The sequence below is a fragment of the Camellia sinensis genome, chromosome 12 (assembly GCF_055761805.1).
Source record: "Camellia sinensis isolate YWXY chromosome 12, ASM5576180v1, whole genome shotgun sequence".
Taxonomy (NCBI): Eukaryota; Viridiplantae; Streptophyta; class Magnoliopsida; order Ericales; family Theaceae; genus Camellia; species Camellia sinensis.
In genome coordinates this window covers 65,787,108-65,859,196 of record NC_138972.1, presented here as the reverse complement: position 1 = coordinate 65,859,196, position 72,089 = coordinate 65,787,108, and the positions used below count along the sequence as shown (strand labels likewise).

Below are 72,089 nucleotides of genomic sequence, written 5' to 3'. Positions count from 1 at the left end.
CCAAAGAGTCCAAATCCGGCAAATCGTTTTAAGAAAAACATATTTTTGAAAGAAGTGCCAAACATGGACTGCTTTGCCAGATACAGAGTCGCCACCTAAATATTTTATTTTGGGAAATTTAGGAAACCCTGACTCGGTGCCAAAAGGCCACGTGTCCGTCATCACCAAAGTTGCCTCGGCTCGGGAACTTGGGTACGATTGGGGAAGGTCACTTCGTGAGCACCCCCGCTCGCCCGGTCATAGACCGGCCTCTACTAACCATGATATCAATTTTTGAAAACATTGTGAGTTCTTATTCCGGTTTATTAGCCTAGGTTACTACGTGATGCGCACAGCATACAAATATAGACCGGGTCGCCTGAATTGGAACGAAACATTTCATGCTTGTTTTTTAAAATGGTTTGCTACCCGCAGGTAGGCTTTAAAACATTTGATGATTTATTCCAATTTAAGTAACCCAACCTTCACCCACAGGCATTCAGGCAGTTATATCAGATAAGCACATAGCCTCATGGTAAGCATGCTATTCATGGCAGTCACTCACACGCATGCAAGGTTGCTAAAGCATAAAGCTTACCGAGTACTCCAAGCCAAAATAGGAATTCATTAGAAATCATGCATGATCCTAACTATACAGAAATGCCTAATGCAACACATGCAAAATGCAATTATAGCAGGCTCGGCTATTCTAAGATGGCATATGAAATGTTACAACTATCACGTATTCAACTTTGAAATTGAAAGTACAATGCAGTTAGTATGATGCGCCGAGCCCGGTGCATGCAATACAGATGAATGAATGCAAACATGCTGTCATACTGTATGCTAGTTTAAATATGCCCTAATCTAACCATCATAAGCGGATAAATAAAAGGGAGAAAGACGTGGGGTTGGAAGACATACATCACACTCACGCACACTTATTACAGTTGTGCCCTCATTCGGAGGGTCCGAATAAATATACAGTCCCGAATGAAAGAATATTACAGTCCAAAATATTACAGTCCGAATAATGTACAAATTCCTAATTAATTAACAAATTAACTAAGAAAGCTGTAAAACTGGCATGCAAGCCAGGGACTGCCTTGCTTCTGATGGATGATGCATGTCCGGGTTGTCTTGCGCGGAAATCCACCGGAATGCCCCAATTAGCCTCTGTTTACACCTGTTCTTGAAATGCGTGCCAAGCCCCCAAAAAGTTGCTGATTCTTCGTTTTGCTGCAACAGAGAGCAGGAAAAGGGCATAGCAATGTATTTGCACAGATATATGCATGTCTCGATCCTCGTGCCACCAATCACGCATACCGAGGCATGATGGCCGAGGAGTCGAAATGCACAACTCAATATAGAATGAATGCACATGAAACTACAGCTAAAACCTAACTCCATCATGGGTAATCCGGAGTGTCGGTGACTGGGGAATTGAGACACATTCCGTCACTCGAAGTACGAAATGTACCTCGTTTCCCGTGCCCGGGCTAACTCCTATTCCGGACACGATGCAATATGCATGATATGCATGAAATGCGACTAAGATACAATCCTAACATACACCATGCTATGAACGTGAGATGCCTCAAAATGCGTGCACACAGGCACGCAAATCGAGAAAATGACAGAATGCAATCTAAGATACAACTGGTATGCACAATGCTATGAAAATGATATGCCTCGAAATGCGTGCACACGGGCACGCAAACCGAGAAAATGACAGAATGCAATCTAAGATACAACCTAGTATGCACAATGCTATGAAAATGATATGCCTCGAAATGCGTGCACACGGGCACACAAATCGAGGCAATGGCATACACAAGGCGAATGACATGAAAACATGATATGGGCTTATATCAACATGAGTGAGCCTCAGCCACACTCACATAGGATGCCGGCGGATGAAAATGAAGTGCCTCGAAATGCGTGCACACGGGCACGCAAACCGAGGCAATAGCAGAATGCGATGTAATGACATGAAAACATGATATGGGCTTATACCAACATGAGTGAGCCTCAGCCACACTCACATAGGATGCCGGCGGATAAAAATGAAGTGCCTCGAAATGCGTGCACACGGGCACGCAAACTGAGGCAATGGCAGAATGCGATGTAATGACATGAAAACATGATATGGGCTTATACCAACATGAGTGAGCCTCAGCCACACTCACATAGGATGCCGGCGGATAAAAATGAAGTGCCTCGAAATGCGTGCACACGGGCACGCAAACCGAGGCAATGGCAGAATGCGATGTAATGACATGAAAACATGATATGGACTTATACCAACATGAGTGAGCCTCAGCCACACTCACATAGGATGCCGGCGGATAAAAATGAAGTGCCTCGAAATGCGTGCACACGGGCACGCACACCGAGGCAATGGCAGAATGCGATGTAATGACATGAAATGGATAGCAATCATTCTAATGGAATTTCAGCACTAAAATATGGGGAAAACAGTCCCGAAATGAGGCGAAATGACACGAAATGCATGAAATAGTCCTGAAATGCGAATTTAGGCACCCGAAATGGCCTATAGCTATGCCAAACATGCACAATATGGACATGAAATGCAAAGACAGAAGCTAGGCAGTCCCAAAAAAGGCACTTTCACAGTTATAAACATGGCCAAACAGCAAGCATAAGTAGGGCAAAAATGGCATGCAAGAATAGGGGCCAAAAGAGGGGTAATGAAGCAAGTGATATAAGCAAAATCCAAACTGAAAAATTCCCTTCTACAACACTGAAGAGGGACCAAAAATATGAATATTTACAGTATATGGCAGCCCCAAAATCAGTATACAAACATGATAGAAATGTGATGCAAAATGAGGTTCAAAAGTGGCTATAACATGAGGTATGCAAAATATTCACCAAACAGCCAAAGACCCTTAATAAAACATGTAGAATGGGCCAAAATAGGACTATTTCCAGAACTGTAAAATGGCCAAAAACAAAAGCATGATAGGCTAACTAAACATGCAAGAATGGGGAATAAAAGAGAGATATAACATGAAGTGGTATATGGAGGTCCCAAACCATGAAAGGACCTAAATGAAATATGAATAATGGACCAAAATAAGCACTTTTTCAGAACTGTAAAATGGCCAAAAACAAAAGCATGGTAGGCTGCCATTGCATGCAAGAATGGGGAAGAAAAGAGGAGTATAAAGGTAAGTACAACATGGAAGTCCCAAATGGTATTGAGCCCTTCTTCAAAGTTGAAGAGGGGCTCAAAATAAGCCTAATATAAGTTTACAACATGCTCAAAAACAGATTAATCATGGGCCAAAAATAGCATGCAAGATTATGACATATAAGAGGATCAATGAAGCAAGTGCATCATGGAGGGCTCAAACAGGGTTGAGCCCTTAATGAAAAGTGAAGATGAGCTCAAAAGAGGGCCCCTTTCAGTTAGGGCCGGAGCTTGAAACAAAAAGCATATGGGGCTTACAAATGGATCAAGAAAAAGGGTCAAAGAGGAGAAATGTTACTCACCCTTGAAGACTAAAGCTTTTGTTGCTTCTTGGACCAATTTTCAGCTCCTTTAGCCTTTGAGAAGCCTTCCTTGTTGCTGGAAATGAGGTGGTGGTGGTAGAGCTTGGTGGTGTAGAAGAAATGGTGATTAGGGACTTGGAAGTTTTCAAGGAAATGAGAGGGATAAAGATGGCTTTGTGTATGGAAGCTTGAAGACCAATTTTTCTAACCCCAACAAATGATATAGCTTGCTTGTTATAAGGGCCAAAAAGGGGGTGTAAAGGTGGGGGAAAAGGAGACAAACTTTCCCCCACAAAATATCCCCCGGATAAAGATATTTTCTGGGGGATAAAGCTCCACAGCTGTAAAGTGCACAGTGCAAGGAGCTCGGCCGGCCTGTTACTTTTGCTGCAGGTGGCCGGCCAGCCACACCCCCTAGCCGGCCGGCTAGGGGTCAAAAGGGTCAATCAGATTTAGTGGTCGGCCACCAACTGATGGTGTCCTCCTATCTGTGTACAACACAACCATGTGGTTAAAAGTCCAAGAAAGTGGGTCCAAGGGGTTCAACATTAGCTCGGAAAGAGGGGTTCAAAAGGGTCAGGTGGGATTACTGGCCGGCCACCAACTTTTAGGGTCCTCTCATGTGTGTACATCACAAATATGTGGTTCAAAGTTCAAGAAAATGGGCCCAAGGTGTTCAACATTAGCCCGGAAGGAGGGGGTCAAAAGGGTCAAGTAACATTAATGGCCGGCCACCAACTTTTAGGGTCCTCCCATGTGTGTACATCACAAATATGTGGTTCAAAGTTCAAGAAAATGGGCCCAAGGTGTTCAACATTAGCCCGGAAGTGCGAAAAACGGGCGCCGGAGGGCGTCGGAGGATGTATAACTGGTTGCTGCAACAATTGCTGGCCTCCCACCCTTCAGTGACCTCTCCGGTGATAAAACAGAGGTACCTGCCAAAAATGAACGAAAACCGTTGCAAAACGAAAGTTCGGGGGCCAAAACGCGTAGTTCGAGGTCCCGAAAATGGGCTGTTAAGCACCGAAAGTGGCATTCGGCCACGAAGTGGGTTTCTCAGACCCCAGTGTCCCTCAAAAGGGAGCAAATAAGGAGTATGCCAAAAATTAGAACAAACGGAGGTGGTTAGGCCGTCCCGAACCAAGGCACACGGCCAACGGTCCCGAAAAACCAGAAACCGGACTCCGAAATGGGCAAAATGGCCTACGGCCACGAAATGTAGCCTGCGGACATTGAGAGATGGTCTACTGGACCTCTCCCTCCCCTCAGGAAAAGAAACAGAGAAAACCGAGTCTGGTTCGCAAACCGAGACAAGGCACAGAAGAGGGTTCGGAAGTCCGGAGGCAGGGCTCACGGCCGCAACTCTGAAACTTCTGAACGAGCACATTATGCAACATCACCAAGCGCTCAATCAGTGACATCTGAGTCTTAAGGTCGGTCAAAAATGGGGTGTCTACAGTTGCCCCTCTTTGACAGAACTCGAAAGTCATAAGTGACGGGAGTGAATGTCAAAGCCCAGAGACAACCCATTTTTGACAAGGCCGAAGACTTAGACAAACAGGCAAGATAAACAAAGATGTGCCCGCAGGCATGCCCGCAGGCAGGGGGCAAAATGCAAATGATAATGCGAAGAGCCGGAGGTAACCCAATGATCATGCAAATGCAGCAAGCTGTAATGAAGCAAGTATTCGCAAATAGATGCAACAGTTTTAAGCAAGAATGCAAAGCAACAACTACATTTCATGCAGTTAAGAATGCGGAGGATTATTCAATCCCCGCCACATCTCACACGGAGAAGATACGATACCTGCGCGATTCGTCTGGTCGCACCAGCCTCAATTGAACCGTACATACAATATCGTGCCTGCAAAAGAGAGAAATTGCAACAAGTACAATATGCTACCAACATATATTTAATGTGATTCCGAAAGTTTGACACACGCAGCGCCGGTGAGTGAATGCATCGCAATGCAAAAGTGGAACATGCGTGACAACGTATGCTCAAACATAGAGGTATGCCAATATCAAGAAATGTGCATGTTAATGCAGGTATGCTCATGAGAATGCAAGTTATGTGCATGATAGTGCGAAACGAGCATGAATCAGGGTGTCCGTTTGTCATGAAACAACGAGTATGGAAACGCGTGTTTCGGCGAAGGTAACTCAATTACGGCCTCCGACCCACTTCCTGGAAAGGCTACAACTCGTTCAAAAAGGATACACTTTGATTTCGATGAATAATGATGGGACATATGTCAGATCTCGAAGTCGAAGTTCCGACGGAGCAATTTCGCGACCGGAAGTGTACTTTTCTTGAACTTTTTCAGGTCCCGGGAACTCCGATCTTCCTCAAAATTTGCAGAGAGCTAGGTGGGCATGTGGGGGACATGGCCGGCCGTTTATCTTCCCAAGGGGAGGTGGCCAACCGGTTTTCCATAAAGCAAATAGCTGGCTGGCCAGTTTTCCAAAAAGCAGATAGCTGGCCGGCTAGAAAAGAGGGCCGGCCGGCCATATGCCCAAATTCAGGGGCATTTTGGTATTTTCACCTCCTTTTTTATGCTCCTTCAATCCAACACTTGGGGCCTATATATTGCAGCCGAGATCCCTTCCTTCCTTGCCTCCTACAACACTTTCTTCTCCAGATCTGAGTTTCATACGCGTTTTCCAACGCCCCGCGCAAATTGTTTTCGCAAAAATATTCAGTTTCAAGCACTTTGAAGCGATTAAGTTTCGGTTTCGGAGCTTCTTTTCACATTTTCGCCACTTGAGGTAAGTTTGTCTCAATATTTGGAAGATTTTCTCGGGAGTTGACTTTTGTTGACTTTTTTATTTCCCGAGAGTTGACTTTTGTTGACTTTTTCCAATTTCGGCTCATTTTGCTCATTTTTGCTCCCTTTGCAGATCTTCTGAAAATGGCGGGTAATTCTCCCCACGGCGAAGGTTTTCCAGGTGCCGGAGATGATTTTGATCCCATGACTCTACCCCCGAGGACCCGACCTTTTATTCCCGGGAGGTACCGTCCGCCAGCACATGTCCTCCCTCGTGCTGTCTTCCGTCACTTTACTAGCTTTGACAAGCGAGCACCCGAGGATCTGCTTCTCCGAGAGCCGGAGCATCACCTCTCTCATGAGGCCCGAGAGGTATTTACTTCATTTTCTGTACATTTCGCACCTTTGCCATGCTTGAACACGCAGTTTAGCTTATGACATAGTACTTTGCTTACACCCTGAACATGTAGTTTCAACACTCGAATTTCTGAACACTCGGCTCATTAATTAATTGCGAACACACAGTACACATTAGTTTAGAGGTGAACACACGGCTCAAACACTGATTTGTCAAACACACAGCCCGAATTCGAAAGTGAACACACAGCCCACACTTTAAATTTTCTAAACACGCAGCCCAGATTTAGAATAGTGAACACGCAGCCCACACTAGTTGAAATTTGAACACGCAGCCCAAACTTCAAATTTTCTGAACACGCAGCCCAGATTAAATAGTGAACACGCAGCCCATACTGATTGAAAGTTGAACACGCAGCCCAAACTTCAAATTTTCTAAACACGCAGCCCAGATTAAATAGTGAACACGCAGCCCACACTGATACAAAGTTGAACACGCAGCCCAAACTTCAAATTTTCTGAACACGCAGCCCAGATTAAATAGTGAACACGCAGCCCACACTGATAGAAAGTTGAACACGCAGCCCAAACTTCAAATTTTCTGAACACGCAGCCCAGATTAAATAGTGAACACGCAGCCCACACTGATAGAAAGTTGAACACGCAGCCCAAACTTCAAATTTTCTGAACACGCAGCCCAGATTAAATAGTGAACACGCAGCCCACACTGATACAAAGTTGAACACGCAGCCCAAACTTTAAATTTTCTGAACACGCAGCCCAGATTAAATAGTGAACACGCAGCCCACACTGATAGAAAGTTGAACACGCAGCCCAAACTTCAAATTTTCTGAACACGCAGCCCACACTGATAGAAAGTTGAACACGCAGCCCAAACTTCAAATTTTCTGAACACGCAGCCCAGATTAAATAGTGAACACGCAGCCCACACTGATAGAAAGTTGAACACGCAGCCCAAACTTTAAATTTTCTGAACACGCAGCCCAGATTAAATAGTGAACACGCAGCCCACACTGATACAAAGTTGAACACGCAGCCCAAACTTCAAATTTTCTGAACACGCAGCCCAGATTAAATAGTGAACACGCAGCCCACACTGATAGAAAGTTGAACACGCAGCCCAAACTTCAAATTTTCTGAACACGCAGCCCAGATTAATTTGCATGTAGCTTATTTCACTTCATCGGCATACAGCCCATTTCATTCCATTGGCACGTAGCCCATTTCATCTCATTGGCACACAGCCCATTCATTTCATTATTGACACATGTATTCATTCTGAATGCAGGTTGGTTCCCGCAGTGTGCGGGGGTATGGTTCCACCATCGCGCGGGACTGGTACGCTGAGCTCCCGGAGGGCGTCCGAGACTTAGTAGACTTGGCAGGGTTCGGGCCCTTCTGCGTCGGGTTGTCACGTTGTCCTGCCAGGAGGACACTGATGGCAGCCTTGGTAGAGAGATGGTGGGACACCACCAACTCCTTTCATTTCTCTGCCACTGGAGACATGACCATGACGCCCCTAGACTTCACTGTGTTGACTGGCTTAGACATAGGAGGTTGGCCCATCCCCTATGATGAGGATATGGGCGAGTGGGAGGCCGCTTGGATGTATCTATTGGGGGCTCGCCCGCCTGTTGATAGGGTTTCTGGGAGAGTCCGATACACTTGGTTCTCTTCCCACTTCCGGCGGGCGGAGATGGTGCCTGAGACTCCCAAGGAGACGGAGCAGTACGCCCGTGGTTTCCTTATGTTCCTCTTCGGGACTACCCTGTTCGCCGATAGAGGGAACACAATTGGGTTATATCTGCTGAGCGCTCTGGTCGACCTATCACAGGTCAATAGATTTGACTGGGGGGGCGCCGGCCTGGCTACCCTTTACTTTTATATGAGCGCGACCTCCCGCGGGCGGGGCGATTTACTTGGCGGCTACTGGAGAGCCTGGGAGGTACTTTTCTGTCCTCTTGATTTACATTTCTGCTCTTCATTACTTGTACATTGCACACACAGCGCACTTTTACAGTCTGTATTTTGCTCTCAGCATTTCGTACTTACATTCTGCACTGCTTTTCTCAGCTATGGGTCTATGTATACTTCCCAGCATTAGCCCCAGAGTTAGAGGTGGCAGGGGTTCCCATGACCCCATACTCACTGGTGTTTGAGGGCCCGCACCGGTCGAGACCTCGAGAGACCCTCCTTTACCTGCGACAGTACTTTGACACTGTGCGACATTCAGAGGTACCTCAGAACTTTCAGTTCCTTTCATTTTCATCCTTGATTTGCTCTGTATATTCTTGATTTCTGATTGGTTTATGCATTTATCATCCGCAGATCACATGGCAGCCCTGGGTGTCCCTGGGTGACGGTCTCCGACTTCAGTATACCGGAGGGTCAGACATCTCCCAGTATAGAGTCCTGCTTGAAGGGCCGGTTGGCAGGGCATGGTTCCTGGGGAAACGCTTTCTGCGCCAGGTATGGGGGTATCTTTCTCAGGATCCTCCCGCAGTGCCCCCAGTCAACATGCGGACTGCTGACAGGCTCTCTTACTCAGAGGTAGTCGGCGCCATGCTGGGTAGTGATGCTTTACTATATATTGAGGAGGGGGACTACGCCACTTACCGTCACATATATTTGATGCCTCCATTGACGGGAGCTCGTATCCCGATGATGAGGCCTGCCGGTATGTCATCCTCGGGCCAGGCTCAGGCTCGGGCTACAGACGCCCCTTCTACTAGCAGGGCTGGTACATCCAGAGGTGGGAGTAGACCGGTTCCTCCGGTTCCGTCGACTTATCCTCATCCTGGATGGCCAGATATGCCGACTGAGTTGATGGCGTGGCAGTATGGGGCTATCTCTCCGACCCCGATCCCGCTAGAGCCTCCGATGCCCAGTGATCGATACGCCATTGATCCTGACTCACCGCTGGTATGCTCCACTGTTTTTCATTCATCATTCAGATGTTTAGACATTTTTTGTTCACTGATGATTATGAACTCATTTTTGCAGCCACCGCGAGGGTACATAGAGGAGGTGGTTGGACTGGTGGCCACACTCGAGGGCATGGTCCTGCGTAGGGAGGCACAGTTGTCTGTCGCGGGCATTCAGGTACCCTTCAGTTTTCTGGCATTTATCATACTTCTGATGACATGCTGATTTCTACTGCATCGATAGACTACTTGTGTAGAACACATCTGACACACACCCCACTCGGACACTGCATTTACACGCACCCACTTCACGTAGCCTTTGCTTGTATTTGCATCTGATGTATATATTCGGACTGATGTATTTGAATTGAACTTTTTGTTTTCAGATGCCTTCATGGTCCGGTCAGCCGCCGGCCAGGCCACCCGGGCCTCCTTGGGGAGCTGGGCCATCTGGGCCTTTTCAGGGAGTTGGGTCACCTGGGCCTTTTCAGGGGGCGGGGCCATCTCGACCTTCCCGAGGAGCCGGGCCATCTAGGCCTTTTCGAGGAGCTCGAGGAGGGCCTGTCCGCAGACGCAGGGCTCACGTTGTGGAGGTGGAGCCTGATGAGGAGGAGGAGGATGCTGAGGAGGAGGAGGAGGCTACCGACCGTCAGTCAGAGACATCTGCTGAGGAGGGGGGCTCCAGTTTTGGCTCGGGGAATAGAGGCGAGGCTGAGGGGGATCCTGAGGATGACAGCTCCGACTCAGATGGTGATGATGGTGCGGAGGTTGTCCCGCAGAAGAGGATGAGGAGTGCTTCTCGTTCTCGCTCCCGAGGACATTGATGTTGCTATTTCCTGCTTTATTTTTCTTTTTGCTAGTAGTTTGTAGCACTTTGCACATTGTTAGGCAGTTTTATTTTTTGTAAAACTTGTACCTTTGTTTGTTGTAAAGCATGATGGAATGAAATAGCTTTTGAAAAGATGTTTTGTATTTTAAACTTTTAGCATCGTATCGCATCATTTATTTCGCACAAAAATGAAATTGAAAGGAAATGTGCATTGTGTAATCACCAAGTCAGGTAGTGAACCGACGCAACAAACTAAGCAACTCAACTTACTAAGATATAACAGAACCTTAGGAAGTTTACAACTCGATAAGCAAAATGCAACAATGTTGACAACGCAAATAAACAAGACTTTAAACGAAGATTGTTTTAGACAGAGAACAATGACTCGAAAACACGAAACACGTCCGCTCGACAAACAACTCGATAAGCAAAACAACAACTCGATAATCAAAACAACAACTCGATAAACAAAACGACAACAGAGTGTACTTCTGACGATCTGGGCATCGGAATGCATCCGAAACGGAGGGAGATGAAGGCCTTTGACTCTCCCGCTGGACGGAAATGCTTGAAACTTCCCTTCGAAGAAGTAAAACAGGGCCAAGGAGATACACTGCAGCATTGCCAGCCACCTTTGGGGGCCGGCCGGCCAATTTTGTGGAGAGAGACAGCTGGCCGGCCATTTTTGTAAAAAGTAAATGGCTGGCCAGCCAGAAAAGGTGGCCGGCCGGCCACTTAGTCCTGCAGCCACCTGGTTTTTGACACGTGTCCCCGTGAATAGTGTTTTTCCTTCTATAAAAGCCTCAACTTCGGGAACATTCATTTCATCTTAGTTTTAGACAAAGATGGAGGCGTTTCTCGCAGAAAATGTCATATCTTGGATCTCTTCTTTGGATGGCTCGGAAAAACTGAACTTCCGGGGTTTCGGCTTGAATGCACTATTCACGCTGAGTCGTACTCCGCTACAGCTCCCTTTTCTCCATGCCGCGGCAAGGTTCTGGAATCCAGTGACGCACGTTTTTAGCTTTGGCGGCCAAGAGATGTGTCCCACTTTCGAAGATTTTCAGGTTTTGATGGAGTCTGAATGCTCTGAGGTGATCTTGCCCCAGCTCCGTTTTGGCCATGCTCAGGTTTTAGGGCGGATGTGTGGGCTTACGGCGCATGACGCTCGATCTCTGATCTGCAGTGGGGAACTGGACATCCTCGGCTTGATCCATCGTTTTTCCGACGCTGGTGACCGCAGCAACCATTATTGGCAGGGTTTCCGGCAACACGCCTTCTGCTTATGTTTGTTGTCTCACTTTCTGCTTTCCTCGGGCTTTGGCGGAGCTAGCATTCGCCTGATTAAAGTTGCCCAAGGCTTGAGAGAAGGAAAGAGTTGTATTGCCATGACCTTGGCCGAGACACTGATGGGCTTAGATTCTGTCTATCGCCGGGAGGCGACTAGGTTCGCCGGGAGTCCACTGCTGCTACAGGTAAGTTTCCCACCCGACCTTACATATATATTTGCTCACATCACTCGACCCTCAGGCTCGGTTTTTTTTTTCTCACAAAACCCTTGTCTTACTTTTTTTTCTCATCGTACATCTCTCTGTTCTTTATTCTCTCATTTTCCATCCCTCCCCTAGGTATGGTTAATGGACAAGTTGCAAGTTGTGGACTCTTGCCCGGCCTATTCAGCTCGAGGTTACTTCTTTCGGCAGCGCCTAGTCAATGCTCTTGACGAAAGGTGGTGGTTCGATTGGATGTGCAATTTGTCCGCAGACGGCATTGCTTGGCGTTGCCCTTGGCTCAACCTCCCGGCAATGAGCTATAGTATGTCCCGGCTGATTGGGATCCAATTGATTGGTCTAACCCACTGCGTATTCTATTTCCCGTTCCGGTTCCTGCGTCAGTTTGGTCATGATCAAACCTGCCCACCGGAGGGGATTGAGTACCCAGCTGCTTTCCCGGTCCGGGGTGCACAGCTTGCCCGATATGCCACGGCATGGAGGACTAGAGAGCTCCTGGCCCCTGCTTCAACTTTCAGTTGCACTTTGTCCGATGAGTGCTTGGATTGGCTCAACGAGGAGGCACAGGTTGGGCCTAGCTTGGCATCAGATGCTTCGTCCAGCTCTGGGAGGGGACACAGAGATACTTGATTCAACTATGCCCCAAATTTATTGCTTATTTAGCATTTTCAAGTTTTCGTTATGAATGTACTAAAAAAGCAACCTCGATTGTAATGCAAGAGCAGGAGAACTCAGTTTTGAAATCAATGAAATTGAAAGTTGTGGTACTGAAAATTTTCCGCTTTTGGTCCAAAAATGGTCTTAGTCGTAAAAAGATTGATTTGAACAAAGTCAACTTTTATTAAAACTTTTCAAAACTATTTTCGATGTGGATCAGAACTGGACACGCCGAAGATCTGTCACTGAGATGCACAACCCCAGATCCCTGCAACTGGAAAGTTGCCCCTAGTCTGAAGAACAATGCGGCACTGCAAAGCAACGGAAAGTTGCCCCTAGTCTGAAGAACAATGCGGCACTGCAAAGCAACGAAAAGTTGCCCCTAGTCTGAGTAACTTTGCACCGTCGCGGCAACGGAAAGTTGCCCCTAGTTTGAACAGCACTGTACCGGAGATCGCGATAAATGCTGATGGATAAAGATGACTGAGATGATCGAAATGGACAGAGTTGATCGGGGAAAAGTTTATGGCTGAACTTCGATGTGAAGCTGCCTACGTATCCCAAAGAGGGGAATCAAGCCTTACGTAGTTTAGGCTCAGGTTCACTCGAGTATTTTCACTCTCCTTTTGCGCTCTAACTTTTGCCAAGGCCGCCCTTTGCGGGTTTTCAACCTTGCGAGCTCAGTTTTTATATTTTCTAATTTTTTTGTGCTCTGACTTTTGCCTAGGTCGCCCTTTCGGGTCTTCGGCCTAGCGAGCCTCTCAAGGATAGTATTTCTTCAACTTGTCCATATTGATCGGTTGTGAGAACTCCAAGCCATCTAGATCCATCAGAACCACAACTCCACCTGACCAGATAGCTTTGATGATGTAAGGACCCGTCCAATTGGGTTTGAACTTGCCCCTTGGGTCGTGGATGGGAGCTCGGTTGTCTTTGAGCACCAAATCTCCTTCTTTCAGATTCCTGGACTTAACCTTCTTGTTGAAAGCCCGGGCAATTTTGCGTTGATAGCCTTGGATGTGGTACAGTGCTTTCAGTCTTCTTTCATCAAAGAGCATGAGTTCTTCGAATCTGCTTTGCTGCGAATCTGCTTTGGCTATCTAGCATTCAGCCAATACTCATAACGACGGAACCTCAATCTCGATGGGTAGAATAGCCTCCATTCCATAGACCAATGAATATGGAGTTGCTCCAGTAGAAGTTCTGATTGAAGTCCTGTAGCCCCACAGAGCAAATGGCAGCTTGTCTGGCCAATCCCGATAGGTTCCCACCATCTTCTGCAGTATATGCTTGATATTCTTGTTGGCGGCCTCAACCGCTCCGTTGGGTAGCGGCCGGTATGTAGATGACTTATGGAAAGCCACATTGTATTTCTCCAACAAGTCTACCACTTCTTTCTTGAAGTGGGAACCATTATCTGAAATTATCTCGTTTGGCACCCCGTAGCGACTGATGATGTTGTTTCTGATGAACTTTGCGACGTGCGACGCCTTCAACACCGCGTATGATTGGGCCTCGACCCACTTTGTGAAATAATCTATCGCTACCAGGATAAACTCATGCCCGTTTGACCCCTTCGGGGTAACAGCTCCGATCACATCAATTCCCCAGACTGAAAAAGGCCATGGCGAAGTCATGTTGTACAGTTTTGACGGCGGGATGTTCATGCGATTTGCATGGATTTGACACTTGTGGCATCGCCGAACAAAACTAATACAATCCTCCTCCATGGTTGACCAGTAGTAGCCCTGTCTGAGGATCTTTCTGGCCAGCATTACTCCATTCATGTGTGCACCGCACTCCCCCCCATGGATGGCTTCCATCAGGCGTTTCGACTCTTCAGCTTCTACACAGAGCTTATGCATTCCCAGATGACCCCTTTTGTACAGCTTTCCCCCGCAGATAATGAACTGAGCAGCCATTCTTCTGATGGCCCTCTTATCTTTGGCATTTGCCCCTAGTGGATATGTCTCCTTTTCCAAGAAGTTCCAGATGTCGTAATACCAGGGGTTGCCGTCTTGAACCTCATCTATGGCGGAAATCGACTCGTATGCTGGCGTAAACTTTTGATCAATAATGATTGGACGCATCCGGACTCCGGACGGGATGTCTATCATAGAAGATAGAGTTGCTAATGAATCTGCAAACCTGTTGTTCTCTCTTACGAGGTGGGTGAAATTTAGCTTCTCAAACCGAGGAATTAGCAGATCCAAGGTTTGGTGGTAAATTATCATCCTTTCCTCCTTGACTTTCCAATCTCCTTTTGCTTGAGACACAACAAGGTTCGAGTCCCCAATGACGTCCAACCGTCTTGCCCCTAGTTCCAGGGCTGCTTCCAGGCCAGCAATACATGCCTCATACTCTGCTTCATTGTTGGAAACTTTGAACCGGAGCTTGAATGCTAAAGGGATACGGGAATCATCAGGCGCTATCAGCAACACCCCTATCCCATACCCATACTGGTTTGACGCTCCGTTAAAGTACATCGTCCAAGTTTCATCTTCGACGTGCAGAATGGCTTCATCTGGGAATAGATACTCAACTGCTTCATCCCCCTCAACCGGGTGGTCGGCAAGGAACTCCGCTACCGCTCTCCCTTTTACTGACTTGCGCGTTACATACTTCAAATCAAATTCGGAGAGCAACAGCAGCCAGCGAGCCAGCCTACCCGTAAGTGTTGGTTTCTCGAAAAGATATTTAATGGGATCCAAACGCGAAACCAACATTACAGAGTGGGCTAACAGGTAGTGCCGCAGCTTCCTGGTTGCCCATACCAAGGCCAAACAAGCCTTCTCCAGCGATGTATAGCGGGTCTCGTAATCCAGCATCTTTTTGCTCAGATAGTAGATGGCTCTTTCCACCTTGTCTTCTGACTCCTGCGCGAGCATGCAGCCCATGGTAGTCTCAGTTACCAAAAGGTACAATATCAACGGTCTCCCCGGCTCTAGTGGTGACAACACGGGTGGGTTCTGTAGATACTCTTTGATCTGCTCAAAAGCTGCTTGACATCGGCCGTCCCATTGGAATTTCTTTCCTTTCTTCAGGAGACCAAAAAGTGGTTCACAAGTCAAGGTTAATTTAGAAATAAACCGTCTTATGAATTGCACTTTACCCAGAAAGCCTCGCACCTCCTTTTCAGTCCTTGGTGGTGGCATTTCTAAGATGGCCTTGATTTTGGAAGGGTCGACCTCGATGCCCCTTTGTGTAATCAGAAACCCTAGCATCTTCCCTGCTGTAACACCAAACGTGCATTTCTGGGGATTCAGTCGCAGCCGAAACTCTTTGATCCTTTAAAAGAATTTTTGTAAGGCGGTGTAGTGGCCCTCTCTTTCTTTGGACTTGACAATCATGTCGTCCACATACACCTCGACCTCTTTATGGATCATATCATGCAATATTGTAGTTGCTGCCCGTTGATACGTAGCTCCAGCATTTTTCAACCCGAATGGCATCACTCTATAACAATATGTCCCCCACGGGGTAGTGAACGCAGTCTTCTCCTGGTCTTCGGGTGCAATTACTATCTGATTATAGCCTGAGAAACCATCCATAAACGAAAGCAAGGTGTGTCCTGCCGTGAAATCCACCAATTCATCGATGTGCGGCAAGGGGAAGTCGTCCTTCGGACTGGCCCTATTCAAATCTCTGAAGTCTACACAGACTCGAATCCTGCCGTCCTTTTTTGGCACCGGAACAATGTTGGCCAACCAAGTTGGATATTCAGATACCAGCAGGAACCCTGCGTCAATTTGCTTGGTGACCTCTTCCTTAATTTTGAGGGCCCAGTCCGGGCGAATCCTTCTGAGTTTCTGTTTGACAGGGCGGGCCTCGGGATCAAGAGGGATCCGGTGCTGTACAATCTCAAGATCGATTCCAGGCATGTCTTCGTAGGACCACGCGAAAACATCTTTGAAATCTTTTAATAAAGCGACTAAGAGCTCGCGCTCCTCCGAAGACAACGTGGACCCGATCTGGACCAGCCGCGGGTCCTTCTCAGTACCAACATTCACAGTAGTGATTTCATCCATTAAAGGTTTAACAAATCTTTCCTGCTCTTGATCAATTAAACGTTGCAAAACTGGGGGAATTTCTTCCTCGTTGTTTTCATCAAAATTTTGAAAATCCTGATTTAAGCAATAAATCAAAGGCACAGAAAAATACTCGGAAACCACATCCACATCCACATCATTCTCATTAAATATTTCCAAGCCGTCAGATTCCTCTGTTACAACAGACTCAAAAGAAAATGAAAAAGACGACCTAGACAGGACTGTGGCATCCGGGTTATCACCCCCAGGAATACCGGACTCAGACTCAGTCGAGTTGGAATCTGATTCCGACGCATAAGATTCGGTAGAATCAGATTCCGGCTCACTACCTGACCCGGAGCTGCTAGATAAAAAGCCTTCTTCATATTGCCAGATGAGAGAAGGTGCGATAGATGCATCCAAGATCGGCGCTGGAAAGCCCGCAGCTATTTCATCTCCAATCACAGAAACCGAAGATTTATCCCCCAAGCACTCTTGGCCGATCGGAGGATCTGATAGTAGACTCGCCAGTGCTACCCCCATTTCAAGCTCTGTGCTCTCAGGATCCACTGTTTCACATTGCTCAACCTCAGTTGGTGGGTCTGTCTGCGCTTCGGCAACGTCATCCCCAGATAATTGTATGTCGAAGAAGATTTCAAAACCAGGCATGCGCGTCCCCTCCGCGTTTAGCCATGGCTCCGGGAAGCCGCAGAATGGAAAATCTTCCCCCTCCCGGACGAAGCGTCCGTTTAGGGTACCCCAGATGGGCCTATGCATTAACTCAAATGGCTTCCTGGCCTTCTTTGCCCTGGCCCTTCCGGCCATTTCTTTTCCTTTTCTCACCCAGTCCTCTTTGGTGGGCAGATAACCCAGTCCAAAGGCGTGAGGGTTGGGTGGCACTTCGGCCAACACTGAGACGCCCTTCCGGCCGCTTCTCCCTAATCCCATCCCGGGGGTATGTTTTAACTTGTTCATGAGGTAGATAGATTGTGCACTAACATACATGCCCTCATTCACAGCCATGACATTCTGCACCACTTGAGCCTCGGCCAAAGTGAACCCCGATAAAAACACATCCTCCGTGCCGTGCTCAATCTCCAAGATAGGTGTAGACACTTCCGGCGGCGGATGGATTGATGAATTCCCGAAAACGATCGCTACCCCTTTCCCGTGGGGGTACTTTAGCATCTGATGTAGAGTGGAAGAGACTGCTTTGACCTGGTGCAACCACGGTCGCCCCAAAAGTAGGTTAAAGGTTGCGGGAACGTCCAAGATATGAAATTCGATACTGTGTTGTCCTGGACCAACCTTGGTTTGAATTTTAACAGTCCCCATCACTTCTCTGTTGGTATTTTCGTATGCTCTGATCACTTGGGTGGTTGGGATGAAGTCCACGGGTTTCAACCCGATTGCATATGCCGTTCTGGTTGGACAGACATTAATTGCAGACCCGGTATCAACAAGTACCACCGGTATCCACTTATCTCTACATTCCACAGAAATATAGAGAGGTTTGTTATGACTTGTGCCCTCAGGCGGTAGCTCCTTGTCCGAAAAGGTTAATGCCGGGGAACCTCCTCCCGGAAAAACCAGCCCAACCAGCTGTTCAAGCGTGGTGTCTATTGAGAGTTTGGACTTGTCCATAGCAGATAGGACAGCTTCTCTGTGTACTCGTGATGCCATTAGCAGTCCCCAGATGGAGATGTCTGCTTGTATTTTTTTTAACTGTTTCAGCACAGCTTCATCTTCAATCTGCTTCTCCTTCTGTTTCTCCGCTTCTCTATCCTTCCCGGATGCCTCGGGTTGGTCCAGGTGTGGGGGTTTGAAGTACCGCCCACTTCTTGTCATATGGTCAACCTCATCGAGGTACCAAGTGTCATCCGGTTGATTATTTCCCCAGTCTTCATCCGTGTGGGCAAGACATAAGTCATCGTCTTCCCACCACATTCCATCGGCAGCCAACAGACACCTGTCTGGCTCCGGTTTAGTTGTACTCGCAGTATTCCCTGTCAACATGCTCGCAGCATTCTCCATCTTCGTGCACGCAGCACTTTCAGTCCCCTCAGGGCCTTTGGCTTTCCTAATTCTCTCAGCCTCCTCGAACTTTTCTCGTTCCAGCTGCATCAGTACAGCTGTTTGTTCAACATTTCTCGTATCCATAATGCCCATGTCTCGAGCGAAATTCTTAGCACCGGCGCTCTCCGGCGATACAACTTGACTTTCGGCCATTCCGGCCACAACTGATACTTCCGCCCCTGTCGGGCTCTGTTCTGGTTGGGCTTCCCCCACTGCATCTGGTTGATCCTCGAGCCATCCAGTGGCCTCCGCTGATCCCTCATAATCGTACCAATTGATTGACGCATCCCCCAGTTCCTGGTCATCGAGAAATTACAGGTCGGCAAAGTCCTCCTCTACGGCTGTCAGATCATCTGCCCATAGCCCAGATCCATCCCCCCGGATCATGCATAGCTCTCCTGTCTCTGGCAATTCTATACCTAGCCCAATTCGGCTCGTTGATAGGATATACTTGCTTGGATCATAGGCTCCCCCAGCAAAATTCTGTCTAGTCCCAGATTCAACAATCTCATTCTCTCCCAAAATCTGCCATGCCCTATCTTCGACGGTCACCACCATCGGTTCTAGTTGGGTTTTAGAGATGTCCACCATGCACAAGAAGTCAGTGCAATCGGGAAGGAGCACCTCCGGCTTGGGTAGGTGGGTGGGCGTAATATAGATGCTAGGATCGTAAGATGCGACCCCAGTCTGGATAAAATTAATTCTTTTGGGAGGGGGAGGTTGGTTATGTGGCGGGAGAGGGTTGGTTGTGACATTGGGTTTATCAGGAGTCGTGATCACCTGTTTGTCAATAAGATCTTGGATCTCATGACGCAATCTATAACAACGGTCGGTGTCGTGACCGTGTTGTTGGTGATATGCGCAGTACTTTGCTGGGTCATAAGAGGGGGGAGTGGATTCGGTAATGGCTTTGGCTCCAGGGGTTTTAAATGATTTTTTCTGATCAATATTCCCAGAACTTTGGTCAGGGGCATATATAGTGGGGTAAAGGTTCTTTGGCCTCGCGGTTGGAATCTGTTGGTTTGTGTGTTGCTTCCGGACGCGCCGGAGAAGGGTGTGGCAGTCATGGGCCTTGGAGGGGGAGGGGGAGTGGTGGTGACCATACTAACTTCCGAGGCTCTCGTATTTGCAGCGTCAGTCGGGCCCGCATTGTTGTTACGGTTGAAGGTCCTCCTCGGTTGTTCCCTGTCGTGGTCAAACAGACCTTGTTTCATTGCGTCTTCGATTTGCACCCCCATCTCATGTAAATCTGCGAAAGTAGGGAAGGGGACTACAATCATTCTCTGCATCAACTTTGGGTGGAGATTGCGCACAATCATCCGGATTTGATCTTTGTCAGTGGGCCTTAAAGTCATCATTGACGCTTTTGCCCTCCATCGGATCACAAAGTCCGAGAAAGTTTCCTTGGGCTCTTGCCTTGTCGTTTCGAGATCACGGGTTGTGATCTCGATCTGAGTGTTGTATGAATATTGCGCGACAAAGGCCTCAGCCATTTCATCCCAATTCTTCTTCACTTCATCTTGTAACTTTGCGTACCAGTGGGCGGCCACTCCCGACAGGGTTCGGCCGAATAGTGAAAGCTTCTGTGATCGTGTTAGGCCCATTGGCCGCAAAATGTCTGCGAACAGTCGGAGATGGACCATGGGGTCGCCGGACCCATCAAAGCGGTCGATTTGTGGCATTTTGAACCTATCGGGGAGCGTTACGGCCTCCTCGGTATATCCGTCTTCGATATCCGGCATAGCCTTGACCCCTTGGGATTTCTTGAAGAGCTTCTCCAGTTTGCTCAATTTCAGAGCTGTATGATCAACCTCGACCTCGAAGGGAGAGTCCGGGTGATTGGATGTATGGACCTTGGACAGTTGTGGTGGAAGCGGGGGCGGAGCTGGCCCCGTTGGAAGATTCGTGTCCTCTTGTAAATTTTGGACATTCGGCAGGGTATTCTGGGCATTTGGTGGGGCGTTCTGAACAGTAGGTGTCTGCTCAGGTAATGGAGCCCTTGCCGGAGGAGGAATTTGTTGTGAAGCAGATGCTGCATTCTGTTGTTGCAGTCTGGTAATCAGCTCAGCCTGCTGGGTCATAATCTCAGCTTGCTGCTTAGCGAGCTCATCTCGGCGAACGGCATCCTGCTGCATGGCCCGCATGGTTTCCTGCATTTGGCGCATCATTTCCTCAACTCCTGTTGGTGCCGTCATACTGTTTTGATCTATCTGAACTACCGGCAGATCTGTCTCAATGGGGATCTCAATCTGACTGTCCACTGATGGGGGAAACCACTGTTCTGGTGCTCTCTGTTCAGATACACTGCACTTTTTCTGCTTCCTTCTGGTAACAGGGGGTAGAGAATGGAACACTGGCTGTCCGTCGATTAGATCCTCAGATCGATGGAGTCGACGACCTCGTGTCCAAAGTGCTTGGGGAATGCCTGTCGGGTTGGAAGCAATTGTGCTAGAACTGACCTAGCAAAAGATAAATAAAGCGAAAAGGAAATAAATAAACAGATAAACGGACAGCATAACAGCTTAAAATAAAATGCATGACACACAGCCGGGCATAATCAACACACAGTCAATAAGCTGAATAACACACTGTCCTCAAACACTGATTATTATCCCTGTATCACTGTCCCCTAAAACAGAATCTGATATCCGCAGATAACTAATTCTCAAATACTGGCTGATGCCCGCAGGCCTGATACCCATAATACTGAACTGATGCCCGCAGGCCTGATGCTGACAATACTGAACTGATGCCCGCAGGCTTGATACCCAAACTCATATACTGATACATGCATTCCTGTAGAGACGCACTCTAAAGCACATAACAGATAAGTGAGGGCCAAAACACCCCTATGTTGGGGTAGGGTTTCCCTGTCCTATTTTGTCAGGAGCTAGGGCTTCACTACGCACACGGCGGTTTCAAACAACCTATAAACGGGTAAGCAACCTGTCCTAATTTGGAATGGTCACTATGGATCCGAATATGCACTAGGTCGAATGGTCAAAGAGGGTGCCCCGGTAAAACCGGGGTTTGTGTTCCCATACTGGCAGAGCCCACAACCGGTCAGCCTTATGGTCATGCCTTGACAAGACAAGCCTCCGGCAAACCGTTCAGGAATAGCAGATGGCAAACACGGTGTCCTAGGCGCACCAATGCAAATGCAATGCAAAGAAACATACAAGTGTAGTCAAAAACAGATATCATGAGTTCGAGTCAAGTTCTCTAAATCCCCAGCAGAGTCGCCAAAAACTGTAACAAGCCCGCGGGGGACCTCGCTACAGCTCGGACTCGACTTTCGTTAGTCACGGTTCTAAGCCTGAACCAAAGAGTCCAAATCCGGCAAATCGTTTTAAGAAAAACATATTTTTGAAAGAAGTGCCAAACATGGACTGCTTTGCCAGATACAGAGTCGCCACCTAAATATTTTATTTTGGGAAATTTAGGAAACCCTGACTCGGTGCCAAAAGGCCACGTGTCCGTCATCACCAAAGTTGCCTCGGCTCGGGAACTTGGGTACGATTGGGGAAGGTCACTTCGTGAGCACCCCCGCTCGCCCGGTCATAGACCGGCCTCTACTAACCATGATATCAATTTTTGAAAACATTGTGAGTTCTTATTCCGGTTTATTAGCCTAGGTTACTACGTGATGCGCACAGCATACAAATATAGACCGGGTCGCCTGAATTGGAACGAAACATTTCATGCTTGTTTTTTAAAATGGTTTGCTACCCGCAGGTAGGCTTTAAAACATTTGATGATTTATTCCAATTTAAGTAACCCAACCTTCACCCACAGGCATTCAGGCAGTTATATCAGATAAGCACATAGCCTCATGGTAAGCATGCTATTCATGGCAGTCACTCACACGCATGCAAGGATGCTAAAGCATAAAGCTTACCGAGTACTCCAAGCCAAAATAGGAATTCATTAGAAATCATGCATGATCCTAACTATACAGAAATGCCTAATGCAACACATGCAAAATGCAATTATAGCAGGCTCGGCTATTCTAAGATGGCATATGAAATGTTACAACTATCACGTATTCAACTTTGAAATTGAAAGTACAATGCAGTTAGTATGATGCGCCGAGCCCGGTGCATGCAATACAGATGAATGAATGCAAACATGCTGTCATACTGTATGCTAGTTTAAATATGCCCTAATCTAACCATCATAAGCGGATAAATAAAAGGGAGAAAGACGTGGGGTTGGAAGACATACATCACACTCACGCACACTTATTACAGTTGTGCCCTCACTCGGAGGGTCCGAATAAATATACAGTCCCGAATAAAAGAATATTACAGTCCAAAATATTACAGTCCGAATAATGTACAAATTCCTAATTAATTAACAAATTAACTAAGAAAGCTGTAAAACTGGCATGCAAGCCAGGGACTGCCTTGCTTCTGATGGATGATGCATGTCCGGGTTGTCTTGCGCGGAAATCCACCGGAATGCCCCAATTAGCCTCTGTTTACACCTGTTCTTGAAATGCGTGCCAAGCCCCCAAAAAGTTGCTGATTCTTCGTTTTGCTGCAACAGAGAGCAGGAAAAGGGCATAGCAATGTATTTGCACAAATATATGCATGTCTCGATCCTCGTGCCACCAATCACGCATACCGAGGCATGATGGCCGAGGAGTCGAAATGCACAACTCAATATAGAATGAATGCACATGAAACTACAGCTAAAACCTAACTCCATCATGGGTAATCCGGAGTGTCGGTGACTGGGGAATTGAGACACATTCCGTCACTCGAAGTACGAAATGTACCTCGTTTCCCGTGCCCGGGCTAACTCCTATTCCGGACACGATGCAATATGCATGATATGCATGAAATGCGACTAAGATACAATCCTAACATACACCATGCTATGAACGTGAGATGCCTCAAAATGCGTGCACACAGGCACGCAAATCGAGAAAATGACAGAATGCAATCTAAGATACAACTGGTATGCACAATGCTATGAAAATGATATGTCTCGAAATGCGTGCACACGGGCACGCAAACCGAGAAAATAACAGAATGCAATCTAAGATACAACCTAGTATGCACAATGCTATGAAAATGATATGCCTCGAAATGCGTGCACACGGGCACACAAATCGAGGCAATGGCATACACAAGGCGAATGACATGAAAACATGATATGGGCTTATATCAACATGAGTGAGCCTCAGCCACACTCACATAGGATGCCGGCGGATGAAAATGAAGTGCCTCGAAATGCGTGCACATGGGCACATAAACCGAGGCAATAGCAGAATGCGATGTAATGACATGAAAACATGATATGGGCTTATACCAACATGAGTGAGCCTCAGCCACACTCACATAGGATGCCGGCGGATAAAAATGAAGTGCCTCGAAATGCGTGCACACGGGCACGCAAACTGAGGCAATGGCAGAATGCGATGTAATGACATGAAAACATGATATGGGCTTATACCAACATGAGTGAGCCTCAGCCACACTCACATAGGATGCCGGCGGATAAAAATGAAGTGCCTCGAAATGCGTGCACACGGGCACGCAAACCGAGGCAATGGCAGAATGCGATGTAATGACATGAAAACATGATATGGGCTTATACCAACATGAGTGAGCCTCAGCCACACTCACATAGGATGCCGGCGGATAAAAATGAAGTGCCTCGAAATGTGTGCACACGGGCACGCACACCGAGGCAATGGCAGAATGCGATGTAATGACATGAAATGGATAGCAATCATTCTAATGGAATTTCAGCACTAAAATATGGGGAAAACAGTCCCGAAATGAGGCGAAATGACACGAAATGCATGAAATAGTCCTGAAATGCGAATTTAGGCACCCGAAATGGCCTATAGCTATGCCAAACATGCACAATATGGACATGAAATGCAAAGACAGAAGCTAGGCAGTCCCAAAAAAGGCACTTTCACAGTTATAAACATGGCCAAACAGCAAGCATAAGTAGGGCAAAAATGGCATGCAAGAATAGGGGCCAAAAGAGGGGTAATGAAGCAAGTGATATAAGCAAAGTCCAAACTGAAAAATTCCCTTCTACAACACTGAAGAGGGACCAAAAATATGAATATTTACAGTATATGGCAGCCCCAAAATCAGTATACAAACATGATAGAAATGTGATGCAAAATGAGGTTCAAAAGTGGCTATAACATGAGGTATGCAAAATATTCACCAAACAGCCAAAGACCCTTAATAAAACATGTAGAATGGGCCAAAATAGGACTATTTCCAGAACTGTAAAATGGCCAAAAACAAAAGCATGATAGGCTAACTAAACATGCAAGAATGGGGAATAAAAGAGAGATATAACATGAAGTGGTATATGGAGGTCCCAAACCATGAAAGGACCTAAATGAAATATGAATAATGGACCAAAATAAGCACTTTTTCAGAACTGTAAAATGGCCAAAAACAAAAGCATGATAGGCTGCCATTGCATGCAAGAATGGGGAAGAAAAGAGGAGTATAAAGGTAAGTACAACATGGAAGTCCCAAATGGTATTGAGCCCTTCTTCAATGTTGAAGAGGGGCTCAAAATAAGCCTAATATAAGTTTACAACATGCTCAAAAACAGATTACTCATGGGCCAAAAATAGCATGCAAGATTATGACATATAAGAGGATCAATGAAGCAAGTGCATCATGGAGGGCTCAAACAGGGTTGAGCCCTTAATGAAAAGTGAAGATGAGCTCAAAAGAGGGCCCCTTTCAGTTAGGGCCGGAGCTTGAAACAAAAAGAATATGGGGCTTACAAATGGATCAAGAAAAAGGGTCAAAGAGGAGAAATGTTACTCACCCTTGAAGACTAAAGCTTTTGTTGCTTCTTGGACCAATTTGCAGCTCCTTTAGCCTTTGAGAAGCCTTCCTTGTTGCTGGAAATGAGGTGGTGGTGGTAGAGCTTGGTGGTGTAGAAGAAATGGTGATTAGGGACTTGGAAGTTTTCAAGGAAATGAGAGGGATAAAGATGGCTTTGTGTATGGAAGCTTGAAGACCAATTTTTCTAACCCCAACAAATGATATAGCTTGCTTGTTATAAGGGCCAAAAAAGGGGTGTAAAGGTGGGGGAAAAGGAGACAAACTTTCCCCCACAAAATATCCCCCGGATAAAGATATTTTCTGGGGGATAAAGCTCCACAGCTGTAAAGTGCACAGTGCAAGGAGCTCGGCCGGCCTGTTACTTTTGCTGCAGGTGGCCGGCCAGCCACACCCCCTAGCCGGCCGGCTAGGGGTCAAAAGGGTCAATCAGATTTAGTGGTCGGCCACCAACTGATGGTGTCCTCCTATCTGTGTACAACACAACCATGTGGTTAAAAGTCCAAGAAAGTGGGTCCAAGGGGTTCAACATTAGCTCGGAAAGAGGGGTTCAAAAGGGTCAGGTGGGATTACTGGCCGGCCACCAACTTTTAGGGTCCTCTCATGTGTGTACATCACAAATATGTGGTTCAAAGTTCAACAAAATGGGCCCAAGGTGTTCAACATTAGCCCGGAAGGAGGGGGTCAAAAGGGTCAAGTAACATTAATGGCCGGCCACCAACTTTTAGGGTCCTCCCATGTGTGTACATCACAAATATGTGGTTCAAAGTTCAAGAAAATGGGCCCAAGGTGTTCAACATTAGCCCGGAAGTGCGAAAAACGGGCGCCGGAGGGCGTCGGAGGATGTATAACTGGTTGCTGCAACAATTGCTGGCCTCCCACCCTTCAGTGACCTCTCCGGTGATAAAACAGAGGTACCTGCCAAAAATGAAAGAAAACCGTTGCAAAACGAAAGTTCGGGGGCCAAAACGCGCAGTTCGAGGTCCCGAAAATGGGCTGTTAAGCACCGAAAGTGGCATTCGGCCACGAAGTGGGTTTCTCAGACCCTAGTGTCCCTCAAAAGGGAGCAAATAAGGAGTATGCCAAAAATTAGAACAAACGGAGGTGGTTAGGCGGTCTCGAACCGAGGCACACGGCCAACGGTCCCGAAAAACCGGAAACCGGACTCCGAAATGGGCAAAATGGCCTACGGCCACGAAATGTAGCCTGCGGACATTGAGAGATGGTCTACTAGACCTCTCCCTCCCCTCAGGAAAAGAAACAGAGAAAACTGAGTCTGGTTCGCAAACCGAGACAAGGCACAGAAGAGGGTTCAGAAGTCCGGAGGCAGGGCTCACGGCCGCAACTCTGAAACTTCTGAACGAGCACATTATGCAACATCACCAAGCGCTCAATCAGTGACATCTGAGTCTTAAGGTCGGTCAAAAATGGGGTGTCTACAATAGCCTCTTCAAATCGTTCGATGGCGACCGGGCAGTCCTTTTGAGCATCCCCCAGCTTCTTCTGCTCGCCTGCCAATTGGAACTCGAGTGACACAACCTGGCGGCGTTCGTTCTCTAGCCCCAACTTGACCGCTCGCAGCTCAGCATGGGCACTCTCCCAGCCTGCATGCTCCTCCTTCAAACTTGCAAGTTAAGCCATGGCCTCGTCTGCCTTCATCTTTACAGCCGCCGCCTTTCTCAGCAGAGCTCCTACTAAGGTGGTTACCTCCATTTGAGCAGAGCATAACCCCCTCAGCAACTCAGCCTCATTGAATCTGGCTACTGAGCGCACGGCTGCCTCATCCACGATCCCCACAAGGCAATCTGCACCTGCCCTAGCTGGGCCTTCTTCTCCCTCCAGCCGCCCAGTCACTGCGCGAGCGTGGTAGATCCCGATCGTCAGCTTGACACCCCCTCCTTGGGGCGCAGGACCCCCCTGGGGCTGTTCTCCTCCCCTTGGCTCAGGGCCAGTTACCCCACCTTCTACTTGCACTTCGGGGGCGACCCTCGCCACCTCTGATGTGATCTCCACCATTATTGAGACGACCTCCACTCTCTCCGAGGCGATCTCCACCACTTCTGGGACGACCACCCCTCCTGGGGTCTCCTCCATTCCCTCCTTCTCTGCCTCCTTGGCCATGCTGATCTCTTCTGCCATCACTTCCCTCCTCCTCATCACGGCAGGCTATTCTTCACTCCTCCCCACTCTCCTCTTCTTCTTTACCACACCCTCCACCTCCATCTCCTTCAAAGCCCTCTCCTTCAAAGGATCTACTAGGGGCGGTGGGGGCACAAATCCACCTAAGTCTTTCTCCCCCAAGGGTTTGGGGCGAGGTCGGATCCTCTCCCTCGCAATCGGTTTTGGCGGTCGGTCTTCCCAGGACTCTTTGAACTTACTGGCTTTGGCGAGGATGGCCATATCCTCAACCTCTTGCACTTTCCTCCTCGCCTCCAATTCAGCTCGCCCCAGATCTCCACCGCTCAACTGAGGACCCAACCCCGCTCCAAACAAGGCTGAGGGTTAAACGAGTTCGTCCTACCTGACCCCCTCCTTCTCCCGCCATGTCTTCACCTTCTTCATTCTCTCCTCTGCCGCTGCTCCCAGTTTTGGCTCTACAGATTTGGTAGGCACTCTCCATACCGTGCGCACCCCAACCCCTCAATTCACAGACACATAGAACCACCGCGGCCTCCAATCTTTAATTGATGACGGCAGCCCTGCCACCAGACCCCTCCCTCTCGCCGCCTGTAACGTCACCCAAGTCTCTTGTTGTCCTGAGGCCTTATAACATGCGAAGAATTCGTCTATTGTCATGGTTGCCCCTTCGTTCGCCTTCGGCCACGCGCTTGCACAGGCCAGTACAATCTTCCACGCATTGGGCATTAGTTGGTCTGGTGCCACCTCCAAATGGTTCAGGACATCTACCACCACTTGCAGCAGTGGCAGCCTCAGTCCTCCCTTCAATGCTTCCTCATAAAGGGAAAACTCCCCCGGCCTTACGTCGGATGGCCTTTCCGTTGACGTCGGCAACAGTAATTCTATTTCAGTAGGCACCTGGTATTTTTCGCGAATAGCCTCCAACTCCGCCGCGGTAACCGTTGATTTGTCAGCCTTCGTGTGCCAGTGATCTGGTTCCGCCTAGCTGATTGGCTTCGGAGCTGCTATCATAGTGGAAGCATGAGATCGTACCACCGGTTCCCCCACCCTCTCCATTTGCCTCTCCATCCTATACTGCTCTGCTAACTCCACTGCGTCGTCATCACCAAGCGGATCCACCCTGACATTCGCAACTTCTTCTTGGGCCATTTCTATGGTATGTCTGCGGATCGCTTCGGATGCAGGTGCAAGGAAATTACAAAAATGTTGCAGCGGTGTATCGTCAGCAACAAAGGAGTTAACACTTGGGATGTTTTGATTTTTCGCAAAGAAATAGGTAAATCGAATAATGCCAAAAGCCCAAGGCTTGCCCGTATTCCAAGGGTTGCAATTAATTTGTGCCAGTTTGAAAACTTTTCAAAACATCCGCCAAAACTGTCTTTTCAACACCCATAATGACCTATCATTTCATTTCTGCTCCAACGCCTAATCTCCCCCCCCACGAGATGTTACCACGTGTACGACCACGATCCACTGTCTCCTCCCCTTACCCTGTCTTTTCCACTTCAAATCACCACGTGACACGCCGCCTCTTGAGCCCCACGCCCCTCCACCTTACCCTTCGCGGTCGGCCCTCCTCATGGTGAGCCCTTCCACTCGGCCAACCTTCGCGGTCAGCCCTCCTCGTGGTCGGCCCTCCCACTCGGCCAACTTTCGCGGTCGGCCCTCCACGTGGTCGGCCCTTCCACTCAGCCACGATTCGCGGTCGGTCCACCTCATGGTCCTCCCTTCCACTTGGTCCACCTCACGGTCGGTCCACCTCGCGGTCGGTCCACCCACCCGGTCACCCATGCCGGTCGACCTCCATCTTGTCAATCTCTAACACCCTCATTCTCTTCATTAGTATTCCCTTCATTGGACTAAAGCTGCACTCGGGAATGGGGGACTACTGACGTGGGTAAACCCATAAAGGCCGTAGCCCACTATGAACAACCCAATCCCATCACTTGGAGCCCAATACATAACCCAGCTGGTGAAATCCAGAACAGCTGGAATCTAACGTGGCATAAAGAGCCAATGACATTCAAACATACGGCAGGTAAAGGACAAGCCACATCAGCAGATAAAGATCTGCAAAGTTATTGCCACTGCACATCACCATTAATGCAGCCCATCACAGCATTTATTACGACAACACCTCTCCGTCGGAACAGCACCCCCTCACCCTGAACAAGGTAAGCTACAGCATAGACTTTCGGCCAGGGTGGCAGGTCGAAAGGGACGGCGAAATGATTACTAAAGGATATAAGCAAACGTTGAAGACAAGAATAAGGTTAAGTTTTCTATCTCCAATTCATATCTCTACATTTCACTTCTCTCTCTCTCTAACTTGCTTGTCGGAGGGTTCGCTGAGGGACTCCCCGTTCCCCATTGAACTCCTGTGCAGGTTCTCTGGTGGGCTTGAACACTCAGTTACCGGTTGAAAAAGCGTGGATTAGTCCGACCCATTCCACTTGGGACCCGTTATGTAGTAACTGTATCATCAAATTTTATACTTTGTAAGTGTTTCTAAGTTAAGTGGTTCTAAAAAGTAAAATGATTTGATTAAAATGTTTTTTAAAAAAATTACCAAAAATTAAAAATATAAATTAAAAATTAAAAATTATTTTTGAAAACTCTTAAACCAAATAAATAAAAGTAAATTGGTGATAAATCCAATTTAAAAAGGGTATAAGGCATTAGGTCCAGTAGATATTTTTTGTTGATGAGAGGTCCACCCCATTGTGAAATAGTTTGGTAAGAAGTCCTTTTGTTATTTTGGGAAGACATTTTGTTTTCAATTTTATCCCTTAATTTATCTGTTAACTTTTTTTTATCAGTTGACATGTTTTAATTATCTGTCCAAATTTATATCCATCTATTTAAAACTTGTCTATCTATTGAATTTTTTTAACTTATATGTTGAATTTTTTTTATCTGTTGATTTTTTATCACCTATTTTTTCTATTTATTCAAATTCACACCATTTTCAAACTTTCTCTCTATATGTTCCTCTCTCTACTTCTCTTTTCTCTCTCTATCTGTGCCTCTCTTTACTTCTCTTTTCTCTCTTTATCTGTCCAAAATCCCAAAATTCCTCTAGATCTACATCTTCACCATGACTTTGAATATGGAAAAATGGAAAAAAAAAATGACTTTGAATGATAACACCAAAACATGCCACTATCATTTGAAAAAAAAAATTAAAAAAACAAGGATGACATCACAAAATTGTCAAACAATTCCAAATTAAACTACAGACCTAGAATCCATAAACCAACAAAGACTATGAAAATCAATGTAACTGGTTCAATTACATCCTACAATATTTATGTATATATTATAGATATAGATATGTATATAGATATAGATTGATGTAGATACATATACAAATTCATATACGTATATAGATTAGATACAAATTGATTACTAATTATGATCGTCGGACTGTAATAGTAGAAGTCGAAGCAGAGTTAACTCAGCTACGGAGTTTTAGAGAGAGAAAGTATAGAGTTTAGAGAGAGAGAGTTGAAAGCATCAATAGCAGATCCAGTCTCTTAGATCAAAACCAGGCCATCATCGATGTAAGAAACACTAGTGGAGAAGGCGAGTTTGGCATCTTCGACTACAATGGCGATTCATCAGACGGTGGAGGTTAGGGTTTCGGCGGCGACGATGGCAGATCTAGCACTACAACAAATACGTCTGATATAGGCCGAAATGTACCACATTGAAGCCACTTAAGTTACATTTATAGTCCTTGAAGTATGGTTATTTGGCAGAGATGATGCGTTTCGTGTACTTGTGCATGTTTGGTGAACAACATGCAATTTCAAACAAAAAGTGGCACATAAACAGGTCCTCCACTCGAACAATGGAAATTCATCGCCTGTCAGCCCACCGAACGTACAACCGTATTTTATCGCACGTGTGGGCCACCACCAGCCTACCTTGGGAAGCATGCACAAAATTTTTAGTGCATTTTTCTGAGAATAAAAGGAAGAAAAATATACAGGATTAGGGTTTTAAATTTTCTAAGGCTGCACTAGAGAGGCTACAAAGCTAAGGCAAGCAACTTGTAATCATTCATGGAGGCTACCATCACTACCATCATCATCTCATCTTACCTCCCCTTCCATGAACGATTGAGCATCTCTCTTAAGGTTTCGATGAAACCCTAGCCAAGTAACTGAAGTTGTAGTATTTGATTTTGTAATGTTTTGAGTGAGATATTTGTAAAACTTTTGAGTTTTGATTCAATGTTATTCTACCTTTACTCTTCATTCAATATCTGTGATTGAGAATGAATGTTTTACTATGTTTTCATTGTGTTGTATTCAAAACCCAAGACGGGCTACGCTATGACTAAACGAATTGTGCCACGAACCCTAGTTTAGAGTGGACAATATGTGCCGGTTGAGATAGTGCATGCTCGTGCTTCAAACAAACTTTATCTTTATGTCCAATTCTTAACTTATAGTTGAGGAATTGGCTTATTTCACTCATTCATTGCATAATTCAAGTTTGTAATTCCAGGTACAAGCTAGTGGTGGATTCGGACCCTTAAGTTCCCAATTCCAATTAATTCATTATCATATTGTTGCTTTATCAATTAGGGTTTTATAAATTACTTTTGGAAACAAACCATCAAATATCAACTAAACTAATTGAGAAATTAATAATTAAAATAGTTCTGGAATACACAATAGTCCTTGTGGATACGATACCCGTACTTGCTATCTGTACTTATTTAATAGAGTTTAGGATAATTGGTTCACGACATACCAATTTTTGGTGCCGTTGCCTGGGGCTTTTGGCATATTTAACTATTTTAGTGTTAATTTTTAATTTAGGAATTTGATTTTATTGCTATTTTCTTGTGCCAGTTTTGTGTGTAGAATTTGCAGGTCTTGTGTGAAGTGACACTAACCCTAGCAGTGAGCTAAAAATTGCAGTGCAAAAGTGCATTAAAAAAACCAGACTCACAAAAAACTTAAATTATAAGCAAAACAACCGCAAGCTTGAGATTGAGCACGGAGTTGAAGCAACCAACTTGGCGTGCCCAGAATTCCCTTGGCGAGGAAAGCATTGTTGTACCCCATTATAAGTATTTCTTGTCTTTAAGTTGTGAAGTCCTTTTGGCACACTAGAGACAACATGAGTAGGGTAATTGTCTTTTATGCACGGACGACATTCATGTCTACTGGACTTAGTTGAATTGGACCCTGAGATTAAGAAAACTATCAAGTCTTTTCATGCATTATCCATTGCATCTAGAGTTGTAGGAGCACCCTCACCTCAGACAATGACCAATACACCTTGAGGCCGATCTAGGAATTTACGACATATTTCACACCAACTGCATACACATCATCTAATTGCATTATGTTATCGGGCACTAATGCTACCCACTATGAGATAAAGTCTGGCACCATACAGATGCTTCTATCGTTCCATGGGCAAAATAATAATGATCCTTACCTGCATTTGCATGAAATTCTAGAGATTTGCTCTACAGTGAAATTCCAGAATTTTATTAAAGAGGCATTGAAATTGAGACTGTTCCCTTTTTCACTCAAAGATAAAGCCAAACACTGGTTGAATACTTTGACTCCAAATTCCATCACTACTTGGGATTAGTTACAACAGAAATTCCTAGAGAAATATTTCCCAGTTGGTAAGACCAACCAAGTAAGACAAGCCATCATGAATTTCTCACAGATAGATGGCGAGCAATTTCATAAGGCTTAGGAAAGGCTTAATGATTTGCTCAACCAATGTCCCCACCACCAAGTTCCAAAATGGCAACTTGTCCACACATTTTATTATGGTTTGATTGACCCTCACCACCAAATGGTGGATTCTTTATGTAGTGGAACATTCATAAGTAAGTGTGAGAATGAGGAATGGAAGCTGGTTGAGAACCTAAGTAAGAATTCACTCATTCACGCCTCTGCATCTAGACAGGCAAGACTTGTCACTGGAGCCCCAAAAGAGGGGGTTTATATGAGGTTGGGCATAATATGGATATAGCTCAACAAGTTGAGGCCTATCACATAAGCTTGACCAATTTATGGCAGTAGGGCCCGTTTCTTCACAATCGGCACCACCACAATACAATAAGGTGTGTGTCATTGGTGCAAGCCCTACCCATTCTTTGACTCAGTGCCCAATGGCACCTCCAAAACTTGTCCAAGAGCATGTCAATATAGCTCAGGGTTACTCTAAATCGGGTAACGATCCTTTTCCAACACATATAACTCAGGATAGAGAAATCACCCTAATTTCTCTTGGCGTCTACAAGTACCAACTCTTTTGCTCCTCCACCACAAAGGCAAAACTATAATAGTTTTGCCAACCAATCTTCATACTACCCACCACAACAATCATATCAATAACTACCTCGACTACTACCACCACCACCACCACAAAGAAACTTCCCCTTTCAGCAAATTGTTTTAGAGGCTTTTCAAGAGTTAAAAGCTATTCCTCAATTTGTGCACTCCCATACCCACTCTATAGCCAAGATTGAGAACCAATTAGGTCAAATGAATTCCACCACGAATAGAATGGAGGAAGGAAAATTACCTAGCCAAACAGTGAATAACCTTAAAGGCCAATACGGAGCTGAGAGCTCTCATGCGAATGGCTTCGGCCAAGAGCACATTCAAGCAGTGATTAACCTTAGGAGTAAGTGGGAGTTAGATACTTGCCCGGCTGATACCAAGGACAAAGGGGGTAGAAAATGTGTGCACGGTGACCCACCTCCAAAGTTAGGGGGTGAGGGTAGTCTGGCTAAGAAGGCTACTTTGCCTCGAAGTAACTCAGGGGATAAGGGTGTTTTGGTTAAAGAGGCTACTTTGTCTCCAAGTTTTTCATGTGAGCCAGCGGTACCATAAGTTCCACAGATGCCTTTCCCACAACTCCTAGACATACTATCTCCTTTTCGGGAAAAAAATGGGCCACTATGGAGTCCATAATGGAGGTTTTTAAGCAAATGAAAATCAACCTCCCCTATTGAAGGTGAACTATTGAAGGTGAATAAGCAAGTCCCTTACTATGCTAAAATCTTGAAGGACCTTTGAACACCAAAACATATGTCTTGGACTCACGTATCCAACAAGGTCCTTCTTACCGAGCAAGTAAACTTCATTCTCATAAGTGACACACCGCCTAAGCTCAAAGGCCCTATGCACCTACCATTGCATGCGTTATAGGTGATCATTACATTGATAAGGCCTTGCTAGACTCAGAAGCTAATATCAATTTGTTTCCTTACTCGGTTTATGAGGAGTTTGGGGTTGGCAAGTTGAAGCCCACCATGATCACATTGCAATTAGCCGACCGGTCTCTCGAAGTGCCCTGTGGCATAATTGAGGACATTCTTGTCAAGGTTGATCAGTTCTTCTTTCCTGTGGACTTCATTGTTTTAGACATGAAGCTGGTGGCTACCTCTAAGAAATAAATTCTTGTGATCCTAGGTCGTCCCTTCTTGGCCACAACCAATGCTTCCATTAATTGTTGGACCGGGGTCATGGAGGTCTCTTTTGGAAACATGCAGAAATTGAACATCTTCCAGGCTGCTCAATAGCCGTCTAGAGAAGATTAACATGATTGTTCTATGGTGAACATGGTAGATGAGCTGGTTAAGGTTGCACTGCCGTCCATTCTGATTAATGACCCTTTAAAGGCTTGTCTAGCTCATTTTGGATTGATAACTTCGATATTAATGGGTCTATTGAGGAGGTGAATGCCTTACTTAATTCCCTATGTTTACCGGATTTTCCTCATTGGAAAGCCTGGTTTGAGTCATTTTGTCATCTGTTTAGTGAGCCTGATGTACCATCTCTTGTCACACCACCTACACTCGAATTGAAGCCACTTCTAGCCACACTTAAGTATGAATTTTTAGGTCCTAAGAACACTTTACCTGTCATCATTGCATCAGAATTAACTGTCGAGTAGGAGAGTCAATTAATGAGTATTCTAGGGGCACATCAGAGTGCTATAGGATGGTCGGCAGCTGACTTGAGAGGAATAAATCCCTCCGTGTGCATGCATTGTATACATTTAGAGAAGGACACCAAGCCTTCTCATGAAATGTAGCAGAGGCTCAATCCTAACATGAAAGAGGTAGTGAAAAATGATGTGTTGAAGTTGTTGGATGTGGGTATTATATACCCCATCTCGGATAGTAAATGGGTGAGCCCCACACAAGTGGTGCCTAAGAAATCAGGCATCACTATTGTTGAGAATGAGTAAGGAGAGTTAGTTCCCATACGTACCACCACCATGTGGCACATGTGCATTGACTATAAGAGGCTCAATTCCATGACAAGGAAGGATCATTTTCCATTGCCATTTATTGATCAAATCCTTGAGTAGTTAGTAAGGCAAAGTTATTATTGCTTTCTTGATGGCTACTCAGGCTATAATCAAGTTCCAGCGTACCTAGCTACCTATAAGAGGATGCCTTTTGGGCTATGCAATGCACCCATGAACATTCAAAGGTTCATGATGGCTATATTTTCTAACATAGTGGAGAAGTTTCCCGAAGTCTTCATGGATGACTTCTCGGTGTTTGGGCCATCCTTTCAAGAATGCCTCTAGAATTTGACTAAAGTTTTGGAACATTGCACGAAGAAAAACTTGATCTTGAGTCATTTTATGGTTCGTGAAAGTATTGTGTTGGGACACATTGTGTCCCCACGTGGTATAGTGGTTAACAAAGCTATGATTGACCTCATTTTAGGAATTCCCCCACCCACTTCTATGTTCCAAGTGTGCTTTTTCCTAGGGCACGCGGGTTTTTATTACTACTTTATCAAAGACTTTAGCAAAATATCACGTTCCATGTTAGTTTACTTGCCAAAGACACACCTTTTGTCTTTGATGATGCGTGTTTAAGGGATTTTGAAATACTTCAGACGGCTCTTATTTCTACCTCAATCGTGCAATTACTGAATTGGTCTTTTTCATTTGAGATCATGTATGACACCTCAGACTACATTGTTGTGGCTGTGTTGGGCCAAAGGGTGAATAAAGTTCCCTGTGTTGTTTACTATGCTAGCTGCACTCTGTCGGATGCGCAACTCAATTTCACTACCACCAAGAAAGAGTTACTAGTTGTGGTGTTTACATTGGACAAATTTCAGTCCTACCTCCTAGGTTCTAAGGTCATATTTTTCATTGATCACGTCGCTTTGTAGTACTTATTATCCAAAAAATAGACCAAACCTAGGTTGATTGGATGAACTCTACTTCTTCAGATGTTTGACCTAGAAATCCGGGACAATAAGGGGTTTAAGAACGTTGTTGCAGATCATCTCTCCCAAATCCTTGTTGATCACACTAGTGACCCCTTAGCTTTGCACGACTCATTTCCGAAAAAGCAACTTTTTGCAGTGTCACAAGTGAACCCCCCGTGGTTTGTTCACATTGTGAATTACTAGACGGTTGGGCAGATTCCTAGAAAATGGTCTAAGCAAGGCAAGACCGATTTTCTCACAAGTCAAGCACTATTTTTGAGAAGACCCAAAATTGTTCAAGTATTGTTCGGATCAAGTGATTCGGCAATGTGTGCCCGAGAGTGAGATACATAGCATTCTCACATTTTGTCACTCCCATGCACGTGGCGGCCATTACAATTGGCAGAAAACAACCGCCAAGATTTTATAATGTGGGTTCTATTGGCCCTATATCTTTAAGGATGCCTATAATTTTTGTAGAGCTTGTTTGTGATGTTAGCAAATGGGCCCTATGTCCTATAAAAACATGATGTTGATAACCCCTATTTTGATTGTTGAGATTTTTTATGTTTGAGGCATTGACTCTATGGGTCCATTTCCACCACCTTTTGGGTTTGAATACATTTTAGTGGCAGTGAACTATGTCTCAAAGTGGGTTAAAGCAGTGGCAACTAAAATGAATGATCACAAAGTTGTGGTCAAATTCCTTCATGAAACTATATTCAGTCGTTTTGGGTTTCCACGCGCCGTAATTAGTGACGGTGGTAAGCATTTTTGCAACAAATTCTTTAAGGCCTTAGTGTGCAAATACATGATCACTCACAAAGTTGGCACTCCTTATCACCTATAAATTAGTGGTCAAGTGGAGGTTTCTAATAGGAAGGCCAATCACATCCTTGAGAAAACTGTTAGGTCGAATAAGAAAGATTGGTCAACTAGGTTGATTGTTGCACTTTGGGCCTATCGCACTGCATATATGACACCCATTAGGATGTCTCCATATAGGATTGTGTTTAGGAAGGCTTGTCAGCTCCCTGTAGAGTTAGAACACCGTGCCTTGTGGACCATCAAAAAGTTCAACTTTGATATGGTGAGGGTCGGTGACCATCGAAAACTCGAACTCAATGAGTTGGAGGAACCACACAATGATGCATATGAGAGCTCTAAGATTTATAAGGCTAGGACTAAAACATTTCATGATAAACACATTTCTCAAAAGTCCTTTGAGCATCACCAAAAACTGTGTCTCTTCAATGCCAAATTGAGTTTGTTTCCAGGTAAACTTCGATCTAGGTGGGATGGATCATTTGAGGTCGTTGAAGTATTTCTGCATGGGGCGGTTGAAATAAAAAATTCACAAGATGGCATGACCTTCAAGGTCAATGGCCAAAGATTGAAACATTACGTAGATGGTATTAAAGAGGGGGAGATGATTGAATCCGTTCAATTGACATACCCAATGTATCTTCTCTAGTGATTGTTTGATGTCTGGGAGACTTTAAATCCTTTAAAGGTGCAATTCCTTTAGTGTTTGTCATGCTTGAATTGCATCTGACGGATCTGGTATAGCCACTTGACTGTGTTTATAATGAGTTCCTAGAAGACCAACTAAGACTGTGGAAATTAGAGTTCGAATGGCAAAGCCTAGAATGCAAAGGTTTGGAAATTTCGAAACTAAAGTCTGGTTTAAAGACCCAGGAGTGTAAAGATTGCTTCAAAACCACCTCGGTTCGAAATCTATACGGTAGCCCTATAGGTTGAGGTAGCTTTTGGCGCCTCAATTCTGGTTACTAAATCAACCTAATCTATCACCCTATTGAAGAATAGGAAAAATTACATACTCAAGAAAAAAAGTAGTACCTATGGTTTCCGCATGAAGATTATACTTTTGTTGAGTATTTAGGTGTTTTTAAAGTGCTATTGCAATGCGAAATAGAGGTAGAAGTTGTGTTGGGGTTTTTTTTTTTTTTTCAGCAGTGTATCAGTAGTGTGTGAGAAAAAAAAAAAAAAAAACCCTCCGTATTAGTTTATTTAATTTAGGTTAGTAGTTGTTTTATAGTCGTTAGTTTAATATGTCTTTTACATTATTTAATTCAGCTTAGTTCCTTAAGTTTTTAGTTTTACTTGTTTTTATTTATTCTCAGTTTATTTAGTATATCATAAATTTAATCTAAAAAATTGATAATAAATTTATTATTATAAGACATTCTATCTTAGATAATTTTTTTTATACATAAATATACATAACTATTCATTTCATAGTATTAACATAAATATATAAGTTTTTTACTTAAGTTCAAATTTTTAATAAATATGCATAAAGTATGTTCATATGTTCATATTTTTATTACAAAAAATATATTTACCAATTTAATAAATAAATAGGCTAAATGATTCATAAGTTGGATATGAATCAAGACAATTTTTAATGATTAGGTGAATGTCATATTGGCATAAATATTGATTCAACTGGCTCATAGGTCACTGCTAATGTTTAATGTAACTTTAATACCACAAGCCAATCCTAATCCATTCTCACGTAAGAGTTATAACATAAAATAATTTGCAATTTTTAGATTTTACAAAATAGGGGAAAAAAAATTAGTATATTAACAAATGTAATTTACTAGTATCATATGGTAAATTAAAATTATGAAACTTATAAAATAAAGGGAGATTTACCAATAAATCCCAAATGTTGATCTTATGATCCAATTGGTCTCATTTTTTTTTTCTAATAATCCGTTTAGTCCTGCCATTTTTTGAAGGACGTAAATGCCCTCAGTTGACAAATTAATATATGCGGTACAGCTATATATGAGGGGATCAGGTTTAGGCGCGTGTGGCACACACTTGTAAATCTGAGAGGAAGGTATTGTATGTATGTCACGTGACACATAATTGTGGTGTCACACAAGGGTAAAGCGCACTAAGGGGTTTTATACTACACTTCCATGTTTACTGGTTGCCACATGGCACACAAACATCCACATACCCACACCCATGCAATGTCAGTACAAAAAAGAAATAAGCCCAAACCCCCACATATCCAACCCCACACCAAAACATTGTTTACCACTTTCTGTGGTCCCCACCTTCATTGGTCCATTCACACAATTTATTTGACCAAGTATTTCCATACACACAACCACCTAACCCACATCATACACCACCCCATTCCCACATCACACAACCGAATCTGCAATGTTTCCAAACACAGAAGTGGTCCTGCAAAACACGTCTCACTCAAACAAAAGGTACAATCGTCCACACAGTCAAACTAAACATTTAAAATAGAATCACAAAGGAACAAATCTCCCCACCAGCGGACTTAACGGAACAAAAAAATAAAAGTGGGACTGGTTGATATAACAGTTTGTGATATTAGAATTATTGGTAAATATTTCTAAAATAAAATGTATTTCTATTTTATCATAAATTTTTTTAATTTATTTTTTTAATTTTTACTAATTAAATTATGACATACTTTTTATTAAGAACTTAGAATACATAATTATTGACATTAAAATAAAAACTTTCTTTTATGTGTAATTTCGAAAAAAAATGAATAAAATTTAATTAATTATAAATCATTTTTACTGTATATTTTAGATAAATTTTATATTATTATTTAAAATTTAAAATTAATTTTTAATTATTTATTTATACTCATATATAACACGAATAATATGTCAGTGAATGATCACATCTTCTAGTCGTTTAGGCTCCTTAAAGTGTTTTTTGGAAAATAAAAAATAATATTTTGAATTTCATGCCAACCTTCCTTGATAGTTTGACTTGCTTGTGGTATAACATTAGATCTTTTGATTGTCAAGAATTTGTCTAAGCCATGTTTATTTGTTAACGTTTGCGTAGACGATTCACCTTTTATTTTGTTATCATTATTTATGGATGCTCTCCATCTTTTGGATTTTCTTTGCTCAAATGTCTAACCAGTGAAATAATGTCTATGAAGACAAATTCTTACAAAATGACTAAATTGCCCATATATATAGCACCACCCATCCAAACCCTACATTTCTCCAAATCAAACCCTACTCTCTCTCTCTCTACTCTCCTCTCTCTCTCTCTCTACCGATGGACTTCACCTCCATCATTGTCGTCCTGTTTGATCTGTTGCTGTTGACATCCTTTCCCCACTTCCCCACCGCCACATCTCCTGCAACTGCCACCATCTCTCCCTCATCTCCTCTCTTTGTCGCCAGTGCCTCCCTAAACTCTGCCTTTTTCTCCTTCCTCATCTCCTCCACATCATCGAGAAAACCTGTCCAATCTCAACTGGTATGTCGTGAGCCAATCTTCCGAACTCTATTAAATAAGGATCGATAGCAAGTATAGTATCGTATCCACAAGGACTATTGCGTATTCCAAAACTATTTTAATTATTAATTTCTCAATTAGTTTAGTTGATATTTGATGGTTTATTTCCAAAAATAATTTATAAAACCCCAATTAATAAAGTAATAAGATGATAATGAATTAATTAGAATTGGGAACTTAGGGGTCCGAATCTACTACTAGCTTTCTACCCGGAATTACAAACTTGAATTATGCAATGAATGAATGAAACGAGCCAATTCGTCAATTACAAGTTTGGAATTGGAGAGATAAATTTATGTTCAAAGCTCAAGCACGCACTATGTCAACCAGCACAAATTGTCCACTCTACACTAAGATTCTTGACACAATCCGTCTAGTTATAGCATAGCCCGTCCCAGGTTTCGAATACTACACAATGAAAAGATAGTAAAACATTCATTCTCAATCACAGAAATTGAATGAAGAGTAAAGATAGAACAACATTGAAAACGTCTTAATCTAAAAAATTTGATAAGTTAATTAGTACAAATGTCTTATAATAATAAATTTAAACATAATGTATAAGTTATATCATTGATAAGTAGGATATTTTATAATAATCAATTTAAATCGATTAATATCTATTACATCAATATTAAAGTATATTTACATCTTAAAAATAATAATAAATAACTACGTCACGATCCAGTTTAGTTTGGAACCATAACCAAATCCTTAGAACTAGAACCAGATCGATTTGAATAGTTCCACCATTTTTAAAACTAAAACCTGAACAAAAACTAGTAAAAACCAGATCAAATTGACCATTTAGAACGGATTGGATTGGTTTACTAGTTCCACCCTTTTTTTTTACACCCCTAGATATCATGACCTGGACAGAATCCTAAATCCTAATCAAACACTTCCAAACAAGATTAGATTTTAGCTAATAAACCAAGAGGCACAATCAAACAATCCCATGAAATTACAAAGACATAATTAATATGTTGCAATAGTTGATCTCTTTTTTTTTTTTTTATATAATGAAGAGAATTTATAAAGTTATGACATATCTCAGATGGGATAGTTTTCTGTAATTTCAAAAAAGAAAAAGAAAAAGAAAAGAGAAGAAATGGAAAACTAAAATTTCGAGACAAACTATACTTAGCCCACATCATCGTTTCAAAAGGTTGTATGCCGGTAAATCTTTCACATGGGAGACATCCTCAAGCTCAAGTTCACGCTCTAGCTGTGTTCTTGTAGACTTTAGAACATCCTGAAGAAACAAAAATAAAAATCCAATGTATATAACAAATAAGAACAGCGACAAAACATACATTGTAATTCTCAATAGACAAAAATGGACACTGGAAATTTTACATTAAATTCCATATATGAAGCACGCATTGCAAGCCACTGAGCGTCCATCATTTGGAAAGCAATGCAGTAAAGGTTGTCAAACGCCATTTCATCTTCGATTAGTAAGTCTAAGAATCGGATTCCAGCCATAGTAGTTGGCTTCCCTGCAAAAAATTACACCATCAAATTAATTCACAACTTTAGTATGTCACTCTTCAATAATTTCTTAGCTCAAAAAGAACTCAAAATCAAGATTCAAACTATAGCAAAGAAAACTATTCACTACTTTATAATGCTCCCTATGACTGCAGTCATCTTGGCAGATAAAAAATGCAAATACAACATAATGGGTGAGAGCACTTTCAGCGTGCATGTGCGCACGCCAGTCTCTGTGTGCACTTTCAGTGTGCATGTCTGCCTTGCCTCATTGTAATCTCTTCACTTTTAATTCAGTTAATCCCACTTCTTTATAAGTCAGTTACCGTATTTTAAAGAAAATATTTTTAAAATATGTCGTACCATACCATATCGAATTTACTTCACACACCAACTCCAGGGGGTTAGGCTTTATATCTATTATCTATTACTAGTTTAAAATGCGGAAGCAGTAAAGTGTTTTCTACACTTTCCTATTCCACAAACAACATTTATAAGAAAATAAAGTACCATACGTGGCCTGGTCTTTACAAATTGGCTTGTCAAAACTTCAAACTCCATTCTAACTCTGCTACACACATGGTTTGCATCAGACAAACACAATGCGTGTTTGTTAGAACAATGACTTTCGGTTTGTAACTCACCAACACCAAGTAATACAAGAAGCGCCATTTTTCATTAAAGAAACATGCTAAGAACTTTATTACTTTTTTTATCATTAAACATTGATCTCACGTTGCACATATCTACATAATGGTCATTAATAATGAAAGCACTAATTATTGGTGAATAGTTCTTCAATCTAGTTAATCAATTACCTGATTGAATATCCAACATTTGCACTAACGTAAAAGACATATTGATGCCAGCGACAGCAAAGGGATACTCCCACTCAGCTCTCCTTCCATCTCGTTTGTGCAACAAGCTCTGAAATGCTTCCTGTTAAAAGAACAAAAGGGTAATAAAAACTACTTCCACTATTGATTTCCATATTAACTATCAATGACACCAACAATAGATTTTTAATCATACAAGTCCTATCATGTTTTAAAAAACAAGAACATCGTAGAGAACATTAAAAAAAATCTATACTTAAAATAAAATAAATTAAAAAAAAAAAAACCCCACAAAGTCACCAAGAAATCATGAATATGGCCCCGTTTGGTAGAGCTGTGAGAAAGTGATTATAGATTATAACTTAACAGATTATACCTTATAGCTGTGAACATAAGCTGATTTTTGACTTATAAATTAAGCTTCTCCTCCCCCACTTAAAAAATAAGTTGATTTTTGACTTACAAAAAGTTATAATCTGTATTGTTAAGCTGAACCAAACATATCAAAATAGTTTAAATTAAGCTAAAAGCTGAAATAAGCTAGAAATAAGCACCCTATCAAACAAGGCCTATATTGGAGAGGTGAAAAGTGCAAAAGAATGGAATGACAGGATGGCACAGATTTGAGAAGTGCAGAGAGTCGATCTCTGCCAAGTAGAGAAATACAATCACAGTGCCATCACAGATGATGTGATCAAAAAGTAGTATGCAAACTGAAACATAGCAGAGTAAGTCTACAAAAATTTACCAGACAATGAAATAAGCCCTACCTAGGGAATCGTTTAATAGTGTGGCAGATAATCATACATAGCCTTTGAATGGCCTGGAACTGAAACCTCATGTATTCAAAACATAGCTGAGGGGCAATATAGTATGCCACACCTGGAGCCCCTAACAGTGAGACATGACAACTAAAGCTAATGGCCTATTAACATGTCAAAATACCAATGACTATTAAGATTCCAATATTTCAATAATGCGTTGAACATAAAAACAATTTATATAAACTGATGTGCATGGATATCCCAGAGTGGCTTCCCATATTTTATGTCTGCGCCCATAGTTCTTGGGCTTTCAAAAGGCCCATGTTCGATCGATAACATCCCAATGAGCAAAACTCACACCTTTGCTATGAACTAAGTTAGTTTCCAGGCAAATTCCATCATTTAGGCTGTCAAATTTGCATTTTCACATTTTTTCCATTTTTTAAATAAAAAAAAAATTACCTATTAACTTTGTCTAACTGTGCATTTTCAAAACAGTTTACATGTTTCTTTAGGTTTTCTCAACACTTAAAAAAAAAAAAAAAAAAAAAAAAAAAAAAAAAAAAGAGGGTAAATTTATGTTTTTCTTTATTAATTTCAAGTTTAGTTTATTGTTTCCTAGTCAGATTACAACATGTCTACTATAAATAAGTTCCAAGGCTAGAGGCAAATTAGTGTGTTTTGATTATTAATAAAATTTAGAAAGAGCTTTTCTTAGTTGAGTGTTCTATAAAAGGGGTATTGCTAGACTAAACAGGATATTATTGGAGAGAGCTTTCCTACAGCATCTCATGCCAATCTACAGCATCTCAAGTCAATTTAGGTACCCTTCCCCCCAAGTACAAGAAATAAATACATCCCTTTTGCATGAGTACACTGTTTTGAATCAACAGTATACCACACTTAAAAACATACATTCTAAATCGTAAATAGCTAGTGTATTCATTCTTCCTAGTTACCATGGCGAGACCATGAAAGAATTGGGATTATTTGAGTCAAACAAGCCACAATAAGGGGCACAAACAACATGAAATACTGACAAAAAGAAGTTATAGGAAAACAAAAGAACAAAGAATAAAAATCACAAGCACATACTTCAACAGAAGGATATAATTCCAAATAAGCTAGAAGCAAAAATGCAATTAAAACAGCCAACACCATATAGCAAGGACAAAGCACCAATGATTTAGCTTGAATCACTGCTTACCCAAAAAAAAAAATAATGCAGTAATATCAATTACTTCAAAACAAAGGATAATCAAGTACAAACATGACAATGAAAAGGAAAGTGAACAAACCGGGTACGTCTTAGCAAAATAGATAAGATTCTCCAATGATATATAACCGCCACCCCTAAAAAAATAGTATTAAAAAAATTAATATTGGTTCACAAAAAAAAAAAAAAAAAAAAATCTTAGTGCAAACCAGTATCTACTCCACTTACCTGAAATCTGTCGAAGGATCGGATCCTTGCCAACCCATTTCCTTCCAAAGCTCCGATTTAAGAGATGGGAGTTCCCTATCAGGATAAGCTAACCTCCATAGTTGTTTAAGTGCATCCTACAACCCAAAAATCAGTTTTTGTAACAATTTGAAATGGGGAATTGTTCTTCATCTAACTAATTATTATACCTATTACACATTCTGTTAGTGACTAACTACATCTACAATTAGTACTGGAAGCATACTATATGCAAAAACACCAAGAAAATGTGTACAACATCATAAATCGATATGTGCATGAGTTTTATTTTATTTTTTATCAGCAAAAAAAAAATTATTAATAAAAAGATGAAAACGAAGTATACAAACACAAGAAAGAAAAAATGGAGACAAGAGGTTCCTAAAAACAAAAGAAAATACAAAAGATGTCACAAACTACAAATAGCCCTTCAATCTATGGAGATGAAAAATAAAGGATTCTCCTTAAAAGGATACACCAAAACCCAAAATGAAGCCAAGAAATGAATCTTCATCCATAGTCCTCCAAATCTTTCCTTTTTCCTTTAGAGATTCTAGCATTCATTTCCAACAATACGATGCAAAAAAACAGCAGATGATACTACACAATTCCAAAGAGCCTGAGTTTTTTCAATCGAGCCAAAACCTCTAAGATCAACATGTACCAAGTGAACACAAGACGCATGAAGTTCCCAATCCACACAATAAAAAGACAACGCAAAATTAAATTATCAAAACCCACCCCCTACACATACACCATTGAGACTGTAAGGAACAATTTGTTCTTCTCTTTGGAACTGTAACGTTGGTATTAAACTTCTTGAGAGCTAAAACTTTAACCTTAAAAAGCTCAGAAGTATTCCAAATCATCTTGCGAGGGGCAAAATATGAAACATCAAGATCATCATCAATTAACTTATCAAAAAATGACTTGCAAGAGAACAATCCAAATGAATAAAGGGTCCTCATCCTTTTATCAAAAGAAACATTGTACCAAGAGACTCAAGAACTGCCAACATGGAACGCTCATTGATCTACAAGACATTTAGATTTCTAAAAAACTGAAAATTTCAAAAAATTGGAGTGGAATTGGATAAAAGCATCGAGGCAATTGAAACATTATGAGTTCTACATAAGTGATAAGATCGCCAAAACAAAGACAAAATGAACTCTCACCCCTCCAAACATTCCTCCCATAAATAAATAAGCTACTCATTAGCCACAACAAGACATGTGAATTGCAAATAGCCTTGATAGATAAATTTCTATGGGGATCAATAGGTCCCTTCTTCAACCACACAAGAATCCCATCTATTATCCTGTAGCCCATATTTACTTTTAGTAGTTGTATGCCATAAGGAATTGCTTTCCTGTGGAATTCTCCATAACCACTTTCCATGCAATGCAATATTCTTTTCAATGATGTGACCCATACCAAGTCCTTCCTCACTATTAGGGAGGGAAACTACATCCCAATTGACCAAATGGTCTTTCCTCCTTTTGTCACTGCCCTCCCTTAGAAAATCTCTCAATATACCTTCTCAATCTTATTAACACCCAGCAAGACTCTAAACAAGGATAAATAGTAGATACGTATACTGGACAACATTGACTAGACTAGTGTAAAGCTACCCCTTTTAGAAATCAAAGCTTCCCCTTTTAGAAATCAAAGCTTCCTTCCAACCATCTAATCTCTTCCTAATCTTTTTCACCATCAGAGTGCCCAAAACTCTTCATATCTAGGGTTCCCACCCAAAGAAAGCCCTAAACACTTAATTGGTAGTGATTCAATGGAACAATCCATAAGGTCTACCAATCTATTCAACCTATCCTATGACAAATTAATCCCCACCATTGTACTCTTCTTCATATTGACCTTAAGTCCTTACACTATTTCAAACACTCCAATAGTAGAATGCAAATTGACCATTTCATCTTCTTCACCAGAAGGAAGGAGGGGGGGGGGGGGAGGCTATGTTGACGGTTGAGGGAAATGGTATCATTTGCAAACTGTATATGCAATACCAAAACACAATATCTGCCAACCACAAGACCATCAATTAATCCCCTCTCTTTCGCCCTATCAACCATTCTACTCCAGACATCAGCCACCACACTTAATAGAAATGAAGACACAGGATACCCTTGCCAAAGACACCTAGATGCTCTAAAGGAATCTCTCATCTTTCGATTAACAACTGAAATGTTGGAAGGAGCAAGATATTCATTTCGTCACGTCCTCCATCTCTCATGAAAACCTTTCTTATTCTTATACAAAACATATTCCAAGAACCCCCAATCCATATATGATCACAAGATATTTCAAAACCAGCCTTAAAATTACCCATTCCTTGTCATGGGCTCTGTAGTCCTCCACTGTCTCATTAGCTGTCAATGCCACTTCTCAAATATAATGACCCTCAACAAAAGCACCCAAAAAAATAAAAATGGTATCACCTAAAGCTACTCTCAATATTCTAGCCAAACAAATTACTAGACTTATGAGTCTAAAATAACCAATTTCCATACAATTCTCCTTTTTGGGATCAAGCTAATGAAAGAAGCATTGGTGGTACAAAGACTCACTCCCATTCTCAAAACATTCTACAAATACCTTCATTAAATCTCACCCTTAACCACCTCCCAACAATTTTGACATACAACCATATTAAAACTATCTCAATCAAAAAACAACTTCTTATCCCTTTCACAATCAAAAACCTCCACTCTAACTTCCATCTCATGAAGGCCTCTCAATCCAAGAAGACTTTGCCTCACTAATTAAAATCCAATCAAGACCCTCAATCCCCAACTAACAACTCCACATGAAAAATACAACCTTTAATGAAAAGAGTATATTTCACCATCAGTTTGTTCCTCTTTATCAGCAATCCATGCAGAGTCCACCTCAAGGTAAAAGAACAAAGCCGGGATGAGTTTGTTAGGCCCCTATAATTCTTGCACAATTCTTTATCAATTCTTAATCTTGATAACACAAACCATTCTACAAATTTAACTTCTATCCAACTACAAGCACAATAACTACAAGCACAGTTGCAATATATTGTGCACCATAGTACATAAATATAAATTACTTGCTAAAATGACAAGTTACATCAATATGTATCCCATCCTTCACTATATTTTACAATACAAGTGATATGCAATAAGATACATGTACAAAATGTAAGCAACAAGTATAAATTTTGATTACCTTTGGTATTGATAGTTTCTAAGAAGAACTCTATCTCAAACAATTTTCTAATATTAATGTTATAATTACATACTAGACATGGTAATAGTATGGATCCATGGATTATAATAGATCATATTATTTTACTGGATCATGAATTATTATTCCTGGTTTTTATTAGGTCTAAAATCATCCAAATTCTATTCATCAGTCATAATCGTAATACAAAATCAAAAATACTAGCAGCCTACAAATATGTACGTAATTTTCCTCTTTAATGGAGTTCAGATTGAGTTAATTCGTGAGATCCCTTTCTTGGGGTTATTCTTCTCTTTTGCAAAAACCAAGTACTTGCTTTTGGATTACTGTTCACAACCCCACAACATCCCCTCATTAAGCCAGAAAACCAACATATTAAACTCTAAACAAGCTAATTCCTTCCCCTACCCTTTGAGCATTATACCACACCTGGTAATCTTAAAACTAGTGTGATTGGTTTGAGTTTTTTGGATTAAGTTTTTTGAAAATTGAGTTTTTTGGTTTTCGTGTTTTTTGTTTTTAGTGAATATTTTTTAAATTTTAAACATTTTTTTTACTTTTTTAGATGCACCTTACTTAGATGTATCTAAAAAATAAAAAAATTGTGAAAATTTATTTTAAAAAATTAATAAATACATGAAAATACAAAAATATTAACTGAATTCTTGTATTTTTTTTTTTGTATTTTTGGTATTTAGTGAATTTTTAAAATGTTTTTTCACAATTTTTTTACTTTTTAGGTATATTTATGTTAGGTATGTCTAAAAAGTAAAAAAAATTGCTTAAAATATTAAAAAAATTTAGTAAAAACAAAAAAAAACACGGAAAACAAAAAAGTAGAATTTTCTAAAAAGTGTTTTTGGAAAAGTATAACCAAGCAAAGTGATTGTTGTCCAAACTCTCCAAGAACCACCTTTCTCAAAATCCAACAACCTATTTGTAAAACTCAACCAATTTTCAACCCTTCTTCATACACAAGACCTAGATTCTTTCTTCTGCCTTTTAAAATCATAGACCTAAAAGTTTTCCTAAACCTAAAGCCATGAAATCAATCACAACCAGCTTTAGCCTAAGTTTCTTTAGCTGTCCTACATCTTACACATTTTTTGTATTGTCATTCATCATTTATGTTTTCTTATTACAAAAAATGAACTAATCATTATAAACTCTCTTTTCCTCTTCTCTGCCTCCTTAGGAAGGGAAAATATATACATACTAGATGGGTAGCATGTACTGTGTGTGTGAACTTCAATAAATATTGTTAATTATTTATATTAAATAAATATTCTTTTATTAAGAGGAAGAAGTGTTAGAAATATGAGAGGAAGTTTGAGTTTAGTGGGAATTGAACAACTATTGCAAAGAGAATGTGAGTTGTATAGCAATAAATGAGTTTGATGTGAATTTGATCTTAATTGAATTGTAGGTAAGATTTATTTTACATATTTACTGTTTTGCTTGTTGAGGAAAACCGCGATGGAGCTTCAAGGAAGTGGCTTTACCAAAATTTGGTGGTACCCCTAGTCTTTCTCTATTGTAATAGTCATGGTTGTTAGAATCGTACAATTCACAATTCAATACAAGTTTCAACAAAAAACAATTTGAATCGTTTTGTTGCAACAGAAATTAAATGAATCGTTGATAAAAATACATACAATGTTTAAAATAAAAGTAAATTATCATACAATTCACGATTTGATTCATGATTTGACAACAATGGTAATAGAATATAGACACACGGTGCTCAAAACTTTAGACCATTCATTCTTGTAATTTAGATCAGATTGACCGTATTCATTATTATTTTCCAATTTCAAATGGTAGATGAAGAAGAATATGCTACTTAGAGAATTATATGACACACATACCATTATATCAACAAACAATACAAAAGTTACAAATTTGATATTTCAATAAGATACAAGTTGACAGCTAAATGTTTTTGATAAATAAGCAAACTTTTTATTGAGAGTGCATCAAAACGATGCATAGAATACAAAAACTAGCCTAATAGCTAGAAGCAACAATATCCAACTGAAGCAATGAAGACTACTACTGAACCAAGTCCTCTATAAAATCAACAAAAGACAAAACATTTGGGTCCACTGTCAACGATATCCAACTGTGCAACATAATAAACAAACGCCGCTCCAACCAGGCCACTGTATGCAACTCCCCTAAGAATACCCTCCTATTACACTCTAACCAAACTAGCCACATAAGACAATGAGCAGCCAATATCCATGCCTTCCACCTTCTCTTCCCAACCCTCCCCCCAACCTAGCTTAAATTTGATGTTGCTACCAGCCCATAAATTGAATACAAAGCTTGGAAATATTAAGAACTTGGGAGTTGGATATGCCCATAGAATAAGCTTGTCAACATAGAAGATATAGCAAAACCAAAACCTATGAAGCATGGGTACTTTGACAAACATGCCATACTCGTACCGAATACTTACCGATGTATGGTACTTCTGCATACGTACCAACCGGATACACAAAACACAAGCCCAAATTTTTTCTTCTTAATGTTTGGCGTACCTAGTATATCCCCAAGTTGTACTGTATCTCAGTCGAAACAATATTTTCTTTTATTACAGAGATAAAAAAAAATTTCACTAGATTTCTTTTTTATTTTTAGTTTTATGCTTAAGATTATTTTAAAATTAAGCTATGATTTGTAAGTTATTTAATATAATGACATTTAATTTTAGTTTATACCTTTAGTTTTGGCATTAAATGTTAATTGTAGGTTAGATCTTAACAAATTAAACATTTAATCAATTTTTGCAATACTCCAAATTAAAAAATAAATTTTTTTTTTTAAATGTACCAAGTCGTACCCGTACTCGTACCCTACATATTTTGGATTTTACCGTATCAACATACCTGTATTATACTAGTACTCGTACCCGTACCCGTACCTTTACCCATACGTCATAGCCTAACACAAATATCCTTTTCTTTTTTTTTTTGGATATATAACCCAACACCAATATCCATAGTTTTTGTTTATGTATAACCATAAACTTGTATAGCTTACACCTATGAATCACAAATACTCCGAACTAGGCCACGTACACGTATCGGATACGGATACGCGTCCGATACGTCTGGATATGGCCACAAAGTATCCCATTTTTTTTTGAATTTTGGATATGGCTCGGATACACATGGATACATTATGGACACTTGCTGGAAATTGTGTTCATGCATATAATATGATAGTGGTGTTGGTGGTAGATAGTGGCATGTATAGAATATGATAGTGGTGTTGGTGGTAGATAGTGGTATGTATAGAATATGATAGTGGTGTTGGTTGTAGATAGTGGCATGTATAGAATATGATAGTGGTGTTGGTGGTAGATAGTGGCATGTATATAATATGATAGTGGTAGATAGTGGTAATATATAATATGTAAGTGGCATATAATGGGTTATGATGATGTTTGTAATATCTCCTATATAAGGAGTGTCATTTGGTCTTGTAAGATAAGAAGTTTTGAATATAACAGAAATATATTCCTTCTTCCTCATATTTTTCGGAGTTCTTCTTCTTCATATTTTCTAAGTTGGTATCAGAGCAACAAAAAACACAGCAGCCCTAAAACCGTCATAGCCATGTCGGAAGTCACGTCCGAAACCACTTCAACCCCTGCCGCTGCCATTCCGGTGAAAACGTTCAACTCTCACTCTGTCCAAATCACCACCATCCGCCTAAATGGTGATAATTTTCTCCGCTGGTCACAATCTGTCCGGATGTATATCCGTGGGCAAGGAAAGATCGGTTACATCACTGGTGACAAGAAGGCTCCTGCTGTTAATGATCCGCTGTTCGACAATTGGGACGCTGAAAACTCCATGGTTATGACATGGTTGGTTAATTCCATGGAGGAGGATATAAGCTCTAATTACATGTGCTATACTACTGCACAAGAATTGTGGGATAATGTTAGTCAGATGTATTCTGACCTAGGAAATCAATCTCAAGTTTTCGAATTAACTTTGAAGTTGGGAGAGATTCGTCAAGGAGATGATTCCGTCACCAAATATTTCAATTCGTTGAAAAGGTTGTGGCAGGATCTTGACATCTTCAACACATACGAATGGAAATCGGTTGACGACTGCAACCACCACAAGAAAACTGTGGAAGACAGCCGTATTTACAAGTTTCTTGCCGGCCTCAACATTGAGTTCGATGAAGTGCGAGGAAGAATTAGTGGCAGACCTCCTCTCCCATCCATTGGCGAAGTATTTGCCGAAGTCAGAAGGGAAGAGAGCCGAAGGAGCGTCATGCTTAAGAAAAAAGGTAATGGTGAATCAATTGAAATTTCTGCTTTAATTAGCGATGCTGCGGCCAACAAGGCTGCAAATTACCAGCGCAGGTTTGATGATAAGCCACGGGTCTGGTGTGATTTTTGCAACAAGCCTCGCCATACACGCGAAACGTGTTGGAAGATTCATGGCAAACCTATCAACTGGAAAAGCAGCAAACAAGGAGAGAAGAATCGTGGCTTTCCTACCGCTAATGAAGCCGATTCAGGTCCCTTCAACAAAGAGCAGATTGATCAACTCTTAAAGCTGATAAAATCCAACTCCTCAACCGGTACTCCTAGTGTTTTGTTGGCACAAACAGGTAGAAATCCTAAAGCCTTCTCTTGCCTAAACTTCTCTCCGTGGATCATAGATTCCGGTGCCTCCGATCACATGACTAGTTTTTCCCATTTATTTAGTACCTATTTCCCTTGTTCTGGTCATGACAAAATCAGAATAGCCGATGGTAGTTTTTCACCTATTGCAGGAAAAGGATTTATTAAACTAACTGAGAAAATTAATCTCAACGCTGTTCTTCACGTCCCCAACTTAGCCTGTAACCTTTTGTCTGTCAGTAAACTATCTAAGGATTCTAATTGTCGTGTTACATTTTTTGAATCCCATTGTGAATTTCAGGACCAGAACTCGGGGATGATGATTGGGCGTGCTAGGATGCTTGAAGGTCTTTACTACTTTGATGAAGTACCTGTTAGTAATAAAAAAGCTCAGAGCTTTAATAGTACCAGTTCAATCTCTGTTCGAGAAAAAATAATGCTATGGCACTATAGGCTAGGACATCCTAGTTTTCTTTATCTGAAACATTTATTTCCAGAATTATTTAAAGGGATTGATTGTTCTTCTTTTCATTGTGAAAGTTGCATTTTTGCAAAATTTCATCGCTCTACTTATTTGCCAAAACCTTACCAGGCTTCAAAACCTTTTTATTTGATTCATAGTGATGTTTGGGGCCCTTCTAAAATCACTACTCTTTCTGGTAAAAGATGGTTTGTTACATTTATTGATGACCATACCCGCTTATGTTGGATTTATTTGATGAATAAAAAATCTGACGTGAAAAATTTATTCACAAATTTTTACAATATGATTGAAAACCAATTTCAAACCAAAATTGGTATTTTACATTCTGATAATGGAACAGAATATTTCAATGAGCAGTTGGGTGAGTTTTTGGAAAAAAAGGGGATTTTTCATCAATCTACATGTCGGGATACCCCTCAACAAAATGGCATTGCAGAACGAAAAAATAAACATCTACTTGAAGTAGCACGTGCTATAATGTTTTACATGCATGTTCCTAAATATTTATGGGGTGAAGCAATTTTAACAGCCTCTTATTTGATAAACAGGATGCCTACAAAGGTGTTAACATACAAAACACCTTTTGATTGTCTCAAAACTTTTTTTCCTGACACGAGGTTGTTTTCTGATTTACCCGCCAAAGTTTTTGGATGTACTGCCTATGTTCATGTTCCCAGTCAATTTCGTTCAAAACTTGACCCTCGTGCTATAAAATGTGTTTTTTTGGGTTATTCCTCAAACAAAAAGGGGTATAAGTGCTTCGATCCTCAAAACAAGAAATTTCATGTGAGTATGGATGTGTCATTTGTGGAAACAAAATCCTATTTCCCCAACACTTCTCTTCAGGGGGAGACAAGTGGAGTAGAAGACCGTTTTTGGGATATTTCTATCCCGCTCCCCAATGTCATTTATCCTACACAAAAACCACATCTGTCTGATAATGATCACTTAGGAGAACCAAGTTCTATGGTGCCTAGTCAAGAAGATTCTTGTTTAGGGGGAGAAGTACTACAAAATGATCTAAATCCTGAGCTTCAGGTTTATACTAGGAAGCGATTTCATCTGAGGAATAATGACCCGAATGTCCATCCTAATGACCTGAATGTCTACCCGAGTTCTGGCATCGAAATTTTAGGTAATCCTATTCCTTCTATTTCCGACCTTGATGTACCTATAGCAATTAGGAAAGGTGTCCGAAATTGCATTAAACATCCTATTGCAAATTACATCTCCTATCAAAGACTGTCTAAAAACCATAGAGCTTTCACATCTAGGATTTCACACTTGTTTGTTCCAAGGAATATACAGGAAGCATTGGATGATCCGAATTGGAAATTAGCGGTCATGGAGGAGATGAATGCTTTAAGGAGAAGTGGTACTTGGGAGATAGTTGATCTACCCAAAGACAAGAAAACAGTTGGGTGTAAATGGGTGTTTACGATAAAATGTAACGCAGATGGAAGCGTTGAGAGATACAAGGCGAGACTGGTAGCTAAAGGCTTCACTCAAACTTATGGGATCGACTATCAGGAGACGTTTGCTCCTGTTGCTAAAATAAATTCCATCAGAGTACTGTTATCTCTTGCAGTAAATTCAGATTGGCCTCTACATCAACTTGACATTAAAAATGCATTTCTCAATGGTGATCTTGAAGAGGAGGTGTTCATGAGCCTACCGCCGGGATTTGAGCAGAGACTTGGAAGTGACAGAGTATGCAGATTGAACAAGTCATTATACGGACTCAAACAATCACCAAGAGCGTGGTTTGAACGCTTTGGGAAGGCAGTTATCAGTTGTGGCTTCTCGCAGAGTCAAGCAGATCACACAATATTTTATAAACATTCAAAAAACAGTAAAATTGCAATTTTGATTGTTTATGTTGATGACATCATTTTAACTGGTAATGATGAAGCAGAGTTAGCAGCCCTCAAAGAGAAACTCGCAAAAGAATTTCACATTAAGGATCTGGGAGCCCTCAAGTATTTCCTCGGAATGGAATTTGCAAGATCCAAGGAAGGTATATTCGTTAATCAGAGAAAATATGTTCTTGATCTCCTTGGAGAAACAGGTATGCTTGGTTGTAAGATGGCGGAGACTCCGATCGAACCTAACTTGAAGTTACAAGCTGCTAAGGCTGGAGAAGTCAAAGAGAGAGAACAATATCAGCGACTTGTAGGGAAATTGATTTACTTGTCTCATACGCGGCCTGATATTGCCTTTGCAGTCAGCATGGTAAGTCAGTTCATGCACTCACCAGGGGCAGAGCACTTTGAGGCCGTTTATAAGATCTTAAGATATTTGAAAGGAACTCCAGGGAGAGGCTTACTATTCAAGAAACATGGACATCTTCAAGTTGAAGTATACACAGATGCAGACTGGGCAGGAAGTGTTACAGACAGGAGATCAACATCCGGATACTGCTCCTTTGTAGGTGGGAACCTAGTTACATGGCGGAGTAAAAAACAGAATGTGGTAGCTAGAAGTAGTGCAGAAGCAGAGTTCAGAGCTGTTGCCCATGGAATCTGTGAAGTAATGTGGATTAAAAGAATTCTTGAAGAATTAAAGCTTTCTCACCCGACACCTATGAAGGTCTATTGTGACAACAAAGCAGCTATATCTATAGCTCATAATCCAGTTCTACATGATCGCACAAAACATATAGAAGTGGATAAACATTTCATCAAGGAGAAAATCAATGTTGGCATAATCTGTATGACCTACCTTCCAACAGGTGAACAATTAGCTGATGTGCTAACGAAGGGACTACACAAGAAGCAATTTGATAAGCTGACTAGCAAGCTGGCTATGGAAGATATCTTCAAACCAGCTTGAGGGGGAGTGCTGGAAATTGTGTTCATGCATATAATATGATAGTGGTGTTGGTGGTAGATAGTGGCATGTATAGAATATGATAGTGGTGTTGGTGGTAGATAGTGGTATGTATAGAATATGATAGTGGTGTTGGTTGTAGATAGTGGCATGTATAGAATATGATAGTGGTGTTGGTGGTAGATAGTGGCATGTATATAATATGATAGTGGTAGATAGTGGTAATATATAATATGTAAGTGGCATATAATGGGTTATGATGATGTTTGTAATATCTCCTATATAAGGAGTGTCATTTGGTCTTGTAAGATAAGAAGTTTTGAATATAACAGAAATATATTCCTTCTTCCTCATATTTTTCGGAGTTCTTCTTCTTCATATTTTCTAAGTACACTTTTGGGATACGGCAGGGCAAAAAACATAATTTCAAAACTTCTTGTGGTCAAACCATCAATAAAAGAACTTGAATTGCAAATATACAACCCAAATCAGATCCTCAACAACCCTAAGCTCAAGTCAAAGACGAAGTCAAGGAAAAATCTGGTTTTCAACTTCGAAGCAAAATCGAAACAGAATCGAAGCAAAAATCACAGCAAAAGTTATCTCTCTCTCTCTCACAACAAATCGAAGCATACAAACAACAGGTTCTCTCTCTCTCTCTTTGTTTTCTCGTTCTCCATTTCTCTCACTCCTCTCTCGCTCTCTCACATTTGTTCTCTGCCTGCTCTACTCTGGTTTGATTTTTTTTTTCCCCATTATCTATTACTATTACACTGTTTTAATGTTAGTATAATCTTTATCAAATTTTTAATTTTAGGAAATTTAATGTTAGTATTTCTTAATCAAATTTTTAATTTTTGGGACTTGAGTTCTTTGGGATGTTATGGTTCAACAAGTGGAGGTAGTACACCAATTGAAGATGATCATGCTCCTCTTTGGAGTTATGTTACAAAAGTTGAAAAAATGGGTGGAAAATGTGGTAATACAAAATTTAAATGCAATTATTGTCAGAATGAGTATAAGGGGTCGTACTTTAGAGTCAAGGCACATTTGTTGAAGCTTTCTGGCCATAGGATTAGAGTATGCCCTAGGGTAACACCTGAGCACCTAGCTGAAATGCCAAGAAAAATTGAAGAAGCCAAGAAACAGATACAAATGGCTATGCCAAAAAATGTTCCTTTGCCACCTTCAACTCTCCAATCTAACTCAATAAGTTCAAGCCCTTCAGGGGCATTAGATAGTGGTGAAGAATTTAAGTTAGAAGGGTTTGAGTCTTGAAAAAGAAGGTCTACTGGAAGTAATGCCTTAGAAAAGGCATTCAACATTTCTGTTCGTGAACAATTGCATTCTGTGATTGAACACATGTTTTATTATGGTGGGTTACCTTTTCATTTATCTACAAACCCATATTATGTGAGTGCTTTTCAATTTGCTACAAACAATCCAATTCCTGGTTATATACCACCTTGTTATAACTTGTTAAGGACAACATTGATTCAAAGAGAAAGGGCTAATGTAGAAAGGTTGTTGGAGCCAACAAGATCATCGTGGAAGGAAAAGGGATTGAGTATTGTTTCTGATGGATGGATAGATTCTAAAAGAAGACCTCTTATTAATTTTATGGAAGCATCAGAACCTGGGGCAATATTCTTGAAAGCTATAAATTGTGAGAATGGGTATAAAGAAAAAAAAAATTTATTTCCAACTTAATCAGCCAAGCAATTGAAGAAGTTGGACCTCAGAATGTCATTCAAGTAATTACTGTTAATGCTCCCGTGTGTAGTGCAGCTGATTTGCTCATTGAAAGTAAATATCCAAATATTTTTTGGACACCATGTGTCATGCACACACCAAATCTTGCTCTAAAGAATATATGTGCCCCAAAAGAAAAGGGGGAAGTTCTTTTGCTTATGATGAATGTCGTTGGATTACACTTTGCGTAGATGATGTATTGTTTGTCAAAAACTTTATCATGAATCATTCGATGCAGCTGGCTATTTTAAACAAATTTGTGCCCTTGAAGTTACTTGCTGTTGCGGACACACTATGCATCTGCTGTTGTTATGCTCCAAAAGCTTAAACCTATAAAGTGTGGCCTCCAATCAATGGTTATAAGTGACAAGTGGGCTTCTTATAGAGAGAATGATATTGGGAAAGCAGCATCTGTGAAGGAAAAATTATTGAATGATGTGTGGTGGGACAAGATGGAATACATTCTCTTTCACTTTGCCTATTTATGAGATGCTTAAGTTTTGTAACACTGACAAACCATGCCTTCATTTAGTCTATAAGATGTGGGACAGTGATTGAAAAGGTGAAGGCAGCCATCTTTAGGCATGAAGGAAAGTTGGATAATGAGAAGTGAAGCTTTTATCCTGTGGTGCACAGTATATTGGTTGAGAGATGGGCCAAAAGTAACACTCCTCTTCATTGCCTTGCACATTCTTTGAATCCAAGGTAACAACTTACTTCTATACTCTTACTAAATAAGATTCTTTATTGACATTATTCTTTGGGTTAATTACATTTTACCCCCTTGTGATTTTGCCAAAAAACACATTTTACCCCCTTATGATTTAGAAATGTACATATTACCTCCTTATGATTTGGAGTAAAGTGCAAGAGTAACAGATTCTATTTAAGTTAACAGCGTGTGGGTCACACGCACTAAAATGAGCATGCGAAATAGTGTGCGGCTAATAAAATGACCATTTTATCCATTCTTTTTCCTTTTCATTTGTGCTTTTGTTTTCTTCTTCCCTGCTCCTCTTCATTCCTCCTTCCATTCACTACTACGCATCATTCTTCCTCCTCATTCCTTCCTCCAACTCCAATTATCCTCCCTCTCATCTCCATCACTGCCTCCAATGGCAGGCTCTACATTCTCTCTCTACTTTGGTGGCCAGCGGCACCAATGGCCACCAAGCAGCCCACCACCATTCCTCTCATGGGCTGCTGCTAAAATAGTGTGAATGGTAGAAGAAAATGCAGTAGTGATGGAAAAGAAAGAAAAAAATTAAATTAAATTAAATTAATGCCCAATTAGTACACATTAATGTGTATTTGGGAGGGAAAAGATTGGATATATACCTAACTTTTGGCATAGTGCACAAAGTGGTTGCCCCATGACTTGAACCCATAACCTCAAGGTTATTAGACCAAGGTTTTACCATTGAACCAATAGTCACCCTCACAATTTCAGTGGTGAAATGCAGCCACGGGGGAAACTCAATTTCATTCATATAATTACTTGAGTACTTGAGCAAAGAAAAAAGAAAGACGAAGAAAAGAAAAAAAAAAATGCGCAATATGGAGAAGAAAAGGGCACCTGACCAGCTTGGGGGGGGGGGGGGGGAGATGAAGAAAGAAACTGGAGAGAGAGGAGAAAAATCAATTAGTGTGGTTTTGAGGTTTATGATGGCATAGAGAAAAAAATAGGATAAAAGAATAAGGTCAATATAGACTTTTTGCAAAAACTATTAATAAAGTTTAACATTACACTTCACTCTAAACCATAAGGAGGTAATGTGCATACTTCTAGACGATAGGGAGGTAATGAGTTTTTAGACTAAACTACCGGGAGATAAAATGTAATTAACCCTTATTCTTTTAATGCGAAAGACATAATTTAATTTTAAATTTTTATGTTAAAATTTAGGTTTTATAGTGCAACATGGCTTAATGAAAATTCCAATCACGTTCCCCTCGTCGAGATGAAAAAATTTCAAGTATGAGAAACAAGTGTTGAAGAAATATTTTCTAAATGAAGATGAGAGAAGGGTGGTCAATGTGGAATATGTCAAGTTTTTAGGATGTTTGGGACACATTTGGAGATTTTGATTCAAAGATGGATAGAGGAATTTTGGATCCATTTATTTGGTGGTTTACACATGGGGCTCCTGCACCTATGCTTCAATCTTTGGCATTAAAGTTGCTTGGTCAACCATGTTCCTCATCGTGCTATGAAATGACACCGCAACGTGCTGAAGATTTGATTTTTGTCCACAACAATCTCCGTCTTCTATCAAGAAGTCGTCGACAATACATGGAAGGAGATACCAAGTTATGGGACGTTGGTGGTGATGCCTTTGATTCTTTGGAGGGTGCTGGCTTGCTTGAAATTGTAAATCTTTCTCTTGATGAACCAGATATGGAAGTTGTGATATTCACAGATGAAGGGGAATAAGTTGATGTTGACATTGAAGACTTAGTTTAATAGAATTCTCTCTAGTTTTTTTAATTTGCTTTTAGTGTTGGCATGTAAAGACGATGTTTATGTTTTATGAATGTTTGAAGACTCCTCTTAGCTTAATAGGAATCTTTTTCTTTATTTATTAATTTGCTATATATTAATTTGCTTTAGGTTTTATTTTCATGCATATTACATTATTAAAATTATAAATAATAATTTTTTTTACGAACGTATCCCCACTATACCCCGTATCCTACTTTTTCAGATTTTGACGTGTCGCCATATCCGTGTTGCCGTATCCCATATCCATGCTTCCTAGGTTTACACTACTAAAATTTAACAAACTTCTAGAAAAAAAATTCTCTTACAATTAGACAATCAATAAAATGTACTTTATTTTTCTTTTCCAAATTAATTATGTAACAAAACATTGCTATGAGGATTATGACCCATTAATTATGTTTTTTCATACAAAAACTCCACTACTTAGATTTTAGTTCACTATATTTAAATTTTTTTTCCCTTCTACCGTATTGTTTGGGGAAATATATTAGGGAACAAAATTGGGATTGTTTTGGATAGCTAAATACACCGTTTTGGAACAAAAATGAAACTTTGGAACATGCGCTCCAAAATGTAAATCACTAGGGTACTAACATTTTCTAGGAACACTATCATTCTGATCAGAAAATCACATTCACGTTGAAACATACAATCCTATCAAAATCCCTATGAAGTACTTTTATAGATGTAGCATACCAGTAAAAACTAACTCTGATTTCATAGCTTTGTTTTGCTAGTTTAAAACAAATTGTGGTAAAAAATCTTGAAGAAGTCGAGACAAATAAAACAAGGAAATTGTTGCAAATATCAAGAAGCTAGGCAAACACACACTAAGAAAAATGGAAAACAAATATTGGATAAAGACTTACTTGATGCTCCAAAAGAGAACCATCAAAGGGAACTTGAAGCCTTTGTTGTAGACTTTTGAGTCTTACTTCCTAAAAACATACCATTTACAGCATCAACAAGAAGAAATGGTAAACTCAAACTCATTTTAATAGAATATAAGCAGACAAAACATAAATCCCTTTAGCAAAGAACATATGAAGGTACCAAGAACAGATCAATGGAGATCTCTTGCAGCTTTTATACTACAAATGCTAGAACATATTCTAAAAATGCACAATATTGTACTCCATCCTTTATACATGTAATATAACATGTTTCCACTTAGTGAGAACACTAAACACATCATGGTCTTTCATTCATTCAAGAACAAATCATAAATTTTTTACTCCCTTCAAAAGCAGATTAATTTATGGATACATCTCCCCAACAACCCCCTGCAACCTCTAGTTTAATACTTAGATATTTTCATTAAACACATTTTTCAAGATTCTTAGGTCTAAATTTGAGAAATCCATAGGCCCACACTAACAAATAAAAATAGATGTTGCAAAAGAGGCCTTTTCTAAAATCATGACTCTAGCCAACACACAATGAACATCATCCCAACACAGCCATACTGTCTCTTGGTACAACAATTCAAACTTTCCTGCAAAAAATGACAATGGCTCTGAATGATATGGGCCTTTAGAGTGTGGTCGTGGATGTACTATAAGAGCCTTGATGAATGTAGCACAACCATGTGCAGAAAGGCATGAAAATAGCATTTTTTAGTTCAATGTTTCAATTGAGAATAAGACATCTCATCTTAGTAATCCCTATCTCAATTCTTGACATGGGCCAAGATGAGATACTAACCCACTACAAAACATAGCAAAAAAAACAAAAAGGAATTGTTTGAGAATTGAGATGAGTGAGTTATACAGTCTTAGACACAATAAGCTCAACTCCAAGCAAACCACCAAGAAAAGCCAAGACAACAAGGAAAAGGTTATGATAATAATCAAGAATCTTTCATATTACAAGGCAGTGCATTTAGGTACCACTAATTTGGAAGCAAGGTCATTCATTTTCTTCCTTCTTCAACACCTAAAGCTCATTGACATGAGCAACGAGACTCGATGGAAAGAGTGGAGAAAAATGAGGAAGACCGAGCATAAGATCAGCACATAGATTCTGATATGAGTAATATTCACGGGTCTAGTAAGGTTGGGTCAGATGTGCCGGTTGCCCACCAGCCAAACCGACAACGTCGATTTGAAGAACCTATCAACCAAACTCATCCAAACATTACTTCAAAACCATTCATTTTGGGTGGCAAAAAAATCAGTCGAGCTTCAGTCAGTACCACAACTCATCCATCTTCCTCAACTCAACAAAATCAAAAGGGAAGGAAGAAGGGGATGAAGGTTTTGGGGTATACGAGTTTCAGCAGATAAAGATCAGAAAAGGTAGGAAAGAGGAGATGAAGGTCTTAGGCCAAGGCAATCAGAGGGAGATGGAGGGAATGAGGTTTTTTTTTTTTTTTTTTTTTTTTTTTTTGTAGGGGGGTGAGAGAGAGAGAGAGCAGATACTGCCATCTTCGCCATGTTCTCCGTCACGGCCATCTCATACACAGAGAAAAAGATACAAAGAATGATAGTGAGAAAATCACTGCTGAGCATGGTCCGGATTGGACCGGATTGGAGTGAAACCAGAACCAATCCGTTATTTACGGATCCTGAAAAATTGGAACCAATCCAATCCATTTAAATCGTGGAACCAATCCGAACCAATCCATTTAAATACGGATTGGATCGGTTTAGGACCACGGATTTATATAATTAAATAACAAAAATATATATATAACACTTTATTTTCATAAAAATATAAATATAGCATCATATTAGTTTCACAATAGCAATATGTCTTTTCATAATAGCGACAAACTGTTCTAAAATTTAAACAACCATAAAGAAACTAGTTCCACCATAAGTATTTAGACCATTATAAATTAAAACTAAAAACTAGCAAACAAAAGTAATAAAAGAAGATACTATGCAAGTTTAGGTTTGGATTTAAGTTTTATATGAAATAAGAGAAGATACTATGCAGGAGGGTGTATAATAAAAATATAAACTATTTGTATACGGTCCGGATCGGTTCCAATCCGGAACCGTGGGATTCAATCCGGAACCAATCCGTGAACTACGGATTTTTAATTTTTCAATCCGGAACCGAACCACGGATTCAAAAAACCAATCCAAACCTACTGGATTGGACTGGACTGGATCGGATTACGGATTTCGCGGATTCTTTGCTCAGCCCTAGAGAAAATGAAAGAGAAAGGAGAGACAGAGCCTCCATCTCTTTTGATAAGAGAGAAGAGATAGAGAGAGAAAGAGGGGGTATTAATAAGAGTGATAAAGAGAAGAAAAGGCTCTGGCAAAAGTAATGAGAGAGGAGAGGGAGTCTTGGAAGTTGAAATAATAAAGTGACAGCTTGGAAGTTGAGAAGAGTAATCAAAAAATCTACACAAGTTGAACTAGTAAAGTGACAAGCTCCCTTATCAAGAGAGTGGCACGTAACAGAGGAGAAACAACTCTAAGAAGTACTCAAATTTCAAACAATAAATATCTGATCAGTCAAGTTTTAATAACGTACAATATTATAAATCTGATATCCAAATCGAGGCTCGCTTTTTGGACAGAATAGCACCCATATCCAACCCAATGGTTCAGCAAAATCAACTGCAGATGATGGGTCGGTTTGGTTGGGTCGGATGAATATATGAACAACCCTAATATAAATGAGGTCTGAGGTTAGGGAATGGAGAAGGCGGCTATTAATGGTGACGATAATTTATTTCTAGCTTATTTCGTAATATATGTGTTTTGGAACTTTTTATACAATAGTCAAGTAGCATGTCTTGTCTACTTCTTATGGCTCCATTTTCTTTTTTGTTTAACTTTTATAATTCTTTTTCTTTATTTTTATAGAGCCTAGCCTACACTTAGTATATTATTTTGTAGCTCGAGACTCAAATATGATACCAATTTTGAGTCGTCCTGGCACCCAAAAAAAATTGTCCAAGAACAAGACACCAAATCATTTCCATTAGTGCATTAACAAGTGACTTATCACCAGTAGATAAATACAACACAATCACATGTTTGGCAAGAAATGTGCATCAATTGGTTAGGAAGCATCTAAACTATAGCTTAAGTTATGCACATTGGCAAAGGATATGAAAATCAAATCAATTGTCTAACCAAAGTTCTAGTCTTCTTGGTTAGGACTTCTTTTATTGGTATAGGGCATCACCAATAAGGCTAACTGTATAGAACATTTTGAAATCCATAGTCACGAGGAAAGGAAAGAAAAGTGACATCCTAGATGTGTGTCAGTTGTGATTCATGCACTTCGGATTGACATGACCTTGATTGCCTGAAACTATAGTATAGTGATGTGTAGTTGCTGCATATTTTTTTTTAGGGGGTATTTTTGACTTATAAAAAATGTGACAGTTTAAAACTAGGAACTTCACCAAAACCAGGTGTTGCATTATTACAAACATATATGGTTTGTGAACACATTAAGCATTCATTTCATTTCCAATAACCTGAAATCACAATGAAACCAAAATTTGCAATCAACTGAAACATTGGTAGTCTTTATGTTTTACCTGTAAAGGACTAAGTGATGGCACAAGAAGCTTCTTGGTTGGTCCATTTTGAGTGGCAGAAGGAAAGGGCAAAAGTCGTCCAATAAGCGTTCCAGATCCAACTACAAGATTTGCTATTAAAATCAAATGAAATTGTCAATCAACACATTTGAAGGTCTTCAAACACCCCACACCATCTAAAGGTTAACCGAGACCTATAAGAATTTGTCAATCAACTTATGTCATATATGAAGATTCTTCCAATGTAGTTATCTAACAGAAAAGGATATGAAATATGTAGTTATCTAACAGAAAAGAATTTGTCATATATAACTACATATGACATGTCCTATATAAAGATTCTTCCGATAAATACATACACATATCTATATGAACAAGAGTTTAAAAAAAAGGAATTAAAACTTCAAGTATGATTTGGTTGGTTGAAATACACATATCTATATGAACAAGAGTTTAAAAAAAAGAAAAACAAACAAACAAACAAAAAACAAAACAAAACTTAAAACTTCAAGTATGGTTTGGTTGGTTGAAATCCACATACCCATTATCAAAATATGAAAGGGGCAAAATGGATTTTCTCCCAGATACAGTTATCAAAAGTACATGAAATGACGAAAGACTTAATTCTACACCTTAATTGTTGAGGATGCAACCATACCCAAACTACTTGAAAAATGAATAGCGCACTATAAATATTTTTTTTTTTCATTTCATTTAATGGCACTATAAATATCACTCCACACCAAACACAATTATTAATCCCCTTCAATTCAATGTCTTTGCATGTCAAAAATATATAGTTTAGCAACACAGTTGCATGGTAATGATCCTCAAACCAGATAATATAAAATAAAAGGGAAGCTGATTAGCTGATAAAATTTATGATCTATTTATATGCTATTGTGTAATTCCATGAGAGTCCAACTAATTGATCTAGCCTCCTTTTCAATGGATAGGGTAAAAAAACATTAATGTGTTAGCTGAGAAACTATAAGACAATCACATACCTAACCATTGTGCCCACTGTGCAATTAACTGGGAAAATAAAAGTGTCCAATGGTGGTGTTCCCTCTTTCGTTCATCGTCCCAAATATCTGCAAGTGTGGATCCCTATAATATAGATAGCTATCAATCATATAAAACAACATTTTTATTCACAATACTTCCATCCTAGTTAACAAAAAACCAAGTAGAAAATACAGAGGGATAAAAGGATTAAAAGATTAAAGAAGGAAGACAGAAACAAAAAACTCACCTCTGAGCATGTCTCATCATAATCATGATTCCCAAGTAAAGGTTCATCCAAACCATCTAGCCCTGATGTCTCCAAATGTTCGTGTCTTTTCCCATCGACATCCCCATGGTGGAGTCTTCTCCTCAAAGCTCGTGATGTCATGAGTTAAGATTGTTATATAAGCCTGTTTAATTAGTGAATCATCCATAAAGTGCATCAATATGAGGAGCCAACAACACTGTTAACTGCACTAAGAACAAGGTAAAAAAATGCATCTCTATGCACCTACACATCATATAAAAAGAAATCGCAGTTGGCTAATGACCGAATTGTGAGCACTAAGTACCTTCCATCTAAGAAGCACGGATACTTCCAAGAATGTAACGTGTCGTGTCAATGACACTCGTCAGATACTTCCCAACACTTGGGCACACATGAAACACATTATAAGTTTGAACAGAAATGATGTAAGTTCATATCATTTTCCTCTTTTAGAGGTTAAAATTATTATATTAGACTTAAATATTCATTTATAACATATATTAATTATTTAACCTTATATATAACATATAATAAATATATAAAATTATATATTTTGCATGTGTTCCTCACATATCGTGTCTTCCATTTTTTGAAAAATTTGTGCCAGTGTGGTGCCACATGTCCCTATCCAAACTTCATAGGCTTCCACAAATTTGGGGATCTAGGTCAACTTATATAATAATGTTTACCATTTAGGATATCAAATTACCCAGTCCATTTTTAAAGAGATTGAGTACTGGAAGATACCGCAAAATTCTGATTGCCGACCTGTATTTATACCACCGAAACTCACCAGAACAGAGCAAGATTTCAACAAAACAGAATCAGACTATTTCTACCTTGTTTTCCTTATGGCATTGACTACCGCATCCAATGTCAGTTTACATTCTATGTCAGTGTAGTCCTTCCCCTCCACTAAAGAGATTCTAACAAATTATCATCATAAGAGCCTCTCCAACGCTTACTCAGATTTGGAATCAAATTTAATTTGATGAAACAAGCTTACTTTTTCTCCTCCAACCATGGCATCAAACCTATATCAAATGAGGGAAAAAGTAAAAGTTTCATCAAATCGAGGAAGGCTTCAGTGTTCATCAAATTTTTGGAGAGAGACATTGCACTTCACCATACACCGGACAACCAGTTACTTGCAAAGTGGCCCATTGCTTTGCTCATTCCCGGTTGTCCCCCAGTCAACCGGTTGTTTGATGAAACTTGAAAAATTAGCTTTGAAACACGTGCTATCAGATGAAACTTTAGTCAAATTTGATTAAAATTAGAGTAAGCGGTTGGAGATGCTCTAACATAACTCAAATTGCGGATAAAATTACAAAACAGAACTCTCAGGTGGTTTAACAGAGATATAGCTATATAAGTATAATAATTGCTATATTCAAAGAGCAAAAAAAATGACAATCATAATATAAACCCAATTTTAAATCCAAACCCTTTAACCTAATTTTCGTTGTTTCTTGAGAGATAGGAGATAAAAATGGCAACAAATATAAATACGTATAAACATGTAATAAATAGATATATGCACATAGATACATTCATATATTAGCTAGGTGCTTACCGCAGAGAGAGAGAGAGAGAGAGAGGATCTACGATGTGTTGGATTGTGACAAAGGACAAAGCAAGAGAGAGATCACGACGATGAAGACGACGATTCGTACGATGGTGAATTGGTTATCGAACAGAGCTAGGGCAAGCACAGAAAATCACCTTCCCAATAAACCCTACCCACAACTCTCTCCTCCTCTCTCTCTCTCTCTCTCTCTCTCTCTCACCGAGACACCATAAACCGAAGCTATTGGTGAAAGCGAACCGTTCCTATTGGCCAATTGTCAACTGATAATGTAATTTTATTTCCACGCTGATGCCATGCTTAATCAGATTTTTTTCTTTAATACTACAATTTTGTATTAAAATAATAGAATAAATTATAGGATAAATTACCCTTTGCATTTTTTATGTTTGATTATTTTTTTACTTTGTCCTTTCAAATTATTTTTTTTCCAATTTAACTCTTTGTATTTCAAGTTTCTCTCACTAAACTCTTAAAATTAACTTTTTTTCAAAATTAAATAAAAAAAAATATCAAAATAACTGTCATATAATATACAAAAATATTGTTATAAAAAGTTTAAATTTATGTCAGATGTGTGACTCACATCTAATAAAATATTATTATATCACGTGGCTATTAATGTGTCATTTTTTATTTAATTTTTAATAAAAATTAACTTTAAGAGTAAATTGGAAAAAACCTGAAACATGTAAAGTCAAAGTAAAAATAAATAAATTTTAGGGGTCAAAGTGAAAAAGTGATTAAACATAAAGGGGCAAATCTCCTGAAATTTGTTTAAAATACGAATTATCTCTTGTTTTTTAAAAAATAACTTCTTGTACCTTCAAGTTTATACTCGCATAATAAATGACTCATTCTATTAATAAATCATTAAGTCAATTACTAATTTTTAATAATGTCATAAATATAATTCAATTAATAATGCACATAATTTTGTATTGTTCCATAGTAGAATAGTTATAAATTCCATTTTTTTATTAATTATGTTAAATAAAAATTCTGACAATAGCGTATTTGTAATTTTCTAAATCACAAGAAGCAACTAGTATTTTAAGTAAGGCCTTGGGTAGTGTATTTGTAAGGGATAAGCTTCCCTCCAGTCCACTGTATGGACTGGAGCGTACTATTGGGCCTGTGGGGCCTGTTACGGCCTCATTTTCGATAATTCAAATCGTACAATATGCAAAGCTTGTCAAGTACTTCATACCTATAAAAAAATACGTTGATCGGATATCAGTAGCCCCTTAATCAAAATTCATTTTTGTCAATGGCAAATATGATTTTAAAAATAAATTATTAACAAAAATGTGTTCCGATCAAGGGCTACCAATATCCGAATAACATGATTTTTTGCAAGTATGAAGTACTTGACAAGTTCTATTGAACGGTTCAGATTATAGAAACAATACCCATGATAAAGCTCCACGAGCCCAACAATACATTATAATCCACACAATGGACTGGAGTAAAGCCTCTCCCGATTTGTAATTTATCCAAAATAAAAATATCATAATATATTTATCTTCTTCCACACAAATCCTAATTCTAAAACACCACAACCATCATTCATCTTCAACGCCACCTCTTTTATCTACCATCACTGCTTATCGTATGTTTTATTTTTCACTTACGACCACCTTTTGCCACACAAACCACACTTTTGAGGTTGACTATGAAAGTCTACAATGAAAGAGAATGAGATGGAAGTAACAATGGTGGTGGCAATGAATGGTTGAGAGTGACAACAATGACGGCGAATGAAAGGTGGGTGCATGGAAGAAAAATTAAGATTTTAAAATTGAAGATGAGGATATACTGAAATAAAGAAACGTTTACTGAGATTTTTATTTATTTTTTTATATTTGTACTGAGAATGTGTTCATTATTTGAACTAAGAGGAATTGGAGTATAAAAATAGAATTACCTCCAACTTAATTGAATTTATTATGGTAAAATTACATTAATGCCCCATAGATTTTAAAATATATATATAAATAAAACAAGTTTCATAAATTTGATATAATTTCAATACATTACTTTTAAATTTAATGGTAATTATGGTATTTTAAAGAAAAAAATACTTTCATAATAATGATAATTTTTACAAACGTTAAATACACAATCATAAATTTGTCCACCAATCTGCAATTATTTGCTAAAAGTAAGTGCTAGATTAATATACTTTTCGACTTTTTACGAAAAAAATATGAAATATGAGTTAGAGTTGAAGTAATATGGTAAAGAGATTATGTGACTCAAAAAATATAATTATAACCTAAATAAGATAATGTGTTATTTTAATACATGCCAAATAAGCTCCTAATTTCACTTTAAATATATCACTTTAGTTTTTTGACCAATATTAATTCATTAATCATATGAATAAAAAAAGATGTTACAATCTCTTTTATACTTGAAAATATATGTTACCAACCATTCAAGTATTTTTATATTTACACAATTTACATTAGTTTCATTGTTTTCGGAACATGTTTGGTATTGGGGAAATTACAATTTAGCATATACTTTTTTAAAAAAATTAAGTGATAAATTTTATACGCATTAATAATTAAAATTATAAAGTTTTTCCATTAATCTCTAATAATTTTTTGGTAATAGAATTGACAAGTAATTTTTCGTTTGGTATAAAAGAATGGAATAAAACGTTAGAATGAATATAAAATTAAACGAATTGGAATGTCCATCACATTCAACTACATAAAACTTTTTTTGGGAAAACATTTTCCAATGCCTGATTCATCCTTGAAACTAAAGTGTTATAGTAGTTGTATTAGTGATAAGATTTTAATTTAAAAAATATTTTATGTCAAAATAAGTTTATATTTGAATAATAGATTTCAGTAAGGATTTATGTGAAAGAGAGGATCTACGATGTGTTGGATTGTGACAAAGGACAAAGCAAGAGAGAGATCACGACGATGAAGACGACGATTGGGACGATGGTGAATTGGTGATCGAACAGAGCTAGGGCAAGCACAGAAACTCACCTTCCCAATAAACCCTACCCACGCCTCTCTCCTTCTCTCTCTCTCTCTCTCTCTCTCTCTCTGTCTCTCTGTCACCGACGCGCACCATGAACCGAAGCTATTGGTGAAAGCGAACCGTTCCTATTGGCCAATTGTCAACTGATAATGTAATTTTATTTCCACGCTAATTAGCCATGCTTAATCAGATTTTTTTCCTTTAATGCTACAATTTTGTATTAAAATAAAAGAATAAATTATAAGATAAATTACCCTTTGCCCTTTTTATGTTTTACTAATTTTTCACTTTGCCCTTTAAAACTTATTTTTTTCATTTTAACTATTTGTATTTCAAGTTTTTCTTAAATTCCTAAAATTAACTTTTGTTCAAAATTAGATAAAAAATGTCAAAATAACTGTCATATGATATAAAAAAATATTATTATATAAAATTTAAATTTGTGTCAGATGTATGAGTCACATCTGATAAAATATTTTTATATCACGTGA

At 40.3% G+C, this 72,089-nt stretch overlaps 1 protein-coding gene across 7 annotated transcripts; it reads right to left on the bottom strand.

The window, feature by feature from the left end:
* Nucleotides 1–42,196: 42,196 nt before the first annotated feature.
* Nucleotides 42,197–68,889, bottom strand: LOC114288783 (ELMO/CED-12 family protein). Of its 7 annotated transcripts, none has more exons than XM_082898842.1 (11): nt 68,581–68,882; nt 67,309–67,385; nt 66,984–67,146; nt 66,736–66,838; nt 65,729–65,841; nt 62,088–62,156; nt 45,751–45,866; nt 45,605–45,659; nt 43,525–43,645; nt 42,572–42,714; nt 42,197–42,467 (listed from the first exon to the last, which is right to left on the bottom strand). In XM_082898842.1, exons 3-11 carry the CDS (start codon nt 67,122–67,124, stop codon nt 42,366–42,368), a joined length of 963 nt encoding a protein of 320 aa, XP_082754968.1. In that variant the 5' UTR covers nt 67,125–67,146; nt 67,309–67,385; nt 68,581–68,882; the 3' UTR covers nt 42,197–42,365. The 7 variants fall into 7 exon arrangements, with proteins under 7 accessions (XP_082754968.1, XP_082754972.1, XP_082754970.1 ...); XM_082898846.1 differs by having other exon boundaries at nt 66,736–66,822; nt 68,581–68,842; XM_082898844.1 differs by having other exon boundaries at nt 65,729–65,829; nt 68,581–68,839.
* Between the last annotated feature and the right edge of the window lie 3,200 nt (nt 68,890–72,089).

Bases quoted from the DNA above. Each gene is read 5' to 3' on its own strand.
- LOC114288783 (XM_082898841.1), bottom strand. From the start codon at position 67,124: ATGACATCACGAGCTTTGAGGAGAAGACTCCACCATGGGGATGTCGAT. The intron at 62,157-65,728 runs GTAAAACATAAA...GTATGTTTTTAG, and splicing joins CATCACTTAGTCCTTTACAG to GAAGTAAGACTCAAAAGTCT. The intron at 42,468-42,571 runs GTAAAATTTCCA...TTGTTTCTTCAG, and splicing joins CTTCATATATGGAATTTAAT to GATGTTCTAAAGTCTACAAG.